The sequence below is a fragment of the Callospermophilus lateralis genome, unplaced genomic scaffold, assembly GCF_048772815.1.
Source record: "Callospermophilus lateralis isolate mCalLat2 unplaced genomic scaffold, mCalLat2.hap1 Scaffold_51, whole genome shotgun sequence".
Lineage (NCBI taxonomy): Eukaryota > Metazoa > Chordata > Mammalia > Rodentia > Sciuridae > Callospermophilus > Callospermophilus lateralis.
This window is the reverse complement of record NW_027514446.1, coordinates 1,881,671-1,953,759: the sequence shown is the minus strand read 5'-3', so window position 1 is coordinate 1,953,759 and position 72,089 is coordinate 1,881,671.

The following is a 72,089-nucleotide window of genomic DNA, read 5'->3' as shown; positions in this document are numbered from 1 at the left end:
TTGCTGTTTGTGGCTTTGATTGTCTGCCGGGCAAACGTAGTAATCTAGGCTAGCCAACCTGCACCTGGCTTACCTGTCCCGACATCCATAATGTTTGTTTCCATTATTTATGGTACAAAAGGTATTTAATGGAATTTTAGTGGGATCCTCTTCATCAGGGATATCCTAATAGGAAAGACCTATAGCCAGCTAACAAATGTCTGGGTGGAGAAATGGCCACCAGGTCCCAAAGTGGGCTATATGTGAGATAGATTATACTTCTTCTCCAGTAGGATTTGTGATCAGCCATCGCTGCTGAAAGGGCTGATGAGGGTTAGAACTACTGGTGGTCAAGGAGAGACTCTATAGCTTCATCCACCTGGCGAATACACAATTTGAAAGGGTTACCAGTCTCTTCCAGTTTCCAGGCAGAGTCTGGACAGGGTGCAGGCTTGAGATGAGAGGCCAGGATCCAGGAAGTGATTCTGTCTACCTTTACCACTGTAGGTGTTATAAGTAGAACCTGGTATGGTCCTTTCCAGTGGGGTTCCAGGGATGACACCTGATGTTGTCTTACATAGACAAAGTCTCCTACATGATATTGATGTGGAGTCCCCTCATCTCCAGGTTGGTAGGCAGTGGCCAGCTGTTTTCACAGGTATCGCTGAGTTCTTTCAACAGCTGTAAGTCTGTCAAGCATGGTGATGTGGAAGGGATCGTTAGGTCTTAGAGTTGGGGTTAGGTCCCTTACTGGAATAGGGGCCCCATAGGGAATTTCATAGTGGGTGAGGTTACACAAAGAAACAGAGAGAGAATTTCTTGCATGAAACATTGCATAAGGCAGAAGCATTGTCCAATCTTTTATGTCGGTCTCTAAGATTAATTTCATTAAGGTCTCTTTAATGGTTCTATTCATTCATGCTACCTGTCCTGCACTCTGTGGTCTATAAGCACAATGTAATCCCCAGGGTACTGGCTAACCCCTAACGTACCTGGGTCATGAATGCAGGTCCATTATCAGACTCTGTTACCTTAGGCAGGTCGTATCTTGGAAAAAAATCTTCCAGGATCTTCTTGACCACCATTTGTGCTGTTTCTTTCTTTCTTTCTTTCTTTCTTTCTTTCTTTCTTTCTTTCTTTCTTTTTTTTTGGTGGGGAAGGCTTTAATCCATCCTGAAAATGTATCTACAAAGACTAGGAGATATTTAAGTCCATACCTTGCATGCTTAATTTCAGTAAAGTTCACTTCCCAGAATTGTCCTGGTCTTTTTCCTCCTAGGTGCTTTCCTCCAGGAAGCTTGGAAGGGTAAGCATAAACCAATTGATGCACCCGACAGGCTTTTGTTACCCATTCAGTCCTTTTGCTGTGATTTGGTTAGTGGAAAACTCTGTTCTTGATCCTTTGGGAATGCCTGCAGTTTCTTTGAACAAAGTTGAGTGAGTTGATGTACATTTTCTACTGACATAGTTAGAGCCATGACTATAGGAGTTTTTACTGAAGGATTTAGAAATCCCACTTGGTTGCCTTCAGGGTTAAAAGTTATTTTGGCCCAGAGCTTGGTGAGCAGATCTCTGCCCATCAATGGGGCCAGGCATTCTGTGATTACTAGGAAGGATTGATGGATTTTCCTTTTCCCAGGTCCATGGTCCTCTTAGATGTCCAAGCCCGATACTTACTGCCATTTGCCCCTTGAACTAGAGACCTTTTATTTGATAGATAGCCCAATGGGGCCTTAAGGGCTGAGTATATTGCCCCTGTATCCACTTCAAAGTTTACTGGGGTCCCCTACACTTCAAAAGTTACCCTGAGCTCCGGGAGGGGATGTTAGCCCCGACTTTTGGAGTCATCCTCAAGAGTCAGAATGGCTGGCAGGAGTGGCTGTCTCTTTCTAGGGAAATCTTTGGCCCAGTGTCCTTTTTTTTACAGTAGGCACAGTGATCTGAGGCAAGGAGTGGCCTCTGGCGTGGGCCCAGGTATCCCTTCCTGTCTCCCTGTTTCTTAATTTCTGGCCTATTTGTTGTTGTGACCAGGACCTTAGTCAGCGCCTTAGTCTGTCTTTTGTTTCTTTTATCCTCCCTTTGTTCCCTTCTCTTCCTCAGTTTCTCTCTTAAAGTATACCTTTTTGGCTTCTCTGACTAAATCTCTCAAAGTCATATCTTGTAATCCATCTAAGCATTTTAACTTTCTTTTAATATCTGGGGCAGCTTGCCCAATAAAGGCCGTTGTGACAGATGACTTTTGATCCTCTGCCTGAGGATTGAAAGGAGTATATCTTCTATATGCCTCCATAATTCTCTCTAGAAACATAGAGAGAGGTTCTTCAGGCCCTTGAATAATCTCTCTTACCTTGGCCTAATTAGTTGGTCGCCTAGCGGCCGCACGGAAACCCACTATGAGAGCCCGGTGATAAGTGAACAGATGCTCCCTACCTTCAAAGATTTGGGGGCCACAGTTGGGTTGGTTCAAAGGAAAGCTGGCTTTGATTATCTTGGGAAGTTGTGTCAGTCACGCATCTGGTCAGAGGATATTTTTTTCCAGCTTCCAGGAGTATTCTATTTTGATCCCCTGTCATGAAGACAGTCCCTATGAGTTGTTGGCAGTCATCTCAAGTAGGCTAGTGTGAAAACATCAATGACTCAACCAGACCTGTGTGCCAGGTGGGGTGCTCAGAAAAAGGGGGATTGTTATATTTCCAATTATGTACGTCTGAAGAGGAGAATGGCCAAAACCGGTAGGCTTGCATTTTTTCCCCCATGGCCGTCGTCAATCTTTGGCCCATAGGGATGGAGGGGGAGCATCATGGGAGTTCCAGTGTTTTCAACTATTCACTGCTGGCGAGTTCCTATAGCCGGGCCAGCTTCCTCAAGGGAAGGAAGGGCTGTGTGTGCCACTGGGGAGCTATCTGGAGGGTGCTGTGCTCCTCCAATTGCAGAGAGGCTGAGTCAGCAGCAGGGGAATCACTTAGAGGGTGTTGGGGATTGGGGAAAGAGGGCAGGGGATAAGGAGGGGGAGGATAATCCAGTAGAGTCAAATCTTGTGACTCAGGGAGAACAGAGGGTGGAGAAGGAAGAAGAGCAGAGGGTTTGAGAGATCATGGGGGAAGGAGTAGGAGCAGGGGCAGCGGTAAGGAAAGGCTTCACCCATGGAGGAGGAGATTTGCAGAGGTCCTGCAAAGTTAAGATATATGGCGGAATGATCCAGATGGCTATGTGGCCCTGGCTAAAAGACAATATCTCTAACTTTTTAAATTAGTGGGAAGTAGAAAGATCCTTCTAGAGGCCATCCGACTCGAAAGGTGGGTCATTCTGAGGCACAGAGCGTCTTCCAGGTCCAGTGTTTTACTAAATAAAAAAGATTCTGAGCCCTTATGTGGACTTTGGGCCAGTGATCAATGGTCAGGGACAGAGGCATTGAAGTGCTCTGTCCCATAATGAAAGATACACAAATAGTGAAAGCCACGACACATGGGGTCTCACATTCGCCTCTGCTGGATTTCAGTGGAACCTCCATATGAAAAGGTCGGGCAAGCCTTGGAGGAAGAGACCACAAAGAGATTGTCACATGCAACAGCAAAGGGTTTATTGGGGGTCCAGCATGCTGGGGCTCAGAGCTCAATTGAAAAGAGATGAGAGCCCTGAGAACACCTTAAGCAGAGTTTATATAATTTTCTTGGAGAGGGCAGGGAGGAAAGTTTATTGATGGGTCCGGGTGAGTGGGCAGTGTGCGTGCACACGGGTGAGGGAGTACATTCTGCAGTTTGGCAGTTGGGGAGAGCACATTCTGGGAACAAGATTAGCAAAGAGTTCTCAAGATTTCAAAAGTGTTTTGTTAAGCATACAGAGAAACAGGAAGTGACAAGTACCTATTTTATTAACCTTTCACTACCGACTATCCCTTTTTGACTGGATGTTCTCTTCTTCTACATTCAATCATCCAAGGTACAAGGTCCTAGGCCATTGAATATTGATTAATCTGACACATCTGTGCAGAACCTAATTCAAAGCTAAGTATCCCAATCAAGGGCCCAATTCTCTTCTGGGCTTCAAAACTTACCTAGATTTCTGTTTTCATACATGTATTTCACCTATATATTCTCATACATATCACAGGTTCCCAATACCATTATTTATCCAGCAGAATGATTCCTAACCCAAATCGAAAATGTTATTAACACTAACCGTACACTTTCCCCTCAATCTAACATTACAGAGAGGAGAGACAGAGTTAGTCTTACAATACAGGAATGTAGTGGATCTTCCACCTGCTGAGAACCTCAAAGGTCCATGCAGAAATGTCCTCTGGAGAAGACGTAGGCAGCTATGAAGGACCTGGGAGAGTAAAAGTCATCTTACATGACAAACAACCTGGCCAGGATGAAGGGTTGTGTCCAAATCAGCCTCTCTCGTCCTAATGTAGAGAAGATGGACCAAACCAGGCCTCTGTGGAGAGCTGTTCCCAGGTTCCTATGGTTGATATACCAATCTAACTTGTGAAAGTGTCACAGGAAGTTGGGGCAGCCACCATCTCATGTGACCCTTGGAAGCAACTGTTAGGACAAAGTGGTTGCCAAGCCAGTGAACTCATTCAGTTCCTGAAGGAAGTGACCTCACCTCACTTCAGTGGTGATGGAACTCTCTGAACATGGGATCCAGGAAGCCAGGCATCCAAGCCAGTCTCAGTCCCAGTCCCTGTGGGCTCACTTGTTTGGATTTACCAAGGACAGAGTCAATCTTTCTTGGTACCTACTGATGTGAGAATGGCCAAATACCAGAAAAGCTCTGAAGAGTGGCCATTCCTGAGAAAGCAGGTAGTGGCTCACCACTAGCTCCTGACAACTTCACAGAGTTGACCAAGGAGACCAGATCTGATAAAGGACAGGCCATTTTGGGAGAACATAGTATGGTCCAGAAGTCAGAGGACACTCTGGATAGTCACAGACCTACTTGAGGGAAGCAGGTGCCTTTTTGGGTGTTGGTGTGGGTTTGTGGTTTTGTCTCATGTTCTGAGAATAGGTAGGAAAGACGGTTTTGTGGTTTGGAGTGAAATGTTTCTACTAAGTCGTTTCACAGGGCGTGTGTTTCTATGTCTGTGTATCTCACTGTGTCCGTGGTTGTAGACATTAGAAAAAAAGAATGCATTAGTGGATGTGTCCTGTCTATTAGAAAGCTTCCGAGCATTCATCCTGCCCAATTAATGAATGGACCAGGGCTTGCATAATCAATGGGTAACACCTGCTATCTTCCTAAGTTCCAGTTTTCTTCCTGAATTCTGGCCACTCTCCAGAATAGGCTCATGGTTTTGTGTCCAAGATATGTACCACCACCAAGCTCTGTCACATGGCCATATACTGGATAGCTGAAGGGAATGGCGAGCATCTCAGAAAACTCAGATATCAGTGTGACTACTAACATCTCAGTGGAGAAACCGTGGTTGGCCCTTTTGCTTAACAATTGTTCTTTTCCCCTGAGTCAGGAAGGACTTTGCCTCAGGCCAACCCGTTTGTGAAGCCTGAAGAAAACCGTTTTCAAATGGAAATGAATGGGCATCACCTGTGTCTCTTTGCTTAATTGCTTTGGAAAGGGATGTGTCTGAATCAGGCTCTTGGCCCAGTGTGAGGCTGTGGCTTAGATTGTCAGCACCTGATGGATGTAAAGAAAGATCCCATGTATGCATCCAACACCAAAATGGCCAAAAGATCAGTCATTGTGGGTGAATTCTCTTGTCTTTCTCTGTAAGTTTCCTGACCTCCATCAAGTGAGAATAAGGATCCTTTGGGTCTAATGAGTTCTTTAAAGCCCTGCAGAGGCTAGCCCATTGGTGCTTGGGTTTTATCATGACTCCAATTCACATAAATAATCTAAATCCCACAGTCAGTAGGCCTGAAATTGGAGAAGTGGAGCAGTATTAAATGCAGGCCTATTGGATCACTCCTGTTTCACAGGAAGGGTGTCCAGGCCACTCAAACTTTAGGCAAACGAGGGGCATGGGAGCTTATTTTGGATACTGCCTTGTACTGTGCTCCTCATGGAAACCTCTAGCAAGAGGTTATGTTCAGTGTCTATATGAAATAAAATGAGGGCCATGTGGGATTTTTTTTGGTTTCAATTGTTTTCATTTGTGTGGCGGTTGGAAGAGGTGACTGGGTCCACCTGGGCTTGAACAGTGGCGTGATTCCCCTTAGAGAGTGAGTTCTGAAACTGACCTCAGAGAAGTATTGCCATGACTTGTGTTGGGATTTTAGGAGGACACGCATGAGAGTCGCCCATGGAAACTGAGATATAGGCCCAGGGTACCTTTCCACAGAGCACTGGGAATCTCAGCCAGGATATCACATGATTTCATTCTTAAAGGCATGTCAGCCATAGTTGAGAATCAAAACAAACATGGACCTCACATTGTAGACCTCAATGAGCCTGGCTTCATGTGACCTTTTGGCCACTCTTTGGAAAGTCTTGCCTGTGAGAGTTCTCGATAGCGTTCATTGAAATGAGCATCCTCACCATTTAATGGTTCCCGAATGAATTAAAACCCACATTGCCTCCAACTTCATCCTTGAAAAATGCCTAGATAAATACCATGAAATTTTTGAATTTCCCATGACCTGGTCGCTCTGGAAACATTTGGATGTCCTACATCATTCATGAATCTATCAGGCAGTGCCTTGATTGACTGGGATTCATAAAAATGGTGTAGAACAGAGATACCAGTAAGTTGGAGCCTACTGAGTGGTGGGCCTAGAGCAGAGGTGGGAAGGTGTATGATAAAACATCTTTGTGAGGCCATGTCAATCTGCCATTAGCTTCCAAATTGCTTGTGACTGACATGGTGCAGCCAGCAGAATGTTCAATGAAATGGCATATTGTTATATGGAGAGGTTTCAGGGCAATGTTCAGAACCAGGTTTCTATGGACAAGGGGGCAAGCTATGAGGGATAGAAGCCTGCTTGGTGCATTCTCCTGAGAACCCTGACCCACCGCACAAGACAGAACTCCCTCCACCACTGTGTCCCATTTGAACTCCTTGTATATCGTGAAGCAAATACCAAAGTCCCAGTGCAGCAGCAAGAAACACCATGAAAATTGGAGGATGACCAAATGGCTTCACAGTCCCCACAGGGAGACACTTAGCCCACAATGGCCACAGTTTACCTACAAAGAGAGAATTCAGCACTGCTACCTCATGTACATTGGAAAATAAGAATCCATGTTCTCCAGGTCACATAGATGCAGACCCAGCTTTGATGGTCTCACTAGAAAGAAATCAAAAGCTCCTGAAAACAATATATATTTCAAGTGCCCAACCACATAGGCAGTTTCCCAAGAAGTCTTTAGGGCACCAGAGCTCCACATTTGAGAAATGTTTACCGTGTCCCTTACTTTGGGAAACTCCTCTAACAGCTCCAAGGTTGTGAACTCCTGAGCATATTCCATTCCAGATATGTATTCACAGATTTTCTAACTCTTCTTCTCTAATTCTGTATTACTTGGGGCGGAGTTAATTACAATAAATTTTTCTGGAAGAGAATGGGAAGATTTTTGTGTAGCACATATTTGCATACACATTGTGTTCATTTTCCAATTTTCCATTCGAAATACTGATTCCCTGACACTAACCCATAGATTGCTAGACTCTGACTACTAATCCTAATGTTATGGAGAAAAATAACTCAAACAGAATAGAAATACAAGCAGTTCAGAGGAGGGGTGGTGTATAGTTGGGCTTGCCTTTTGCAATATATAGGTTTGGAGTTATAAATCTAGTCAATTTTTAATTGAAGTAGTTCTCCGTGTGTTTTTAAAGTTAACAAATATGTGAATTCCTGTCTCCCTTTCTCTGTAGCCTATTAAGCACATGTATTTGTATATGCACATATTGAATCCTACCTGGTATCACACGTACGTACTTGTGAGGTGGCCAACTTGACAGATACAAATTGTGGAACAGAAAATTCAACCTATGGGGGAGCTTCCTAGTTGAACAACATTATATATAAATCCATGTTCAGTAAAATAAATATTTTTGGATATGTGGATCATATAAATTTCACGATGAATTTTGATTGGCATATATATTGCTACTTTTTAATTGCTCTGTGTGGGTTTTGTGTGTGTGTATATATATATATATATATATATATATATATATATATATATATTCTCCAGATTTTTCAAAATGTAAAATATATGTGTCTTATTATACAATCCTAAATTCATTAATGTTCATATATTTGGATTTCTAATCAACTTTTCACAAGATTATTCTCAGAAATATTCATCCACCTGAACTACATATCTGTTTCCTAGTACTGAAAACTAAATTCAGTGAATGGTATATACAAATGCTAATATTTCTACAGTAACTTACCCAGTTTAACATCGGTGCAAGTAGATTCCTATGTTCCATGATGTCTATTTTGACGTTCATTTTTATTCAACACTGGTATATTAATTTTCTTCATTTTATGCACATCATACGATATATATTTCTTCCACAATTTATCAAATTTATAGGCATTTGTTTCACTTTCAATCACTTCCTGCTTCAGAACACATGTATTCCTTCAGCTTTCTTGACTGGTTTTTTCATGAGACTTCTTTCTGAACACATTGTTTTCGATTTCCATAATCACTTTTGGGGCAAACTCACACACCCATCATGATAAACCATAACTCTATTATTACCATTAGATGTATAACTGTTTGGAATGAATGATTGTATATCAACATAAAATTTCTTATGTATTTTCAGATATCAATTCAATCCAATATTAAAAGTGGAACCTGTTATATTATTTATTGACAGTATGGTCTATTAAGGCATCATCTCTATATTCATAGACCCAGGGTCTATGTATTTGTATCCCCAATACTAATTTATAAGTCTTTAAAATATTGCTTTCAGAAATGGTGGAAAAAATACTCTAGTCACCTGATATACATATACATTTCATCACAGTAATATTCCTGACACAAAATGCAAGGGTCACACTTATGACTGTACCAAAGCCTAAATTGAATGTGAGCATGTATTACTAACAACATCCATGTCCTGGTTCCCTAATGCTCTCAAATATTATTCCTATTGGTGACTACATATCTGTTTCTTCCTAAGATTATATATTCAAACTCAACCCTGTTAATAATGTCTTATTAATAATGTCTTATCCTACCACTCACTTTGTACTTTGCCTGATTTCCTAATGTCTCCATTGATATCTGCTTTCAAATACCTTTTCTCCAGTTCATCATTGGGAATGACCCTTCAAATGTGCTGACATTTACATTTACTCTCTCACCAAAACCTTATTGCTAAAGAACTTTTGGTCCAACTCCTAGACTCACTCAAATGGGTTCTTCAAAGCCCTGCAGAGGGAAGCCCAGAGATTCTTGGGTTTTCTCATGACTCCAATTCACATAAAGTATCTAAACCCCACAGTCAGTAGACCTCAAATTCGAGAAGCAGAGCAGCATTAATGGCAGGCCTATTTGATCACTCCTGGTTCACAGGAAGGGTGCCCAGGCCACCCTGACTTTAGGCAAATGAGGGGGAAGGGAGCTGATTTTGGACACTGTCTTGGACTGTGTCCCTCATGGAAACCTCTAGCAAGGGATTATGATGAGTGTCTACATGGAAGAAAATGAGGGCCATGTGGGAGTGTTTTGTTTTTAATTGTGGTCACTTGTGTGGCGGTTGGAAGAGATGAATGGGTCCACCTGGGCTTGAACTCTGGTGTGATTCCCCTTAGAAACGGAGTTTTGGAAATGACATTAGAGATGTATTGCTATGAATTGTGTTGGGATTTTTGGAGGCCAGGCATGAGAGTCGCCCATGCATGACAATACGCCTCAAATTGGAGAAGCAGAACTTAATGTCCAAATCTTTTACTCACCCTTCTTTTTAATCCTACCGTCTATCTTCCTAATCCCAGATAAATACCATGATATATTTGAAATTCCTATGACCAGGTGGCACTGGAGAATCTTTGGATGTCCTGTTTCTGATCATGAGTGTACCAGACAGTGGCTTAATTGACTTGGTTTTATGAAAATGGTGTAGAACAGAGATGCCAGTAAGTTGGAGCCTGCTGAGTAGTGGGCCTAGAGCAGTGGTGTGCAGATGTGTGATAAAATATCTGTGGTGGGGTCATGTGGATCTTCCATTGGCTTCCAAATGGCTTGTGACTGAAATAGTGTAGCCAGCAGACCCTTATATGTAAAGGCATCTCGTTATATGGAGAGGTTTAACGTCAATTTTAAGAAACAGGTTGCTATGGTCAAGGGGACAAGCTATGTTGGATAGAAGACTTGTTGGTGCATTCTCCTGGAGAACCTGACCCACCACACATGACAGAACTCACTCTAGCATTTTGTCCCAGTTGAACTCATTGTATTTCGTGAAGTAAATACCATACTCCCAGTGCAGCAGCAAGAAACACCACAAAAAGTGGAGGATGACCAAATGGCTTCACAGTCCACACGGGGAGACACTTAGACCCGAGTGGCCACAGTTTACCTACAAAGAGAGAATTCAGCACTGCTCCCTTATGTTCATTAAAAAAAAAGAAACCATGTTCTCCAGGTCACATAGATGCAGACCCATCTTTGATGGTCTCACTACAAATGAAGCTAAAGCTCCTGACAACAACATATATTTCAAGTGCCCGAACTCAGAGACAGTTTCTCAAGAAGTTTTTAGGCCAGCAGAGCTCCATGTTGTGGAGTGTTTACCCTGACCCTAACTTTTGGAAACTCCTCTACCACCTCCAAGGTTGTGAACTCCTGATTATGTTCCATTCCATATATGTATTCACAGATTTTCTAACTCTTCTCCTCTAATTGTGTCTTATTTGGGATGAAGGTAATGGCAATTCATTGTTCTGGATGAGAGTGGGAATATTTTTGTGTGGCACATATTTGCATACACATTGGATTCATTTTCTTATTTTCCAATCAAAATACTGAAACCATGACACTAACCCATACCCTACTAGACTCTGACTACTAATCCTAATATGATGGAGGAAAAATAACCAAAACAAAATAGAAATACATGCAGTTCAGTGGAGGCATGGTGTATATTTGGACTTGCCTTTTACATGATAAAGGGTAGGTGTTATAAATCTAGTCAATTTTTGGTTAAAATAATTCTCCATGTGTTTTTAAAATTAACTAATATGTGAATTCCTGTCTCCCTTTCTCTATAGACTATTCAGCACATGTATATTTATATGCACATATAGAATCCTACCTGGTATCACAGGTTAATTTTTTTGTGTTGTGTGACTTGGAAGATACAAATTGTGAGAAGAGATCCCTCCTCCTAAACGCTGTTGAAACTGAAAATTCAACCTATGGGTGAGCTTCCTAATAGAAAAACATTATACAAAAATCCATGTTCAGTAAAATAATTATTTTTGCATATGTGAATTATATATATTTAATCATGAATTTCGATTAGCATATATATTGCTACTTTTTATAGTCTGTGTGTATGTTTTGTGTATATATATATATATATATATATATATATATATATATATATATGTATATATATACATACTCTCCAGATTTTTCAAAATATGAAATATATGTGTCTTATATATACTCCCTAAATTTATTCATGTTGATGTATTTAGATTTATAATCGATTTTTCACAAGATTATTCTCAGAATTATTCATCAACTTGAAATATATATTTGTTTCCTAGTACTGAAAACTGACTTCAGTGAAAGCTGCACACAAATCCTAATATTTCTAGAGTAACTGACCCAGTTTAATATCAACGCAAGTAGACTCCTATGGGACATGACATATAATTTGACGTTCATTTTTATTCAACAATGGTACATTACTATTTCTGCAGTTTATGCACATCGTAGGATATATATTTTATCCACAAGTTCACAAATTTTTAGACATTTGTTTCAATGTCAATCACTTCCTGCTTCAGAACACAAGTATTCCTCCATGTTTCTTGACTGGTCTTTTCATGAGACTTCTTTCCAAAAATATTATATTTGATTTCCATAATCAGTTTGAAGCAAAACTCACACACACTTCAGGATAAACCACAACCCTAATATTACCATTAGATGTATTACTGGTTGAAATGAATGTATGTATATCAATATAAGATTTCCTGAATATTTTTAGATATCAATTTAATCCATTATTTAAAGTTGGAACAAGTAATATTTTTTATTCACACTACGCTCTATTCATGCATTATCTCTATATTTATAGACACAGGGTACATCTATTTTTACCCACAATACTAATTTATACATCTTCAAAATATGGCTCCAAGAAATGGTGGAAGAAATACTCATGTTACCTGATCCACATATACATTTTATCACAGCAATATTCTGGTCAGAAAATGCAAACATCACACTTATGATTGTACCAAAGTCTAAATGGAAAATGAACATGGATTACTAAAAACATCCATGTCCAGGCTGCCTAATGCTCCCACTTGTCAATCTTTTTGGGGACTACATATTTGTTTTTTCCTAAGATTATATATTGAAACTCAATCATATTGAAAATGTCTCATCCAATCACTCACTTTACACTTTGCATGATTTCCTAATGTCTCTATGGATATCTGCTTTCCTACATATTTTCCCCAGTTCATCATTGTGACTGATTCTTCACACGTTCTGACATTCATATTCACTCTCTACCCGAAACCCTATTGCTAAAGAATTTTTGGTCCAAAACTTATACTCACTCTTCTTTTTAAACTTACAAACTGTCTTCCTAATACTACCAACTATCCCTTTTATCCTGGATGTTCTCTTCGACATTCAATCATCCAAGGTACAAGGTCCTATAACATTGTATAGCGATTTATCTGAGACATCTGTGCAGAACATAATTCAAAGCTACGTATCCCAATGAAGGTCCCAATGTCCTTCTGGGCTTCAAATCATACCTAGATTTCTGTTTCCATACTTATATTTTACCTATATATTCTTGTAAATATCGCAGGTTCCCAATACCATTATTCATCCAACAGAATGACTCCTCACCAAAATCGAACCTGTTATTAACCCTAACCATACACTGTTCCCTCAATCTACCTTTACAGAAGAGCAGGGACAGAGTTTGTCTTACAATACAGGAATGTAGGGGATCTTCCACCTGCTTAGAAACTCAATGGTCCAAACAGAAATGATCCCTGGAGAAGTATTAGGCAGCTATGTAGGACCTGAGAGAGCAAAAGTCATCTTCCATGGCAAACAACCTTGTCAGGATGAAGGGTTGTGTCTGAATCAGCCTCTCTATTCTTAATGGAGAGAATATGGACCAAACCAGGACAATGTGGAGAGCTGTTTCTGGTTCCATATGGTTGATATACCATTCTAACTAGTGAAAGTGTCAGAGGAAGTAGGGTATCCTCCATCTCATGGGACCCTTGGAAGCAACTGTTATAACAAAGTGGTTGCCAAGGCAGTGAACTCATTAAATTCTTGAAATAAGTGACCTACCTCACTTCCTTGGTGATGGAACTCTCTGAATTTGGGATCCAGGAAGCCAGGCACACAGAGCCAGTCCCAGTCTCAGTCCCAGTGGGCTCACATGTTTGGATTTACCAAGGACAGAGTCTGTCTTTTTTGGTACCTACTGATGTGAGGATGGCCAAATGCGAGGAGAGTTCTGAAGACGGGCCTTCCCTGAGAAAGCATGTAGTGGTCAGAACAGGCTCCTGACAACTTCACAGTGTTTGACAAGGAGACCAGATCTAAGACAAGACAGGCCTTTTCGGGGGAACATAAAATGGCCCACCAGTCAAAGGACACTCTGGATAGTCACAGACTTACTTGGGGGAAGGAGGTGCCTTTTTGAGTGTGTGTGTGAGTTTGTGGTTTTGTCTCATGTTCTGAGAATAGGTAGGAAAGGCGGTGTGTTTGGTTTGGAGTGGACTATTTCTAGAAAGAACTTTGACAAGGCAAGTGTTTCTGTGTCTGTGTCTCCCACTGTGTCCATGGTTGTAGACATTAGAAAAGAGAATGCATCAATGGATGTGTCCTGTCTAGTAGAAAGCTTCCCAGCATTCATCCTGTCCATTTTAGTAATGGACTGCAGGTTGCCTTATCGATGGGCAACACCTACTATCTTACTAAGTTTCTGTTTTCTTCCTGAATTTTGGCCACTCTCCAGAATAGGCTCATGGTTTTGTGTCCAAAATATGTACCACCTCCAAACTCTGTGACATGGCTATGTTCTAGATAGCTGAAGGGAATTGGAGCATCTCAGAAAACTCAGATATCAGTGTGACCAGAAAAGCCTCAGTGGAGAAACCCTGTTTTGGGCCTTTTGCTAACCTATTGATCTTTTGCCCTGAATGTCAGGAAGGTCTTTGCCTCAGGCCACCCCTTTGTGAAGCCTGAAGGAAACAGTTTTCAAATGGAAATGAATGGGCATCACCTGTGGCTCTTTGCTTAATTGCTTTGGAAAGCCATGTGTCTGAATCAGCCTCTTGGCCCTGTGAGAGGCTATGGCTTAGATTTTCAGCGCCTGATGGATCTAAAGAAACATCCAATGTTTGCATCCAAAACCAAAATGGCAAAAACATAAGTCATTGTGGATGATGTCTCTTGTCTTCCTCTGTTAGGTTCCTCACCTTCTTCAAGGGAGTATAGGGATTTTTTGGGTCAAATGAGTTCTTCCAAGCTCTTCAGAGGTGCTTGGGTTTAATCATGAATCCAAATCACATAAGGGATTTATACCTGACAGTCAGTAGGCCTCTAATTGGAGAAGTAGAGCAGTATTAGCGGCAGACCTATGTGATCAATCCTAGTTCACAGGAAGGGTGTCCAGGCCACCATGAGTTTAGGCAAATGAGGGGCAAGAAAGCTTATTTTGGACACTCTATTGAGCTGCGCCATTCAAGGAATCCTCTAGCCAGAGGTTATGATGAGTGACTCTATGGAAGAAGATGAGGGCCATGTGGGATTGTTTTGGTTTTAATTGTGGTCATTTATGTGGTGGTTGGAAAAGATGACTGGGTGCACCTAGCCTTGAACACTGGTGTGATTCTCCTCAGAGACTGAGTTCTGTAACTGACCTCAGAGTAGTAATTGCTTTGAAAATGGTTGTGTCTTAATTAGCCTCTTGGCCCTGTGTGAGGCTGTGACTTAGATTATCAGCACCAGATGGATCGAAAGAAAGATCCCATGTGTGCATCCAAAACCAAAATGGCCAAAAGAGCAGTCATTATGGATTAAGTCTCTTGCTTTTCTCTGTAAGGTTCTGAAAGAATAAAAGAAATTGAAATTGAAATTGAAATGTAAAGAACCAGGTTTGTAAATTTTCCAAGCTGCACTTTCCTGTGGCAGTTTAGACAATTCCCGGATCTCCCCTAGATGTGTGTTGAAATCTTCCCTGACTACCTAGTTACTTAACAACCCTTTCCCAGAATCCCTGCAGCTCAGCAAGTATACATCTCAGGTATTCAACCAATCAGTTTAAATGTATACCCCTTCTTAGGGCTGACCAATCACCCCCCTGCCCGAATTGTTCCCGCAAATGAAAGTGCTAATCATGCTTTAGAGTTGTTATTTGATTTTCCCATGGTATATGATGAATTGCTAAAGGAGGCTATGATGTATGTAAAGTCCCTGCCCTCTCTAAAGAATGTATATAAACTCTGCTCAAGTTGTTCTCAGGGCTCTTTGTTCTTTGCTCCTCTAAAGTGAGCTCTGAGCCCCAGCATGCTTGACCCCCAATAAAACCTTTGCTGTTGCATGAGAAAGCCTCTTGGTGGTCTTTTTCTCTGACGTTCGCCCCACCTATTCATCTGGAGGCCCCAGGTGAGATATCCGGCAGCGGCGGAAGAAAGACCCCAATGGACTCCTCTCGGGGTAAGTAAGGCACCTCTTTCTGGTTTTGGGTTTCAGGTTATGTATTGGCAAAGTGGCTGTCAGTGAAGAGCATTAGCTCTCTCTGATGGTGGCTGACAGATGTGTCACAGAGCTACAGGCCACGTTCCTGGGGGACACTCCAGAGGACTAGAGAAATCAAGGAATACTAATTTCCTCAACTCGTTTATATTTTGCTTCAGGATTCGGTTCGCCAGCCCATCAGGTTTTGCCGGCTACTCAGTTTTGGTCATTGTTCTGAACTCATGTTGAGTTTACGGGCTATCTTTATTGTCTAACCCATCAGGTTTTGGCAGTTACTCAGTTCTAATCTTTGTCTTGGACTCATGTTAAACGTTTACTGTTTGTCTTTGTCTGTGTTGCGTTTGTGTCTTCACTGTCCCTGTTTGAGTAACTCTCATTATGGGACAAAGCACTTCCACTTCTCTGTCCCTGACACTTGATCATTGCACTGATGTCCGCTCAAGGGCCCAGAATCTTTCTTTTTCAGTAAAATGCCGTACCTGGCAGATTCTCTGTGCTTCAGAATGGCCCATTCTCGGAGTCAGGTGGCCCCCCAGAAGGATCCTTCTACTTCCCTCTAATCCGAAAAGTCAGAGATATTGTCTTTCAGCCGGGGCCACGTGGCCACCCAGATCAACAGCCATATACCCCTTCCCCCAGCATCCTATCATTCAAACCTTCCACTCCTCCCCCTCTTCCTTCCATTCTCCCTGAGTCACAAGACTGGACACTCCTCCCCCTCCTTATCCTCTACCCTCGCTCTCCAACCCCCAACACGTTCCAGATGATATTCTCGCCGCTGACTCAGCCTCTCCGCCGCTTGAGGCAATTGGGCCAGACCCAAGCACTCCAGGGGACTTCTCTGCAGCAGCAGCAACCCCTCCTCCCCTGGATGAAGCTGGGCCACCTAAAGGAACCCGCCGGTGACGGATAATAGAAAACTCGGAAGCCCCTATGATGCTTCCTCTCCGTCCCTACGGGCCAATGAACCGATCCAACTGGCACCCAAACACCTTTAAATGTAGGTAGCATCTGTCCACTTATCGCCAGACTCTAATAGCGGGTCTCCGAGTGGCCGCCAGAGGGCCGACTAATTTGGCCAAGGTAAGAAAGATTATCCAAGGGCCTAATGAGTCTCCCTCTATGTTTCTGGAGAGAATTATGGAAGCATATAGGAAATATACTCCTTTTGATCCTCAGGCAGAGGATGAACAAGCATCTGTTGCAATGGCCTTTATCGAGCAGGCTGCCCTAGATATTAAGAGAAAGTTACAACGTCTAGATGTATTACAAGATAAGACCTTGAGAGATTTAGTAAGAGATGCTGAGAAAGTATATTATAAGAGAGAAACTGAGGAGGAAAGGGAACAGAGGAGAGAGACGGAAAGGGAACAAAAGGAGGATGAAAGGAGCAAAAGGCAGACTAAAGCATTGACTAAGGTTCTGGTCAGAGCACCAAATATGCCAGAAGTTAAAAAGCAGGGAGACAGAAAGGGATAACTGGGCCCCCGCCAATGGATGTCCCTGGCCTCAGATCAGTGTGCCTACTGTAAAGAAAACAGGACACTAGGCCAAAGAGTGCCCCCAAAAGAAGCAGAGATGCCAGTCCGCCGTGCTGACTCTAGAAGAGGTCTAGGAAAGTCGGGGCTCGGATCCCCTCTCCGAGCTCAGGGTAACATTTAAAGTGGAGGGGACCCCAGTGAACTTTGAAGTGGATACAGGAGCAGTATAATCAACCTTTAAGACCCCACTGGGCCCCCTATCAAATAAATGGTCCCCTGTTAAAGGTACTAATGGCAGTAGATATTGGGCTTGGACAACTAAGAGGACTATGGACCTAGGAAATGAAAAAGTCCACCACGCTTTCCAAGTAATCCAAGAATGCCCAGCCCCATTGATGGGCTGGGATCTGCTTACCAAACTCTGGGCTAGAATAACCTTTAACCCTGATGGTCCCCAAGTGGAGTTTCTAAAGGCTTCAGTAAAAACTCCCATAGTCATGGCTTTGACAACATCCGTAGAAGATGAACATCAACACTTCGCGCCTCCTAGGACTGATCAAACAGGCAAACTACCCCAGAAATGGATAAAAGATTATCCTAATGCCTTGGCAGAAACTGCTGGGTTAGGTCTAGCCATATAACAACCTCCAATAGTAGTAGAATTAAAAGCCTCTATCTCTCCAATCAGTGTTAAACAATATCCTCTAATCAAAGAAGCTAAGGATGGGATAAGGGCCCATATTCAGAAATACCTGGCTCTTGGGGTCTTAAGGCCCTGTCATTTGTCCTAGAATATCCCCCTGCTACCAGTAAGAAAGCCAGGAACTGGGGACTACCGGACGCTTCAATACCTAAGAGAGATCAACAACAGAGTGCAGGACATTCACCCCACTGTACCGAATCTATATAATTTGCTTAGCGCTCTGAATCTGGAGCAGGAATGGTACACTGTGCTAGACTTAAAAGATGCTCACTTTTGCTTGCCAGTACATAAGGACAGTCAGTTGCTGTTTGCTTTTGAGTGGATAGACCCCGAAAAAGGAACATCTGTCCAACTAACCTGGACTAGACTCCCACAGGGGTTCAAAAACTCTCCCACTCTCTTTGATGAACCCCTCCACAAGGACTTCAATGACTTCAAAACTGCACACCCCGATGTCACCATACTCCAATATGTGGATGGTCTGCTACTGGCAGCCGACACCAAAGAGAACTATGAGTCTGGGACCCAAGCATTATTTTCCAAGCTTGCTCGGCTTGGATATAGGGCTTCTGCCAAAAAGGCCCAAATTTGTCAGCAAGAAGTAATCTTCCTGGGTTATTCTCTTAGGGGTGGCAAAGGATGGCTCACTGAGCCCACAAAACGAACCTTTGTGCAGATACTACCCCCATCTAATAAGAGACAACTCAGGGAGTTTCTTGGGACTGCCGGCTTTTGCAGGTTATGGATTCCTGGGTTCGCGTCTCTGGCTGCCCCTTTATACCCACTGATAAAGGGGGATGCCCACTTCCAATGGACCCCTGAGCACCAACAAGCTTTTGATAATGTCAGAAAAAAGGTGCTGCTATCTGCTCCGGCCTTAGCACTCCCAGATATAGAAAAACCCTTCAGTCTCTACATCGAGGAAAAGAAAGGAATAGCACGGGTTGTGCTCACTGAGACTTTGGGACCTTGGAAAAGGCCGGTAGAATACTTATCAAATAAACTGGACCCAGTGGCTAGTGGGTCGCCCCATTGCTTAAGAGCTATAGCAGCGGCAGCCCTTCTAATAAAAGATGCTGATAAATTAACGTTGGGACAGAAGCTAACGATTATAATCCCCCATGCCCTGGAGTGCATCATCTGTCAGCCTCCAGAGATGTGGCTATCAAACTCTAGAATAACCCACTACCAGAACCTCTTGCTTGACAAAGACAGAATCACGCTGGGACCCGCTGCTCCACTCAACCCGGCTACACTGCTGCCAGAAGAATCATCAAGACCCGTCGCTCATGAGTGTCAACACATACTGGCAGAGGAAACCAGTATACAACGAGACTTGAAGGATCAGCCACTGCCTTGCCCTGAAGTTGTATGGTTTATGGATGGCAGCAGCTTCCTCCAAGATGGTAAGCGGTGGGCTGGAGAAGCAGTAGTTAGCAAAATTAATGTCATGTGTTCCTCTGGTCTCCCAGAACTGACATCAGCCCAAAAAGCAGAACTGATTGCCCTTACGAAAGTATTGGAACTAGCAACAGGCAAAAGGGCCACCATATACACTGATAGCCGCTATGCATTTGCCACTGCAAATGTGCACGGGGCTATTTACCAGCAAAGGGGGTTATTAACCTCCACCTGGAAAGAAATAAAGAACAAAGATGAGATCCTCCAACTTCTCTCAGCAGTGCAGGGCCCTAAGGAACTAGCTATAGTGCACTGCCCAGGGCACCAGAAGGGAAACGACCCCGTGGCGGTTGGAAAAAGAAGGGCAGATGAGGAAGCTTAATTGGCAGCCCTAAATGGAGTGACTGTGTTAATTTTTTCCACACCAGGGGGAACAACAATCAGGAGACTTGGCCGCACCGGAACATTCAGGCAACTTATCATCTGAGGAGACAGATACAGAACTCTGGGATCCTACAGAGCCAAGTTTACAATTTCAAAAAGCCCACCTTTATGTCAAAGACGTACACCAGCTCACCCACTTAGACTCAGAGAAGATATAGGCACTCTTAAAGGACCGGAGAAAGGACTTATTATTGACTGACTCACAGAGGAAAGAAATAGCTGAGCAGGTGACTAGAGCTTGTCAAGTCTGCCAAGTAGTTAATGCTTACCCATCCAAGCTTCCTGCAGGGAAGCGCTTACGAGGAACCAGACAAGGACAATTCTGGGAATTGAACTTTACTGAAATTAAGCCAGCAAAGGTATGAACTTAAATATCTCCTAGTCTTTGTAGATACTTTTTCAGGATGGGTCGAAGCCTTCCCCATGAAGAAAGAAACAGCTCAGATGGTAGTCAAAAAGATCGTAGAAGACATTTTTCCAAGGTTCGGCCTGCCTAAGGTAATAGGGTCCGCTAACGGACCGGCATTCATGCCCCAGGAAAGTAAGGGATTTGCCAGGACCCTGGGGATTAATTGGAAGTTACATTGTGCTTACAGACCCTAGAGCTCAGGACAGGTAGAAAGGATGAATAGAACCATCAAAGAGTACTTAACAAAATTAAGCTTGGAGATTGGCATAAAAAATTGGACTATGCTCCAACCTTATGCACTGTTTTGTGAAAGAAATACCCCCTCCACCTCTTTGTGTAACCTCACCTCTTATGAAATTCTCAATGGTGCCCTTCCTCCAGTAGGGGACCTAACCCCAACTATGAGACTTAATGATTCCTTTCACACCCCCTTGCTTGACAGATTTAAAGCCCTTTAACAAACCCAGCACACAGCGATACCTGTGGAAACATTTGGCCTCTGCTTATCAGACTGGAGACGAGGGAACCCCACATTGATATCAAGTGGGAGGCTTCGTCTACGTGAGATGGCGTCAGGTGTCATCCCTGGAACTCCACTGGAAAGGACCATACCAGGTGCTGCTTATAACACCCACAGTGGTGAAAGTGGATGGGATCACTTCCTGGATCAATGCCTCCCATCTCATGCCTGAGCCCTGTACAGACTCTGGCTGGAAACTTCTACAGACTGGTATCCATCTCAAGTTGCGTGTCCGTCATGTGGGTAGGGCTATGGATTCTTCCCATGACCACCAGCAGCCCTAATCCCCATCAGCGTGCTCAGCAACAAGGGCAAGTAATGAATCCTAATGGGCAAGTAGTGTGATCTATTTCACAAACAGCCACCTTATGGACTTGGTGGCCATCTCTCCACCCGGACATTTGTCAGCTTGCCATAGGCTTCCCTGACTGGGATCTCCCTGACATAGAGGACCCCACACAGATCCCACTCAAACCCTAACCAGGGCAACATAGACCACCTTAACCCATGAATTATGGATGTCATCTCCCCCAGCTCAGGTGTAAACTAGCCAGTCTTGACTATTATGTGTGCCCACCTGATTTCCAAAGTCATAAAACAGGCCCAAACCTGTGGAGGACCCAGTGACTTTTATTGTAGATCTTGGGGTTGTGAACAAACGAAAGCTGCATGGTGGAACCCAAACTCCCCAGAAAGTATGATTCCGGTAGGATGAAATGACACCTGGATTGATCCCAAGAAATGTGCTGCTAGCCCAGTGGTGTCAAAAACTCGCTGTGGAAAGAATACTCTATGTTACCCCCTCAATATAACTTTCACTTCCAAAGGAAGGGGCTACCTCAGAAAAACCTGGCCTATGGGAAATACGTGGGGAATGCGATTCTATATTTATGGCCCAGGTGATGAATTTGGTCTCTGGTTCACCGTCTGGCTTAAAAAGAAAGAAAATCCCACAGCAATAGGACCCAATCCCCTCAAGCCAGGAATTAAGCCTCCTAAACCTTCCATGCCTAGATCTACCAGAACCCCTCTACCATCTAATACTTCCTGGATTCCGTCTTTGCCTACTTCCCCAGTCCAGAGTACATCTGACTCCTCCCCCTGGGAACTAATTAAAGGAACCTTTATGGTACTGAACTCCACACAGTCAGAACTCCTTGTATTTCAGCCCAGGTCTTTGACAGCCCTGTAAATTATTGTGTAATGGTGCAGATACACTCCAGGGTACTCTATCATAATGCCTAATCATTTGAAGGTCTACTAGGGGGACAAACAACCCGATATCAAGGGGAACCATTGTCCCTTACTCTAGCCATCCTATTGGGGATAGGAGCTGCTGCAGGAGTGGGTATGGGAACAGCTTCTATGATGCGTGGTTCACAACAAATGGCCCAATTAGAAACAGCAATAAATCAAGACTTGAAGACGTTAGAGACCTCCATCACAGCTTTGCAGGAATCCTTAACCTCTCTCTCTGAAGTTGTTTTACAGAACAGGTGAGGATTAGACCTCCTCTTGATGAGGGAGAGGGCCTCTGTGTTGCACTGAGAGAAGAATGTTGTTTTTATGCTGACCATATTGGAGTTGCAAAATAATTCATGAGTAAATTAAGAAAATACCTTGAAGAGCGCCAGAGAGAATGGGAGATTCAACAAGGGTGCTTTGAGTCATGGTTAACCCAGTACCCCTGGTAACTACACTAATATCAGACTTAGCTGGACCCCTGATCATCCTTATGGTGTTGCTAACTGTGGGACCTTGTTTGCTTAACCACATAGTTTCCTTTCTCCAGGCTCAGATTAGGCAGGTGAAACTCATGATAATCAGACAGAAATATGCTGCACTGGTAGGAATAGAATGTGAAACCCCACAATAATTTTGATTCATTACTTTTAAGATTAAAAGTAGTCAGAAAAAGGGGTGGGAAATGAAAGAATAAAAGAAATTGAAATTGAAACCTAAAGAACCAGGTTTTGTACATTTTCCAAGCTGCACTCAGAACCTGAAATTCCTGTGGCACTTAAGACAATTCCCGGATCTTCCCATTAGATGTGTGTTGAAATCTTCCCTGACCACCTCGTTACTTAACCACCCCTTCCCAGAAACCATGCAGATCTGCACGTATACATCTCAGTGCTTCAACCAATCAGTTTAAATGTATACTCCTTCTCACGGCTGACCAATCACCCGCTGCCCAACCTGTTCCCGCCAATGAATGTGCTAATCATGTTTTAGAGTTATTATTTGATTTTCCCGCGGTATATGATGATTTTCTAAAGGAGGCTATGATGTATGTAAAGTCCCTGCCCTCTCTAAAGAATGTATATAAACTCTGCTCAAGTTGTTCTCGGGGCTCTTTGTTCTTTGCTCCTCTGAAGTGAGCTCTGAGCCTCAGCATGCTGGACCCCCAATAAACCCTTTGCTGTGGCATGAGACAGTCTCTTGGTGGTCTTTTCCTCCGAAGTTCGCCCGACCTTTTCAGTTCCTGACTTCCGTCAAGTGAGAATAGGGATCATTTGGGTCAAATGAGTTCTTCAAAGCCCTACAGTGGATAGCCCATAGGTGCTTGGGTTTTCTCATGACTCCAAATCACATAGAAAATCTACACCTGACAGTCATTAGGCCTCAAATTGGAGAAACAGAGCAGTATTAAAGGCAGGCTTATTTGATCACTCCTGGTTCAAAGGAAGGGTGTTTAGGCCACCCTGACTTTTGGCAAATGAGGGGCAATGGAGCTTATTTTGGACACTGTCTTGGGCTGCACCCCTCATGGAAACTTCCAGCCAGAGGTTATGATGCGTGTCTGTGTAGAAGAAGATGAGGCCCATGTGGGAGTGTTTTGATTTAAATTGTGGTCATATGTGTGGTAGCTGGAAGAGATTACTGGGTCCTCCTGGGCCTGAACTCTGGTGTGACTCCTTTTAGACACTCTGTCCTGGAACTGAGCTTAGTGAAGTATTGCCATGAGTTGTGTTGGGATTTGAGGAGGCCATGCATGAGAGTCGCCCTTGGAACCTGAGATGTAGGCCCAGGGTAGCTTTCCACAGAGCACTGGGAATCTCAGTCAGGATACCACAAGATTTTATTCTGAAAGACTTGGCAGCCATAGTTGAGATCAAAACACTCATGGATCTCAATTGTAGACCTCAATGAGCCTGGCTTGAGGTGACCTTTTGGACACTCTTTGGGAAGCCTTGCCTGTGAGAGTTCTCCAGAGTTTTCATTGAAATGATCATACTCACCATTTAATGGTTCCTGCATGAATTGAAATCCACTGTGCCTCCAACTTCATCCTTGATAAATGGCTAGATAAATAGTTTAAATTTTTGAAATTCCCAAGAACAGGTGGCATACAGAACCTTTGGATGTCCTATTTCTGATCATGAGTGTACCAGACAGTGCCTTGATTGATTGGGTTTAATGAAAATGGTGTAGAACCGAGATGCCAGTAATTTGGAGCCTGATGAGTAGAGGGCCTAGAGCAGCGGTAGGCAGGTGTGTGATAAAACATCTGTGATGGGGCCATGTGGATCTGCCTTTGGATTCCAAATGTCATGAGACGGACATGGTGCAGCCAGGAGACCATTATAAGTAAACACATCTTGTTATATGGAGAGGTTTTAGGGTAATTTACAGAATCAGGTTGCTATGGTCAAGGGAGCAAGCTATGTGGTATAGAGGCCGGTTTCATGAATGCTCATGTGTGAGCCACCACATGTGATAGAACTCCCTCCAGCACTGTGTCCCAGTTGAACTCCTTGTATTTCATGAAGCAAATACAAAACTCGCAGTGCAGCAGCAAGAAACACCAGGAAAAGTGGAGGATTACTAAATGGCTTCACAGTCCACACGGGCAGACACTTAGACCACTGTGTCCCAGTTGAACTCCATGTATTTCGTGAAGCAAATACCAAAGTCGCAGTGCAGCAGCAAGAAACACAATGAAGAGTGGAAGAGGAACAAATGAATATACAGTCCACGCGGGGACACACTTAGCCCCAAGTGGCCATAGTATACCTACAAAGAGAGAATTCAGCACTGCTCCCTCATGTTCATTGGAATATTACAATTTATGTCCTCCAGGTCACATAGATGCTGACCCAGCTTTGATCGTCTCACTAGAAGGAAGCAAAAGCTCCTGAAAACAACATATATTTCAAGTGCCCAAACTCAGAGGCAGTTTCTCAAGAAGTCTTTAGGCCAGCAGAGCTCTGTGATTGTGGAGTGCTTACCCTGTCCCTTACTTTTGAAAACTCCTCTACCACCTCCATGGTTGTGAACTCCTGATCAAATTCCATTTCAGATATGTATTCACATATTTTCTATCACTTTTCCTCTAATTGTGTCTTACTTGGGGCGAAGGTAATGTCAAGGGATTGTTCTGGATGAGAGTGGGAAGATTTTTCTGAAGCACATATTTGCATACACATTGGATTCATTTTCCTATTTTCCATTCAAAATACTGAATCACTGACATTAACACATACCCTACTAGACTCTGACTACTAATCCTAATATGTTGGAGAAAAATACCCTCAAAAGAATAGAACTACAAGCAGTTCAGAGGAGGCATGGTGGATAGTTGGGCTTGCCTTTTGAATTATATAGTGTAGGAGTTTTAAATCTTGTCAATTTTTTTTGAAATAGTTCTCCATGTATTTTAAAAGTTAAGAAATATGTGAATTCCTGTCTCCCTTACTCTGAAGCCTATTCAGCACCTGTATTTTTATATGCACATTTAGAATCCTACCTGTTACCACACGTACATTCTTGTGTGGTGGCTGAATTGGCAGATACAAATTGTGAAAAGGGATCACTCCTCCTAAACGCTGTTGGAACTGAAAATTCAACCTGTGGGTGAGCTTCCTAGTTGAACAACATTATACATAAATCGATGTTCAGTAAAATGAATTTATTTGGATCTGTGGATGATATATATTTCATGGTGATTTTAAATTGGCATATAGTGCTACTTTTTAATGTCTGTGAATGTTTGTGTGTGTGTGTATATATATATATATATATATATATATATATATATATATATATATATATATACACACTCTCCAGATTTTTCAAAATATGAAATATATGTGTATTATTTTACACATCCTAAATTTTTCATATTCATGAATGTGGATTTATAATCATCTTTTCACAAGATTATTCTCAGAAATATTCACATACCCTACTAGACTCTGACTACTAATCCTAATATGATGGAGAAAAGTAATGCAAACAGAATAGAAATACAAGCATTTCAGAGGAGGCATGTTGTATATTTGGACTTGCCTTTTGCATGATAAATGGTATGTGTTATAAATTTGGTCAATTTTCAATTGAAATAGTTCTCCATGTGTTTTTAAAATTAACAAATATATGAATTCCTGTCCCTTTCTCTGTAGCCTATTCATCACATGTATTTTTATATGCATTTATAGTATCCTACCTGGTATCACATGTACATTTTTGTGAGTTGGCTGACTTGGTAGATACAAATTGTGAGAAGAGATCACTCCTCCAAATCGTTGTTGGAACTGAGAATTCCACCTATAGGGGAGCTTCCTAGTAGAAAAACATTATACATAAATTCATGTTCAGTAAAATAAATATTTTTGCATCTTTGGATGATATATATTTATAGATGAATTTTGAGTGGCATATATATTGCTACTTTTTAATGTCTGTGTGTGTGTTTTGTGTAAATATATATATATATATATATATATATATATATATATATATACTCTCCAGATTTTTGAAAATATGAAATATATGTGTCTTATTTACACTCGCTAAATTTATTCATGTTCATGGACTTGGATTTATAATCAAATTTTCACAAGATTATTCTCAGAAATATTCATCCACCTGAAAAACAGATTTAACTAATATTTCTACAGTAACTGACCAAGTTTAACATCAATGCACCTCGATTCCGATATGACAAGCTGTGCATTTTGACGTTCATTTTTATTAAACCCTGGTACATTAATATTTATTCGTATTATGGACATCATAGGATATATATTTCATCCACAAATTCACAAATTTATGGGCATTTGTTTCACTTTCAATCAATTCCTGCTTCACAACACATGTATTCCTCCAGGTGTCTTGACTGGTCTTTTCATGTGACTTCTACACAAACACATTATTTTCGATTTCCATAATCAATTTTGAAGCAAAACTCACACCCTTTATGATAAACCATAACCCTAATATTACAAATAGATGTATAATTGGTTTGAATGAATGTATGTTTATCAATATAAAATTTTCTTTATATTTTCAGATATCACTTCAATCCATTTTTTAAAGTTGAAACCAATTATATTCTTTATTCACACTATTGTCTATTCATACATTTTCTCTATATTCAGAGACACAGGGTGCATGTATTTGTACCCCCAATACTAATTTATATTTCTTCAACATATTGCTTCCAGAAATGGTGGAAGAAATACTCATGTCACCTGATATAAATATACATTTTTTCAGTGTAATATTCTGGACACAAAACGCAAATGTCACACTTATGATTGTACCAAATCCTAAATAGGAAGTGAGCATGGATTACTAAAACCATCCATGTCCAGGTTGCCTAATGCTCTCAAATGTCTATCCTGTCGGTGACTACATATTTGTTTCTTCCTAAGATTATATATTAAATCTCAACCTGTTGAAAATGTCTAATCCTATCACTCACTTTATACTTTGCCTGATTTCCTAATGTTTCTATTGATAAATGCTTTCCTACATATTTTTTCCAGTTCATCACTGTGACCAACTCTTCACATGTGCTGACATTTACATTCACTCTCTAACCAAAACTCTATTGCTAAAGTACTTTTGGTCCAAATCCTATTCTCACTCTTCTATCTAAACCTACACTATCTTCCTAATCCTACCGACTATCCCTTTTTGACTGGATGTTTTCTTACACATTCAATCAACCAAGGTACATGGTCCTTTGCCATTATATATCGATTTATCTGAGATATCTGTGCAGAACATTGTTCAAAGCTAAGTTTCCCACTCCAGTGCCCAGTGCACTTCTGGGCTTCAAATCTTATCTAGAATTCCATTGTCATACTTATATTTCACCTCTATATTCTTATAAATACCACAGGATCCCAATATTCTTATTCATCCAGCAGAATGATTCCTAACACAAATCGAACCCGTTATTAACCCTAACCATATACTGTTCCCTCAATCTATCTTTACAAAAGAGCAGGACTGAGTTGGTCTTACAATACAAAAATGTAGGGAGACTTTCACCTGCTGAGAAGCTCAAAGGTCTATGCAGATATAATCCCTGGAGAAGATATAGGGAACTATGAAGTACCTGAGAGAGAAAAAGTCATCTTCAATTGCAAACAACCTGGTCATGACGAAGGGATGTGTCTGAATCAGCCTCTATCTTCTTAATGTAGAGAAGATGGACCAAACCAGGCCTATGTAGAGAGCTGTTCCCAGTTGCCTATGGTTGATATAACTTTCTATCTTGTGAAATTGTAACAGGAAATAGGGGCAGCCTCCATCTCATGAGACCCTTGGAAGCAACTGTTAGGACAAAGTGGTTGCAAAGGCAGCAAATTCAATCAGTTCCAGAAAGAAGTGACCTCATCTAATTTTCTTGGTGAAGGAACACTCTAAACTTGGAATCCAGGCACCCAGAGGCAGTCCCAGTTCCAGTCCCAGTGGGCTCACTTGTTTAGATTTACAGAGGACAGAGTCCGTCTTTCTTGGTAAATACTGATGTGAGTATGGCCAAATGCCAGGTGAGCTCTGAAGAGGGGCCTTTCCTGAGAAAGCAGGTAGTGTCTCACTGCTGCTCCCGGACAATTTCACAGAGTTAGCCAAAGAGACCTGATCTGAGACAGGACAGGCCGTTTCGGGGGAACATAAAATGGTCCACCAGTCAGAGGGCTCTCCAGATAGTCACATACCTACTTGGAGGAAGGAGGTGCCTTTGTGGTTGTGGGTGTGAGTTTGTGGTTTTGTCTCATGTTCTGAGAATAGGTAGGAAAGGCAGTTTGTTTGGTTTGGAATGGACTGTGTCTACTGAGTCCTTTGACAAGGCAAGTGTTTCTATGTCTGTGTATCCCACCGTGTCTGTGGTTGTAGACATTAGAAAAGAGAATGCATCAATGGATTTGTCATGTCTAGTAGAAAGCTTCTCAGCATTCATCCTGCCTAATTTATGAATGGACTGTGGATTGCCTTATGGATGTGCAACACCTACTATCTTCCAAAGTTCCTGTTTTCTTCGTAGAATTATGGCCACTCTTCAGAATAGGCTTATGATTTTATGTCCACCATATGAACCACCTCCAAGATCTGTGACATGGCTATGTACTGGATAGCTGAAGGGAATGAGAGCTTGTCAGAAAACACAGATATCATTGGGACCAGGAGAGTCTCAATGGAGAAACCTTGCTTTGGGTCTTTTGCTTACCTATTTGTCTGTTGCCCTGAATGTCAGGAAGTTCTTTGACTCAGGCCACCCCTTTTTGAAGCCTGAAGAAAACAGTTTTCAAATGAAAATGAATGGGCATCACCTTGGGCTCTTTGCTTAATTGCTTTAGAATGGGATGTGTCTGAATCAGCCTCTTGTCCCTGTGTGAGGCTGTGGCTTTGATTCTCAGCACCTGATGGGTCTAAAGAAGGATCCCATGTGTGCATCCAAAACCAAAATGGCCAAAAGAGCGGTCATTGTGGATGGAGTCTCTCGTCTTCCTCTGTAATGTTCCTGCCTCCATCAAGTGAGAATAGGGATCCTTTGGGTCAAATGAGTTCTTCAAAGCCCTGCAGAGTCTAGCCCATAGGTGCTTGGGTTTTCTCATGACTCCCATTTACAAAAAGAATCTAAACCCCACAGTCACTAGGCCACAAATTGCAGAAGTGGAGCAGTATTAACGGCAGGCCTATTTGATCACTCCTGGTTCACAGGAAGGGAGTCCGGGCCTTTAGGCATATGAGGGGTAAGGAAGCTTCTTTTGGACATTGTCTTGGGCTGTGCCCCTCATAGAATCTTCCAGCCAGAGGTAATGATGAGTGTCTATATGGAAGAAGATGAGGTCCATGTGGGAGTGTTTTGGTTTTAATTGTGGTCACTTGTGTGGCGGTTGGAAGAGATGAATTGGTCCACGTGGGCTGGAACTCTGGCGTAATTACCCTTAGAGACTGCATTCTGGAACTGATCTTAGAGAAGTATTGCAATGAGTTGTGTTGGGATTTTAGGAGGCCACGCATGAGGGTAGTCCTTGGAAAATGAGTCTTGACCCAGGGTTGCTTTCCACAGAGCACTGGGAATCTCAGCCAGGATATCACATGATTTTATTCTGAAAGACTTGGCAGCAATAGTTGAGAGTCAAGACAAACATGGACCTCATATTGTAGACCTCAATGGGCCTGGCTTCATGTGAACTTTTGGCCACTCTTTTGGAAGCCTTGCCTGTGAGAGTTCTCGAGAGCTTTCATTAAAATGAGTTTCCTCAACATTTAATGGTTCCTGAATGAATTGAAACCCACAGTGCCTCCAACTTCATCCTTTAAAAATGGTTAGATAAATACCATAAAATGTTTAAAATTCCCATGAGCAGGTGGCACTGGAAAACCTTTGGATGTCCTGTTTCTGATTATGAATATACCAGAAGGTGCCTTGATTGACTGGTTTTCATGAAAATGGTATAGAAAAGAGATGCAAGTAAGTTCGAGCCTGCTGAGTAGTGGACCTAGAGAAGTTGTGGGCAGGTGTGTGATAAAAAATCTGTGGTTTGGCCATGTGGATCTGCCTTTGGCTTCCAAATGGATTGTGACTGATATGGTGCAGCCAGCAGACCCTTCTCTGAAAAGGCATCTTGTTATATGTAGGAGTTTCAGGGCAATGTTCAGAATCAGGTTGCTATGCTCAAGGAGGCAAGCTGGTGGAATAGAAGCATGGTTGGTGCATTTTCCTGCAGACCCTGACCCACCACACGTGACAGAACTCGCTCCAGCACTGTGTCCCAGTTGAACTCCTTGTTTCATGAAGCAAATGCCAAATTGCGAGTGCAGCAGCAAGAAACAGCAGGAAAAGTGGAGAATGACCAAATGGGTTCACAGTGCACACGGGGAGACACTTAGCCCCCATTGGTCACAGTTTACCTACAAAGAGAGAATTTAGCAATGCTGCCTCATGTTCATTGGAAAACAAGAAACCATGTGCTCACAAAGGTCACAAAAATGCAGACCCAGCTTGGATGGTCTCACTACAATGGAAGCTAAAGCTCCTGACAACAACATATATTTCATGTGCCCAACCTCAGAGGCAGTTTCTTAAGAACTCTTTAGGCCAGCAGAGCTCCATGTTTGTGGAGAGTTTACATTGTCCCTTAATTTTGGAAACTCCTCTACCTTCTCCAAATTTGTGAAAATTGAGCAGTTTCCATTGCAGATATGTATTCACAGATTTTCTAACTCTTCTCCTCTAATTGTGTCATACATGGGGCGAAGGTAATGTCAAGGCATTGCTCTGGATGAGAGTGGGAAGATATTTGTGTAGCACATATTTGCATACACATTGCATTCATTTTCAATTTTCTATTCGAAATACTGAATCCCTGACACTATCCCATACCCTACTATCCTCTGACTACTAATCCTAATATGATGGAGAAAAATACCCAAACAGAATAGAAATACAAGCAGTTCAGAGGAGGAATGCTGCATACTTGGACTTACCTTTTGCATGATAAATGGTAGGTGTTATAAATCTAGTCAATTTTTAATTGAAATAGTTCACCATGTGTTTTTAAATTAAACAAATATATGAATTCCTGTCTCCCTTTCTCTGTAGCCTATTCATCACATGTATTTTCATATGCACTTATAGAATCCTACCTGGTATCACATGTACATTTTTGTGAGGTGGCTGACTTGGCAGATACAAATTGTGAGAAGAGATCACTCCTCCAAATTGCTGTTGGAACTGAAAATTCCACCTATAGGGAAACTTCCTAGTAGAACATCATTATACATAAACTCATGTTCAGTAAAATAAATATTTTTGCATCTGTGGATGATATATATTTAAAGATGAATTTCGATTGGCATATATATTGCTACTTTTAAATGTCTGTGTGTGTTTTTTTTTTGTGTGTGGGTATGTGTGTGTGTGTGTGTGTGTGTGTGTGTGTATATATATATATATATATATATATATATATATATATATATATATATACACTCTCCAGATTTTTCAAAATATGAAATATATGTGTCTTATATACACTCTCTAAATTCATTCATGTTCATGCATGTGGATTTATAATAAACTTTCCAAAATATTAGTCTCAGAAATATTCATCCACCTTAAATACATATTTGTTTCCTAGTACTGAAAACTATCTTCAGTGAATGGTGCATACAAATGTTAATAATTCTACAGGAACTGATCCAGTCTATCACCAATGCAAGTAGATTCCAATGGGACATGATATATAATATGATGTTCATTTATATTCAACACTGGTACATTATTATTTCTTCAGTTTTTGCTCATCATAAGATATGTATTTCATCCACAAGTTCACAAATTTGTAGGCATTTCTTTAAACTTTAATCACTTCCTACTTCACAACACATGTATTGTCAGGGTTTCTTGACTGGTCTTTTCATGAGACTCTTTCCAAACACATTATTTTCGATTTCCATAATCACTTTTGAAGTAAAACTCACACACTCTTCATGATAAACCAAAACACTAATATTGACATTAGATGAATAACTGGTTGGAATGAATGATTGTATATGCATATAAGATTTCCAGTAATTTTTCAGATATCAGTTCATCCCATTATATTAAGTTGGAACAAGTTATATTACTTATTCACAGTATGATCTATTCATGCTTTATCTCTATATTCATAGACATAGGGTACACCTCTTTGTACGCCCAATAGTAATTTTATGTCTTCAGTATATTGCTACCAAAAATGGTGGAAGAAATACTTATGTCACCTGATCTACATATACATATTATCACAATAATATTCTGGACAAAAATGTAAATGTTACACTTATGATTAAACCAAGAAAAGCCTAAATGAAAAGTGAACATAGATTACTAAAAACATCCATGTCCAGGGTGCCTAATGCTCTCAAATGTCAATATTATTGGTGACTTCATATTTGTTTCTTTCTAAGATTCAACCTCAAGCCTGTTGAAAATGTCTAATCCTCTCACTCACTTTATACTTTCCCTGATTTCGTAATATCTTTATTGATATCTTCTTTTCTACATGTTTTCCCCACTTCATCATCGTGACTGGCTCTTCATATGTGCTGACATATGCATTCACTCTCTAACTGAAATCCTATTGCTAAAGAACTTTTGTTCCAAATCATATACTCACTCTTCTTCCTAAAACGACCGACTATCTTCCTAATCCTACCGACTATCCCTTTTTGAAGGGATGTTCTCTTCTACATTCAATCTTCCAAGGTACAAGGTCCTATGCCATTGTATATCAAATTATCTGAGACATCTGTGCAGAACATAATTCAAAGCTAAGTATCCCAATCAAGGGCCCAATGCCCTTATGGGTTTAAAATCATACCTGGATTTCTGTTTTCATACTTATGTTTCACCTCTACATTCTTGTAAATATACCAGGTTCCCAATACCATTATTCATCCAGAAGAATGATTCCTAACACAAATCGAAATCAAACCTGTTATTAACCCTAAACATACACTTTTCCCTCAATCTCATTTTACAGAAGAGCAGGGACAAAGTTGTTCTTACAATACAGAAAAGTAGGGGACCTTCCACCTGCTGAGATGTTCAAAGGTCTATGCAGAAATGATACCTGGAGAAGTTGTAGACAGGTATGGAGGACCTGAAAGAGCAAAAGTCATCTTCGATGACAAACCACCTGGTCAGGATGAAGGGATGTGTCTGAATCAGCCTCTCTCTTCTTATTGTGGAGAAGATATACCAAATCAGGCCTGTGTGTGTGCCTATGGTTGATATACCATTCTAAATTGTGAAAGTGTCAGAGGAAGAAGGGGCAGCCTCCATCTCATGGGGCCCTTGGAAGCAACTGTTAGGACCAAGTGGTTGCCAAGGCAGTGACCTCATTCAGTTCCAAAGAAAGTGTCATACCTCATTTCCTTGGTGATGGAACTCTCTGAACTTGGTATCCAAGAAGCCAGGCACCCAGATGCAGTTCCAGTCCCAGTCCCAGTGGGCTCACTTGTTTGGATTTACCAAGGACAGAGTCAGTCTTTCTTGGTACCTACTTATGTGAGGATGGCCAAATGCCAGGAGAGCTCTGAAGAGGGACCTTTCCTGAGAAAGCAGGTAGTGGCTCACCACTTTTTCCTGAAAACTTCACATAGTTGTCCAAGGAAACCAGATCTGAGAGAATACAGGCCATTTCGGGGGAACATAGTATTGCCCACCAGTCAGAGGACACTCCGGATAGTCACAGACCTACTTAGGGGAAGGAGGTGCCATTGTGAGTGTGGGTGTGTGGTTTTGTCTCTTGTTCTGAGAATAGGTAGGAAAGGCGGTTTGTTTGGTTTTCAGTGAACTATTTCTAGTAAGTCATTTGACAAGGTGAGTGTTTCTATGTCTGTGTATCCCACTGTGTCCGTGGTTGTAGACATGAGAAAAGACAATGCAACAATGGATGTGTCCTGTGTAGTAGAAAGATTCCCAGCATTCATCCTGCCCAATTTATGAATGGACTGCAGCTTGCCTTATGAATTGGCAAAACCTACTACCTTCCTAAGTCCCTGTTTTCTTCCTGAATTCTGGCAACTCTCCAGAATAGTCTCATTGTTTTGTGTCCAAGATATGTACCAACTCCAAGGTCTTTGACATGTCCATGTACTGGATACCTGAAGGGAATGGCCAGTATCTCAGAAAACTCAGATATGAGTGTGACCAGAAAAGTCTCAGTGGAGATACCATGCTATGGGCCTTTTGCTTACCTATTGTTCTGTTGCCCTGAATGTCAGGAAGATGTTGGGCTCAGGCTACCCCTTTGTGAAGCCTGAAGAAAACAGTTTTCAAATGGAAATGAATGGGCATCACCTGTGGCTCTTGCTAAATTGCTTCGGAAAGGGATGTGTCTGAATCAGGCTCTTGGCCCTGTGTGAGGCTGTGGCTTAGATTCTCAGCACCTGATGGATCTAAAGAAAGATCCCATGTGTGAAACCAAAACCAAATTCGCAAAAAATTTCAGTCATTGTGAATGAATTCTATTGCCTTTCTCTGTTAGGTTCCTGAAATCAATCAAGTGAGAATAGCGATCCTTTTGGTCAAATGAGTTCTTCAAATCTCTGCAGAGGTGCTTGTCTTTTCTCATGACTCCAGTTCACATAAAGAATCTAAACCCTACAGTCAGAAGGCCTCAAATTGGAAAAGCGGAGCAGTATTAATGACAGGCCTATTTGATCACTCCTGGTTCACAGGAAGGGTGTCCTTCCCACCCTGACTTGAGCCACATGAGGGGCAAGGGAGCTTATTTTGGACACTCTTTTGTAATGTGCCCCTCATGGAAAGCTCCAACCAGAGGTTATGATGAGTGTCTATAAGGAAGAAGATGGGGCCATGTGATAGTGTTTTGTTTTTAATTGTGTTCATTTGATTGGCAGTGTGAAGAGATGACTGGGTCAACCTGGGCTTGAACTCTGGTTTGATTCCCCTTAGAGACTGCGTTCTGGAATTGACCTCAGAGAAGTATTGCCATGAAAAGTGTTGGGATTTTAGGAGGCCACGCATGAAAGTCACCCTTGGAAACTGAGATCTAGGCCCAGGGTGGTTTTCCAAAGAGTACTGGGAATCTCAGCCAGTATATCACATGATTTTATTCTGAAAGACTTGGCAGGGATAGTTTTGAGTCAAAACACACATGGACCTCACATTGGAGACCTCAATGCGCCTGGCTTCATGTGACCTTTTGGCCACTCTTTTGGAAGCCTTGCCTGTGAGAGTTCTCCAGAGCTTTCTTTGAAATGAACTTCCTCAACATTTAATGGTTCCTGAATGAATTGAAACCCACAGTGCCTCCAACTTCATCCTTGAAAAATGGCCAGATAAATACATGAAATTTTTAAAATTCCCATGACCAGGTGGCACTGGAGAACCTTTGGATGTCCTGTTGCTGATCTTGAGTGTACCAGACCCTGCCTTAATTCACTGGGTTTCATTAAAATGGTGTAGAACAGAGATGCCATTGAGTTATAGCCTGCAGAGTTGTGGGCCTAGAGAAATGGTGTGCAGTTTTGTGATAATACATCTGTGTTGTGACCATGTGGTTCTGCCATTGGCTTCCAAATTCATTGTGACTGCCATGGTGCAGCCAGGAGACCCGTATATGTAAAAGCATGTTTTTATATTGAAAGATTTCAGGGCCATGTTCAGAATCAAGTTGCTATGGACATGGGGGCAAGCAAGTTAGAGCCTGCAGAGTATTGGGCCTAGAGAAGTGGTCTGCAGTTGTGTGATAATACATCTGTGTTATGGCCATGTGGATTTGTCATTGGCTTCCAAATTTTTTGTGACTAACATGGTGCAGCCAGGAGACCCGAATATGTAAAAGCATGTTTTTATATGGAGAGGATTCAGGGCCATGTTCAGAATCAAGTTGCTATGGACAAGGGGGCAAGGTATGTGGGAAAGAAGCCTGGTTGTTGCATTCTCCTGCAGACCCTGACCCACAACACGTGACAGAACTCCCTCCAGCACTGTGTCCCTGTTGAACTTCTTGTATTTTGTGAAGCAAATACCAAACTCCCAGTGCAACAGCAGGAAACACCACGAAAATTGGAGGATGACCAAATGGCTCCACAGTCCACATGGGGAGACAATTAGACCCCAGTGGCCACTGTTTACCTACAAAGAGTGAATTCAGCACTGCTGCCTCATGTTCACTGGAAAATAAGAAACCATATCCTCCAGGTCACATAGATGCAGACCCAGATTTTATTGTCTCACTACAAAGAAAGCTAAAGCTCCTGAAAATAACGTATGTTTCAAGTGCCCAACCTCAGAGGCAGTTTCTCAAGATGTCTTTACGCCAGCAGACCTCCATGTTAGAGGAGTGTTTACCATGTCCCTTACTTTTGGAAACTCCTCTACCACCTCCAAGGTTCTGAACTCTGAGCATTTTCCACTCAAGATATGTATTCACAGATTTTCTAACTCTTCTATTCTAATTGTGACTTACTTCAGGCGAAGGTAATGTCAAGGATTTGTTCTGGATGAGAGTGGGAAGATTTTTGTGTAGCATATATTTGCATACACATTTGATTCATTATTCTATTTTCCATTTGAAATACTGATCCCTGACACTAACTCATAACCTACTGGACTCTGACTACTACTCCTAATATGATGGAGAAAAATAACCCAAACAGAATAGAAATCCAAGCAGTTCAGAGGAGGCATGGTGTATAGTTGGACTTGCCTTTTGCATAAAAAAGGGTAGGTGTTATAAATCTAGTCAATTTTCTGTTGAAATAGTTATCCATGTGTTTTTAAAGTTAACAAATATGTGAATTCCTGTCTCCCTCTCTCTGTAGCCTATTCAGCACATGTATTTTTATATGCACATATAGAATCCTACCTGGTATCACACGTACATTCTTGTGAGGTGGCTGACTTGGCAGATACAAAATGTGAGAAGAGATTACTCCTCCTAAATGCTGTTGGAACTGAAAATTCAATGTATGGGTAAACTTCCTAGTTAAACAACATTATACATAAATCTATCTTCAGTAACATGAATATTTTTGAATATGTGGATGATGTATATTTCATGGTGAATTTCAATTGGCATATATATTGCCATTTTTATAGTCTCAGTTTGTGTGTGTGTGTGTGTGTGTGTGTGTGTGTATATATATATATATATATATATATATATTTATTCTCCAGATTTTTCAAAATATGAAATGTATGAGTCTTATTATACACTCCCTGAATTCATTCATGTTCATGTATGTGGATTTATAATCAACTTTTCACAAGATTATTCTCAGAAATATTCATCTACCTGAAATACATATTTGTTTCCTAGTACTGAAAACTAACTTCAGTAAATGGTGCATACAAATTCTAATATTTCTACATTAACGGACGCAGTTTAACATCAATTCAAGTAGATTCCTATGGGACATGATGTGTATTTTAACGTTCATTTTTATTCAACACTGGTACATTACTATTTCTTCAATTTCTGCACATCATCGTATATATTTATCATCCACAAGTTAGCAAATATATAGGCGTTTGTTTCACTTTAAATCACTTTCTGCTTCAGAACACATGCATACCTCCAGGTTTCTGGACTGGTCTTTTCATGAGACTTCTTTCCAAACACATTATTTTCAATTTCCATAATCACTTTTGAAGCAAAACTCAAACACTCTTCATGAAAATCCATAACCCTAATATTTCATTCAGATGTATAACGGGTAGGATTAAATGTAGTATATCAATATAAGGTTTCCTGTATATTTTCAGATATCAATTCAATCCATTATTTAAAGTTGGAACCAGTAATATTATTAATTCACAGTATTGTCTATTCATGCATTATCTCTATATTCATAGACAAATGGTACACCTATTTCTACCCAAAATACTAATTCATATATCTTCAAAATATTGCTCCCAGAAATGGTGGAAGAAAAACTCCTATTACCTGATCTACATATATTATTTATTATAGTAATATTCTGGACACACATAGGAATGTTCACACTTATGATTGTACCAATGTAAAGGTCGGGCGAGCGTCGGAAAAGAGACCACGAAGAGACTGTCTCATGCAACAGCAAAGGGTTTATTGGGGGTCCAGCATGCTGGGGCTCAGAGCTCACATAAATAGAGAAGAGAGCCCCAAGAACAGCTTAAGCAGAGCTTATGCAATTTACGTGGTGAGAGCAGGGAGGGAAATTTATTGATGGGTCAGGTCGAGTGAGTGGTTTGCATGCCAATGGGAGAGGGAGTACATTCAACAGTTTGGCAATTGGGGACAGCACATTCTGGGAACAAGATTAGCAAACAGTTTTCAAGATTTCATCAGTATTTTGTTAAGCATACAGAAAAACAAGAAGTTAAAAGTACATATTTTATTAACCTTTCATTCCCCACTTCTTATTCTGGTTAATTTTAATCATAAAAATGAGCATTGCGGGGTCTCACATTTTATGTCTTCTAGTGAGGTATATTGTTGTCTGATTACCATAAGTTTAACTTATCCTATTTAAGCTTGTAGAAAGGAAACTAGATGGTTGAGCAAACAGGGTCCTACAATTAGCAATGAAATGAGGATTATTAATGGACTGGCCAGGGCTGATAAAAGCGTAGTTAACCAGGGGGACTGTGTGAAAAAAGACTCAAACCACCCTTTTTGTGCATCTCTCTCTTGTTGATGCTCTTCTAGGCGTCTTCTTAATTTACTCATAGATTTTTTTACAACTCCAGTATGGTCGGCATAAAATCAACTTTCTTCCCTCAATGCAGCACGAAAGCCCCCTTCTCTCACGAAGAGGAGGTCCAACCCTCGCATGTTCTGTAAAACAATTTCAGAGAGAGAGGTTAAAGATTCCTCTAAAACTGTGATGGAGGTTTTTAATATCTTTAAATTTTGTTCTATTGCTGCTTCTCATTGTGTCATTTGTTGTGTCACATGGACTAGGACAGTGATTCCTGTGCCCACACCTGCAGCAGTTCCTTTTCCTAATAGGATGGCTAAAGTGAGGGATACAGGTTCCCAGAGGAACCGGGTTGTATGCCCCCCTATTTGATATTTAAATTAACCTGCCTCATGATAGAGCACTCTGGGAAACATCTGAACATTACATAATTAATCACATCTGTTGACCATTTTATGAAAACATAAACAATGTTTAAGTATATAGAATTATACTGTTGTAAGGACGGACAAGTCAAGGCACCTAAGATAGCACCGAAGACAGCGAAACATACCTATTTGGTTGCAACGGATTTAGAGGGCATTGCTTCTGTTGTAATCAATTAGTCACCTGATCTCCAAATTTAGGTAGTTTCCGAATTTTGTACCCAACATGTAAGGGAAGGGGCTCAGAAGTTCACAGTCTGCATAAGTTCACAAAAAGAAGTTTTCGTTTCTATTGTTTTTTTCATCTGTTCTGGGCAAGTTAACATTTTAAGGACACCTGGAGGGGGAGAGCTTTTTTCTTCTCTTTTTTTTTTTCTCACTGCCAGCTGTAACAATGGAGCTCATTTGGTAACTTATTTATCTTAGAAATGTAACCATGTCTGTGAAGCCCCAGCTCAAGGCCAGAGGCCTTGTTCACATGTTTTGTGAAAAACTAGTAAGGGGGAGTCTAGCTTAGGAGTGCTGATTTTTCCAGCCAGTGGCCAAATAGAACAGGGAAACACGAAAAGGGGAAGTTTATCTACATTGAACTCTTTTATAGGGAATCTTTGGCTGAAAGTCCTAAAGTCAGCCATGGTGAAGACTGCTGGAGAAGGTCAGTTAAGACTTTTCTGTGGGCCTGGTATAGACGGGGAAGACAGGGAAGGCGGGTCTGAGAGCAGCACCTTGGGTCTGAGCATGAGGAAAGAGAGATGTAAAAGAATAATGGGAAAGGGGTTTGGAATTTTCCAGGCAACAAAACTTGAGCAGTAGAACAGATAGAGCAGAGGGGAAGATGGGAGTTTGTATCCCAAAAAGCCTGTGAGGGACTTTAAATTCTTAGTAACCTGTTTTCAGTGATGACAGAGCAACTTTAAAGGCCATTTTCATTACATCTTGGATAGGGGTCTGAGGGCTCTCCTTAGCTGGTTTGAGCTTTGGGTTAGCTGGTAAGAGAACCTGGTGGGACCTGGTGCGGGCACTGACAGGAGAAGAGAGTAGTGAGTGGGTGGATGGGTACCTCAGTACCTGCTACCTCAGCAAGGGGGCAATAATCTGAGAACCGGCGGTTTGGGTTTTTGATCTAGTAATTGGAGGGAAGAAATCAGGTTGCTGAGGTGGGAGTGACAGCAGAGAGTCTGGAGCAGAAAGCTGAGGGTGAGGATCTATTGGATAAGCATAGTTCAGGATGTGAGCGAAGGAGGGAAAATGCCTCCACTTAGGGGAATTTCCTTCCAACCTTTGAGCACTTGCCGAAGTTAAAAAGGTCACGGAGAATTTTAGGATCTAGAGACCCCTCTGGGGGCCATCGGTATTGGTTGTGTAATTGGTAATATGGCCAATGCTGTGTATTGAATTTGATGAGGAGTTTGGGTTCCACCAGGCACCCCTGTATGCTCACATTCCCATGACTTACAGAAGAAGTCGGCATTTCCCCCACACAGCCATGTCTGTTTGTGGCTTTGATAGTCCGCTGGGCAAACATAGTAATCTAGGCTAGCCAACCTGCATCTGGCTCTCGTGTCCCTACATCCATAATGTTTGTTTCTATTACCTATGATACGGAAAGGATTTATTGGAATTTTAGTTGGATCCCCTTCATCAGGGATATCCCAATAGGAAAGACCTATAGCCAGCTGACAAATGTCTGGGTGGAGAGATGGCCACCATGTCCCTAAGGGGGCTGTATGCAAAATAGACCATACTTCTTGTACAGTAGGATTTGTGATCAGCCATTACTGCTGAACAGGCTGATGAGGGTTAGGACTACTCTTGGCCAAGGGGAGAGTCTGTAGCCTTATCCACATGGCGAATACGCAATTTGAAAGTGTTACCAGTCTTTTCCATTTTCCAGTCAGATTTTGGACAGGGCGCAGGCCAGAGATGAGAGACATGGATCCATGAAGTGATTCCGTCTTCATTTACCACTGTAGGTGTTATATGTAGCACCTTAAATGGTCCTTTCCAGTGGGGTTCCAGGGATGACACCTGATGTCGTCTAATGTAGACGAAGTCTCCTACTTGGTATCGATATGGAGTCCCCTCGTCCCCAGGTTGGTCGGCAGTGGCCAGATGTTTCCACAGATATTGCTGATTTCTTTCAAGAGCTTTAAGTCTGTCAAGCAAGGGGGTGTGGAAGGGATCGTTAGGTCTTAGAGTTTGGGTTAGGTCCCTTACTGGAGGAGGGACCATAGAGAATTTCATAGGGGGTGAGGTTACACAAGGAAACAGAGGAGTATGAGTATTTCTTGCATGAAACAGTGCATAAAGCAGGAGAATAGATCGATCTTTTATGCCGATCTCTAAGCTTGATTTTGTTAAGTCTCTTTAATGGTTCTATTATTTTTTTTTTACCTGTACTGAGCTCTGGGGTCTATAAGCACAATGTAATTTCCAATTAATCCCCAGGGTCCTGGCTAATCCCTGACTTACCAGGGCAATTAACGCCAGTCCATTATCAGACCCTATTGCCTTAGCCAGTCCGTATCTTAGAAAAATATCTTTCAGCATCTTCTTGACCACCATTTGTGCCATTTATTTTGTTGTTGTTGTTTTTTTTGTGTGTGTGTGTGTGGGGGGGGAAGGCTTCAATTAATTAATCCTGAAAATGTATCTACAAAGACTAGGAGATATTTAAGTCCATAACTTCCTGGCTTAATTTCAGTAATGTCCACTTCCAAGAATTGTCCTGGTCTGGTTTCTTGTAGGTGCTTTCCTGCAGGAAAGTTGGAAGGGTAAGCATTAACCAATTGACAGACCCGGCAGGCTTTTGTTACCCGTTCAGTTATTTCTTTCGCTCTGAGTCGGTTAGTGGAAAACTCTGTTCTTGATCCTTCAGGAATGCCTGCAGTTTCTTTGAACCAAGGTGAGTGAGTTGATGTACATTTTTAACTTAGTTTAGGGCTTTCTGAAAATGCAAGCTGGGCTCAGTGAAGTTGAGGGTTTCAGTGTCAGTGTCCTTAGCTGTTATCAAAAGCTTGCTGGTGCTCAGGGGTCCATTAGAATTGGGCATCTCTCTTTTACAGCGGGTATAAAGGAGCAGATATGGACGCAAACCCAGGTATCCATAAGCTGCATAAGCCAGCAGTCCCAAGAAACTCTCTGAGTTGTCTGCTGTTAGATTGGGGTGGTATCTGCTCAATGGATTGTTTTCTGGTCTCAGTGAGCCATTGCTTACTGCCCCTAAGGGAATAGTCCAGGAAGATTACTTCTTGCTGGCAAATTTGGGCTTTTTTGGCAGAAGCACTATACCAGAGTTGAGCAAGCTCGTATAATAATAATTGGGTTCCAGACTCACAGTTTTTCTTGGTGTTGGCTGCCAGTTGCAGGTCATCGACATATTGAAGCAGGGTGACGTCAGGGTCCATAGTTCTGAAGTTGTTGGGGTCTCTGTGGAGGGCTTCATCAAAGAGAGTGGGGGAGTTTTTGAACCCCTGTGGGAGTCTAGTCCATGTTAGTTGACCAGACGTCCCGGTTTCTGGGTCTACCCACTCGAAATCAAATAGCAACTGACTATCTTTATGCAGAGGCAAGCAAAAGAAAGCATCTTTTAAGTCCAGAACAGTATACCATTTCCGCTCATGGTTCAGAGTGCTAAGCAGATTGTACATATTATGTACTGTGGGGTGAATGTCCTGCACTCTGTTGTAGATCTCTCTTTGGTCTTGAACGGTGCGATAGTCCCCGGTTCCTTGATTTTTATACTGGTAACAGGGCAGTGTTCCAGTTCAAATGACAGGGCCTTAGGACCCTTAAGGCCAGATATTTCTGAATATGGGGCCTTATCCCATCTTTAGCTTTTTTGCTCAGAGGATATTTTTTGACATTGATGGGGGGGCTGAAGTTTTTAACTCCACTGTTATTGGAGGATGTTTCACGGCTACGTGTAACCCAGCAGTTTTTTTCCTAGGCATCTGCGTAATCTGTTATCCATTTCCGGGGTAGCTTGCCTGTTTGATCAGTCTTGGGGGGTTTGACAAGTTGATGTTCATCTTCTACTGACATAGTAAAAGCTGTGACTATAGGAGTTTTTACTGAAAAATTTAGAAATTTCACTTGGGGGCCTTCAGGGTTAAAAGTTATTCTGGCCTGGAGCTTTTTGAGCAGATGTGTGCCCATCAATGGGGTCGGGCATTCTGGGATTACTAGGAAAGAGTGATGGATTTTTTCTTTCCCCAGGTCCATGGTCCTCTTAGTTGTCTAAGCCCCATATTTACTGCCATTAGCCCCTTGAACTAGAGTCCTTTTTGTTTGATAGATGCCCCAATGGGGCCTTAAGGGCTGAGTATACTTACCCTGTATCCACTTCAAAGTTTAACCCCCCCGGCGAGTACTTTGTGTTCTTTTGGCCGGGCCAGCTACCTCCAAGGAAGGAGGGGCTGTGTGTGCCGTGGGGTAGTCACCTGGAGGGCGCTGGGCTGGCCTATATTCCTCCAATGGTGGAGAGTCTGAGTCAGCAGCAGGGGAATCACTTAGAGGGTGTTTGGGGTTGGAGGACAAGGGCAGGGCATAAGGAGGGGGAAGAGAGTCCAGTAGAGTCTTGAGACTCAGGGACAACAGAGGGTGGAGGAGGGGGAGCAGAGGGTTTGAGAGATAGAAAAGTGGGAGAACCAGTAGGAGCGGGGACAGGGACAAGGAAAGGCTTCAACCATGGAAGAGGAGATTTGCAGAGGTCCTGCAAACTAAAGATATATTGCTGTTGATCTGGTTGGCTATGTGGCCCCGGCTGAAAGACAATATCTCTGAGTTTTTGAATTAGTGTGAAGTAGAAAGATCCTTCTGGGGGCCATCCGACTCCAAAGGTGGGTCATTCTGGGACACATAGAGTCTTCCAGATCTGACGTTTTACTGAAAAAAAGAAGATTCTGAGCCTTTAAGCAGACTTTGGTCCAGTGATCAAGGTTCAGGGACAGAGGCATTGAAGTGCTCTGTCCCATATGAAAGATACACAAATAGTGAAAGCAATGACACACGACACAGACAAGACAAGACAATAAAGACAGGCAATGGACGTCCAATACTGAGAACAGGACTGAGTAGCCAGGAAAACCTGATGGGCTGACAATACCGAATCCAAAACAAAATATCACTGAGTTTAGGAGACTATTGTTACTCGGTTTCCCGAGTTCTCTGGGGCGTCCCCCAGAGACGTGGCCTGTGGCTCTGTGACACTTCTGTCAGCCACCGTCAGAGAGAGCTCATGCTCATCACCAATAGCCATTTTGCCCATCCCTAACCTGAAACCTGAAACAAGAAAGTGGCGCCTTACTTAACCTGAGATGAGCCTATTGGGGGTCTTTCGTCCAACGCTGCTGGAACTCGCTGGGGCCCTCAGATGTAATGGTCAGGCGACCATTGGAGGAAGAGACCACCAAGACACTGTCTCATGCAACAGCAAAGCGTCCAAAATTCTGGGGCTCAGACCTCACTTGAATAGAGCAGAGAGCACTGAGAACAGCTTAAGCAGAGCTTATATACTTTTCTTGAAGAGGGCAGGGAGGGAAGTTTATTGATGGGTCAGGGCAAGTGGGCGGTTTGCATGTAAACGGGTGAGGGTGTACATTCTGCAGTTTGGCAGTTGGGGACAGCACATTCTGGGAACAAGATTAGCAAAAAGTTTTCAAGATTTCAAGAGTGTTTTCTTAAGCATACAGAAAAACAGGAAGAGACAAGTACCTATTTTATTTATTTTCAACAAAGCCTAAATGGAAAGTGAGCATGAATTACTAAAAACATTCATGTCCAGGTTGCCTAATGCTCTCAAATGTCAATTCTATTGGTGACTACATATTTCTTTCTTCCTAAGGTTATATATTCAACCTCAACCCTGTTGAAAATGCCTAATCCTATGACTCACTTAATAATTTGCCTGATTTCCTAAGGTCTCTATTGATACCTCCTTTCCTACATATTTTCCCAAATTCATTATTGTGACTAACACTTAACATGGGCTGACATTAATATTCACTCTCTAACCGAAACCCTATTGGTAAAGAACTTTTTTCCAAATCTTATTCTCACCCTTCTTTCTAAACCTACTGACTATCTTCCTAATTCCACCGACTATCCCTTTTTGACTGGAGGTTCTCTTCGACATTCAATCATCCAAGGTACAACGTCCTATGCCATTGTGTATGGATTTATCTGAGACATTTGTGCAGAAAGTATAACATTGCTAAGTATCCCATTCAAGGTCTCAATGCCCTTCTGGGATGCAAATCTTACCTAGATTTCTGTTTCCATACTTTTAACTCACGTCTATATTCTTATAAATATCACAGATTCCCAATACCATTATTCATCCTGCAGAATGATTCCTAACCCAAATCGAAACTGTTATTAACCGTAACCACACAGTGATCTCTCAATCTAACTTTAGAGAAGAGCAGGGACAGAGTTGGCCTTAAAATATAGGGATGTAGGGGATCTTCCACTTGCTGAGAACCTCAAAGGTCCATGCAGAAATGATCCCTGAAGAAGATGTAGGCAGCTATGAAGGACCTGAGAGAGCAAAAGTCATCTTCCATTGCCAAAAAACCTGGTCAGGATGAAGGGATGTGGCTGAATCAGCCTCTCTCTTAATGTACAGGAGACGGACCAAACCAGGCCTTTGTGGAGCGCTGTTTCTTGGTGCCTTTGATTTATATATCATTCTAACTTGTGAAAATGTCACAGGAAGTAGGGGCAGCCTCCATCTCATGGAACCCATGGAAGCAACTGTTAGGACAAAGTGTTTGCCAAGGCAGTGACCTCATTAAATTCCTGAAGGAAGTAACCTACCTCACTTCCTTGGTGATGGAACACTTTAAACTTGGGATCCAGGAAGCCAGGCACTGAGAGCCAATCCAAGTCCCAGTCCCAGTGGGCTCACTTGTTTGGTGTTACTAAGGACAGAGTCAGTCTTTCTTGGTACCTACTGATGTGAGGATGGCCACATGCCAGGGACCTTTCCTGAGAAAGTAGGTAGTGGCTCTCCACATGCTCCTGACAACGTCACAGAGTTGGCCAAGGAGACCAGATCTGAGAATGGATAGGCCATATCAGGGGAACATAGTATGACCCACCAGTCAAAGGACACTCTGGATAGTTACAAACCTACTTGGGGGAAGGAGGTGCCTTTGTGGGTGTGGGTGTGAGTTTGTGGTTTTGTCTCATGTTCTGAGAATAGGTAGGAAAGGTGGTTTGTTTGGATTGGAATGGACTTTTTCTAGTAAATTGTTTGACAAGGCGAGTGTTTCTATGTCTGTTTCTCCCACTGTGTCCGTGGTTGTAGACATTAGAAAAGAAAATGCATCAATGGATGTTTCCTGTCTTGTAGAAAGCTTCCCAGCATTCATCCTGCCCAATTAACGCATGGACTGTGGCTTGCCTTATGGATGGGCAACACCTACTATCTTACTACGTTTCTGTTTTCTTCCTGAATTCTGGCCACTCTCAAGAATTGGCTCATGGTTTTGTGTCCAAGATATGTACCACCTCCAAGCACTGTGACATGGCCATGTACATGATAACTGAAGGGAATGGGAGGATCTCAGAAAACTCAGATATCAATGTGACCAGTAAAGTCTCAGTGGAGAATCCTTGCTTTGGGCCATTTGCTTACCTATTGCTTCATTGCCCTGAATGTCAGGAAGGTCTTTGCCTCAGGCCACCCCTTTGTGAAGCCTTAAGAAAACAGTTTTCAAATGGAAATGAATGGGCATCACCTGTGGCTCTTTGCTTAATTGCTTCCAAAAGGGATGTGTCTGAATCAGCCTCATGAACCTGTGTGAGGCTGCTGCTTAGATTCTTAACACCTGATGGATCTAAGGTAAGATTCCATGTGTGCTACAAATACAAAATGGTCAAAATAGCAGTCATTGTGTATGAAGTCTCTCGCCATTTTCTGTAAGGTTCCTGACCTCCATCCTGGCCTGCAAAGGCTAGACCATAGATGCTTGGGTTTTTTCATGACTCCCATTCATATAAAGAATTTATACCTGGCAGTCAGTAGGCCTCAAATTGGAGAAGTGGAGCAGTAATAAGGTCAGGCCTATTTGATCACTCCTGGTTCACAGGAAAGGTGTTTAGGCCACACTGACCTTAGGCAAAATAGGGGCGAGGGAGCATATTTTGGACAGGGTCTTGGACTTCACCCCTTTTGGAAATGTCCAGCCAGAGGATTTGATGAGTGTCTACATGGAAGAAGACGAGGGCTATGTGAAAGTGTTTTGGTTTTAATTGTGGTAATTTGTGTGGCAGTTGGAAGACATAACTGTGTCCACCATGGCTTGAACTTTGGTGTGATTCCCCTTAGAGACTGCGTTCTGGACCTGACCTCAGAGAAGAATTGCCATGAATTGTGTTGGGATTTCAGGAGGCCACGCATGAGAGTCCCCATTGGAAACTGAGATATAGGCCCAGGTGGCTCTCCACAGAACACTGGGAATCTCAGCTACGATATCACATGATTTTATTCTGAAAGACTTGGCAACCATAGTTGAGATTCAAAACACACATGGACCTAGCATTGTAGACCTCAATGGGCCTGGCTTCATGTGACCTTTTGGCCACTCCATGGGAAGCCTTGCCTGTGAGAGTCCTCCAGAGCTTTCATTGAAATAAAATTCCTCACCATTTAATGGTTCCTGAAAGAATTGAAACTCACAGTGCCTCCAACTTCATCCTTGAAAAATGGCTAGATAAATACCATGAAATTTTTGAAATTCTTATGACCAAGTGGCACTGAAGAACATTTGGATGTGCAGTTGCTGATCATGAGTTTACCAGAGAGTGCCTTGATTGACTGGGTTTCATGAAAATGGTGTAGAAGAAAGAATCCTGTATGTTGGCGCCTGCTGAGTAGTGACCCAGAGCTGTGGTGTGCAGTTGTGTCATAAAATATCTTGGTGGGGCCATTTGGATCTGCCATTGACTTCCAAATGTCTTGTGGCAGACATGGTGCAGCCAGTAATCCGTATATGTCTGATCTCTTCATATAAAGGCATCTTGATATATGGAGAGGTTTCAGGGCCGTGTTCAGAATCAGGTTGCAATGGTTGAGGGGGCAAGCTATGTGGGATATAAGCCTCATTGGTGGATTCTCCTGGAGACCCTGACCCACCACACGTGTGAGAAATCCCTCCAGCACTGAGTCCCTGTTGATCTCCTTGTATTTCATGAAGCAAATACTAAACCCCCAGTGCAGCAGCAAGAAACACCATGAAATGTGGAAGATGCGCAAATGGCTTCACATACCACATGGGGAGACACTTAGCCTTCAGTGACAACAGTTTCCCTACAAAGAGAGAATTCTGCACTCCTGCCTCATGTTCATTGGAAAATAAGAAACCATGTCCTCCAGGTCACATAGATGCAGACCCAGCTCTGATGGTCTCACTACAAAGAAGCTAAAGCTCCTGACAACAACATATATTTCAAGTGCCCAAGGTCAGGGAGAGTTTCTCAATAAGTTTTAGGCCGGCAGAGCTCCATGTTTGTGGAGTGTTTACCTGTTTGACCAGGACAGGAGAAAAGACCACTGACTCCAATTAAAATCAAATTAAAGCAAGCTTATTATTTTTCCACTGGCTGAGCTGCCTATCCCTCTCAAAATGGCAGAAACAAGACAGCAACCCCACCTTTCCTACAGCCCAGCTTTATAGTCCAGTAAGTTACACAAAAGGGGGGTTACAGATAACAGAACTCGGAGAAGCATCACGCTATTGCTAGTTTACAATTTTTTTTTTTTGCTGGCCCCATCATCAGAATTTATGAGGACCATTAGAGACTCATGAGAGTCGTTGTCTGGCCAGAGAAGGCCAATATTTATGAGGTGTCACTAAATTTTCAGAGAGGGCTGCTATCTGGTAAGAGAGCCAGGCATGGGTAAGTTCAAGGCACGGACAGGCATTCCAAGCAGTTTCAGAATCTGCAGTAATTTATAGGAAAGCAAAATTATCTTTCCATTACTTTGTGGCAAGATGGCTCCCAATTTTAATAAATGATCAGGTTGGGTTTATCATTCCCCCCCATTTTTTTTGCTTTTTAATATTTTTAAATTAATTTTTATTGTAGGTTGTTCAAAACATTACATAGTTCTTGATATATCATATTTCACACTTTGATTCAAGTGGGATATGAGCTCCCATTTTTACCCCATATACAGATTGCAAAATCACATCAGTTGCAGAACCATTGATTTACATATTGCCATTATGGTGTCTGTTGTATTCTGCTGCCTTTCCTATCCTCTACTATCCCCCCTCCCCCCTCCCCTCCCCTCTTCTCTCTCTACCCCCTCTACTGTAGTTCATTTCTCCCCCTTATATTTTTCTCCTTTCCCCTCACTTCCTCTTTTATGTAATTTTGTATACCCCTGAGGGTCTCCTTCCATTTACATGCAATTTCCCTTCTCTCTCCCTTTTCCTTTCACCTCTCATCCCTGTTTAATGTTAATCTTCTTCTCATGCTCTTCGTCCCTACTCTGTTCTTAGTTACTCTCCTTATATCAAAGAAGACATTTGGCATTTGTTTTTAAGGGATTGGCTAGCTTCACTTAGCATAATCTGCTCTAATGCCATCCATTTCCCTCCAAATTCTATGATTTTGTCATTTCTTAATGCAGAGTAATACTCCATTGTGTATAAATGCCACATTTTTTTTTATCCATTCGTCTATTGAAGGGCATCTAGGTTGGTTCCACAGTCTTGCTATTGTGAATTGTGCTGCTATGAACATGGATGTAGCAGTGTCCCTATTGTGTGCTCTTTTTAGGTCTTTAGGGAATAGACCGAGTAGGGGAATAGCTGGATCAAATGGTGGTTCCATTCCGAGCTTTCCAAGAAATCTCCATACTGCTTTCCAAATTGGCCGCACCAATTTTCAGTCCCACCAGCAATGTACAAGAGTACCCTTTTCCCCACATCCTCGCCAGGACTTGTTGCTGTTTGACTTCCTAATGGCTGCCAATCTTACTGGAGTGAGATTTGCAACAAAATGAAACTGAATCCCTTACTCTCGCCATGCACAAAAGTTAACTCAAAGTGGATCAAGGAACTTGATATCAAATCAGAGACATGGCGTTTGATAGAAGAAAAAGTTGGCTATGATCTACATACTGTGGGGTCGGGCTCCAAATTCCTCAATAGGACACCCATAGCACAACAGTTAATAACTAGAATCAACAAATGGGACTTACTCAAACTAAAAAGTTTTTTTCTCAGCAAAAGAAACAATAAGAGAGGTAAATAGGGAGCCTACGTCCTGGGAACAAATCTTTACTCCTCACACTTCAGACAGAGCGCTAATATTCAGAATATACAAAGAACTAAAAAAATTAGACAATGAGATAACGAATAACCCAATCAACAAATGGGCCAAGGACCTGAACAGAAATTTCTCAGAGGAGGACATACAATCAATCAACAAGTATATGAAAAAATGCTCACCATCTCTAGCAGTCAGAGAAATGCAAATCATTCCCCCTTTTTTAATGTGTCCCTTCCAAATTTTTGATAGGGTAGGGAAAGAGCAATGAGGGAATTTTAATCCCTCAGGTAACAGTCTCCAAATTTTTAGAACTCACCCAATATTGGATTCCTGGTTTTACCTGACTTAATTAATTACTTATATTGATATTCTATTTATTTTTGGCTCCATAGTTGTAAGACGAGAGGCGTCACTCATTTTGGCTTCTTCTGAGCTGAGAGAGAGTGACGTGAGTGGGCACAGTATAAGGGACATGAGTTGCCTTTTAGAAGTCAGTTGAGGGACATGAGTTGCCTTTTAGAAATCAGTTCGTTTTGAAGTCTGGTTGGGGAAGAACAGGTTGTAAATTCATCTGGGGATGGGTTCTTCTGTGTGAGAAACAAGAACCATGAGTACTGAAAAAATGTTGCAGCAGCTGGAACATGTCACTGTATAGAAGTTCCCTCAGCAGGCTTTAATATTCCCAGTTATCATGACTGTCAACTTAATATTTAACATTTAGTGTTACAGTTATCCCTCTCCATAAGATACAGTTTAATGATTTAATATCATCTGATCTTGCAAAATCATTTTACTAGTATGACCTCTGTGTGTAATAGAGAAACCTTTAATTCTGTTACTCAGGGCTGGATAATCGTACTAGCAAACACCAACCCTACCTGTAGGTTAGGAATATCTGTAGGCCTTAAACTAAAAATTTCTGCCTCTGGCAGCTCCTCTTGATAGTCTCTTTTTATAGTTATCAGGCATTCCTTTCTGGGAATCCTTCTTTGTAGCCTCCAGTCTTACTTATTTTGGGAGGCTAACATAATGTGTATAAAAAATTATTATTATTATTATTATTATTATTATTATTATTTAAAATGCCCAGGAATGGCTGTATTTTGGTTTTAACTGTCTTTCCTAAGTGTTTATCATGAAACAGTCAAACTGACTTTTGTTTCTATCTATTGTTAACAGTCAGCTGAGCTTTTATGGGAGTCATTCCTGGGGAAACTTGAGAGCAGCTTCTCAGTTCTGCTAGTGCCATTTGCGCTAGGTGGGTCCAGGTCTTGCTTGACCATGTGGCTACCCTTGGAAGCATCAGGGATGTCTCCCTTCTCTGATGACTCTCCTCTTCTTAGCAAATGCACTGATTGGCTTTCTGTTCTCCAGGGGTCTCATTAATCTCCCTAATTGGGAAGTTATGAGGCCCAGAGTTGCAAAGCTCTTTGAGAAGTCCCTTGTTCCCTGGATTCAGACTGACTCAGAGGGCACGAGCCAAATATTGGTTCTCTTGTCCCTTTTCATGTAACTTTAATATAAATCCTAATCTTAATCATCCAGCAAATAAATTTTAACAGCCTTATATTAAGAGTACTGGGCTTTAATGTCTATGACTTTATAATTATTTATCTTTTTTATTAACTGGGATCTGTATTATTCTGTCTGTCTTGTAGGTGATGACTTATTATCTTAAATTAACCCATGTTGTGTTCTTAAAGCAACACTTCTGTAAAACACTAACAAGGAATCTTTAGATCACTTATAAGGAAATTACAAAATAAAATTTTTTAACAAGAGTAAAAATACTTATTTCGTGTAATAGCTACCCTGAAGTTTTAAGCTGAGTTATACATTATATCCCCTGTTTGAGATCCTAGAAATCTTGACAGAAAAAAAAACAACTTTTGAACATAACTTTAAATGAAATAATATCTGACCTACTGCTTTCGTAGTCATTCTCATATATAGTAAGATGGGACACAGAGCCTTATCTCAGGTAAGGCAGGGCTCTTTATAAAACTTAAGTGTTTTACTTCTAAAGATGATCTTTGTTTTTTTAAATATCATTTTACAAAGATTACATATATTATTTGAGGTCACATGAACATTAGTTAACACCATATGATATCACATTTAAAACATGAATTTAAGAAAGGCTGAAAGTTTTTAACCTTTATATAGATTAGACTCTCATTAACATAAAAATACATTTAAATTGTTCCCCAATGTAAAAAGTAACATACAACTTTACATATCTTATTGATAAGAGGTAAATGAATGCCCAATATATTTTTTTACCATACAACTTCAGAACACCAGCTTGAAATACTGCTCTTTTAAGGTTTCTACCTTACAGATTTGTATACCTGAAAGATATGAGCACATTAATAGCATCACAATTACATTGAAGTTTCTACATTAACCAAGTTTAGCTTTTAAATAAATGGCAGTACAGTGCTCTAAAATAACAGTTCTTATTTAATCAGTTGTTTAATTTTTATGGTTGCTTGCTTTGGAAAAAATAAAACTTAATAAACACAATGTTATGGGTAAACTTATGTTTTAAGAAATTTTTGTCTCTTTAACACATGACTGATTATTACAATCTTATACAGACATTAGTACAAACTTATACAGACCTTAGTAAATCAATCAGATATCTAACAAAAGTACTCATGAATGAGTAATCCCATATCAAATTTACTTTACTTATTTATCAATATATTAGACAAATATATTGAACAGTGTAAACCATTTTTTTGTTGAAGGAAAAGTCTTAGAACCAAGGCATATTAGAACATTTGTAGACATTAATATTTTATTAGATTTTTGAACACCTAGAAAAACTTGTAAGCTTAAATTTAAAGACATTTATTTTTATCTCTTTATCCAATTTAAATTCAACTATTTAAATCACTTGAATTAAAGATCTTTGGATCCACTTTTTAAAATTTGTTTTTATGAGCGTTTTTGTTTTAATGAGTGCTCTTTATAAATGTTAATTTGTGTATCATATATATGATATACGGACATATGATTATATAGACATACAACACATAACAAAATTGTGCACACATAATAATAGTAAAGGCCTTGTAGCTTTTCCAGGTGAAATATCCATTGCAATGTTTCAAAAACTACACAGTTAGTCAAAGATAGTACTGGTCAGAAAAACATCATCCTAGGTCTTTAGGATCAAAATCATGAGCTCAAAAAAAAAATAAAGAATCTAAGGAAAAAATAAGAGTCCTAGAATAATTGACTGGCCATTAATTAGTAAATACCATACAATTTATTTTTTTTAGGCCTCAGATCACTCTCCTACTGAGCTTGCAGGCCTCTTTCATTTGCCATTCAACATAAGTCCTGGCTGAGGTCTGGAAAGAGCAGGAAAAAGCTGCTATTCTGAGCAGACACCTCAGGCCTAAGGCATTTCAACCATAATTTTCAGGTTCAGATGTTGAAAATTATAATACAATTTTAAGACAAAATTCACAAAATTTTATGATACAAGTTTAAGACACAGTTTACAAAATTTTACATCTTTATATCTTGTTTTGTCAACAGATACCATACTATGATTTACTATCCTTGTCCAAATTAATGCACTGGTACACACAGTGACATTTTCCCAGGCTACCCAATTAAAAATTGGTGAAAAAAAAGCCTGAATGATTGGGAAGTTACTTGCCAACTTGGAAGTAGAGTTCTCTAGTTTTCCATCCTAAGTGTTTAAGTTCTCTGGCATGAATTATCTGAAATCATAAACTAAACAATTTCCTAAACCCGACTTTTAACTGCAAGATTGTGCAATGCTTCAAAAACCCATTCAGATGCCAGATTGTTACAATAAAACATCATCATTTAGATACACATTCAGCTAAGATCATTCCCAAGAAATGATTTATAATATCAACACATTATTGCACATGTCTTAAAGGGCCAGAAACAAAGACACAAGACAGACTGAAAGGAGCTCCAGACTATGGCTTACAGACAGAAGCCTTTAAACCAGAGCAGATAAGAGAAAAATCTCCTACACCAGTGGCACCATAGATTTTCCCACAAGGGAACCAGATGTTTTCACAGAGGGACAACCTGAAATGTAAAATCAAGGGTCTCCATGGTGACTTTACTGTATTTAGTGTCCCCTTTTTCTTTTTCTCTTGTTTAAGAAAACAGAGATGGCAAAATCCTTACAGTGCAGGGAAGGAAGTAGGTAATTCTCTGAAGCAACAGGGCTTGGGCAGCTGCTGGAAGTCCCTCAGTCCCTCCTTTCACTTACAGGATTAGCTCCTCTTGTTCGGTTCCACCCCAAGCACGCTCCGTCTCCTAACATTTCAGTAGTCAGCTCTCAAAGAGTTCCGGGGTGTGGGGGGTACCAAAAATTGTAACTTAAAGTTTGGTTCCTGATTTTGAAGCCAATTAATACCAATTTAATAATGAGGACAGGGTTTGAGAAAAAGAAAAAGGGAGATTTACTGCTTTGCTAACAAAGGAGAAAAACAGGGGTCTCTGCCCAATGGTTGTGATTCTATCGATCTGAAGGGACAAGGGGTTTTAAGGAGTTTCACGTGTTAACCTGGGAGATACTCAGTTCTTAGGTCCCCAGCAGGCATTGCCCTCTGCAGTGGGTGTGCTCCAGGCAGCCAGCTAGGGGCTTCTCTCATTCTGCTTAACAAAGGGTATTAAAGTTCATCACAGTTCTTTAAAACACAGTCCAAATGGGTGTCAGTTTACTTGCTTTATTACCCATTTTCAGTTAAGTTTTACCACAGAAATCACACAACAAAACACACTAAAACAAACCAAAAAAAAAAAAATATGAAACACAGAACAAAACACACAAAAAAAACAGAAAACCAGCGCAGAAACAGAAAAACAGAGGAACTATGCAACGTCTTGCTAAAGCTCTGGGATAGGAGCTCCTGCGTGCCCATTGGCACCTCTCTATGCTTTCAGAGGAATTCCCTACAGAACATAACAGAGGACAGAATGATTCTCGTTACTGTACCAGACAGGAGTATATGTGTGTCTCCCCAGGACACCACTCTGTCATCAGAAGAGATCTCCCTTAACCGGATATCAGATGTTATATAGGCGCCACTTACCTATGGAGGCCTCCTCCACCATGTGCTTGCTAATAGTTTTAGGGCGGTGGTTCACTGCAGTGCTCCCTGGACCAAAATCTCACACCAAGGCCTTGGAAATTGCCTCTCCATGCCGGAGCCCTGGAGGAAAGGCCAGCTTCAGAATTTCCAGTAGTCTGGTCTTGTGATCTATTGGGGCAGTGTCATCTCGATGGGAAACTACAAAATATTACACCAGGATGCAAGAAAAGACCACTGACTCCAATTAAAATCAAATTAAGGCAAGCTTACTATTTCAAAGTGGATCCAAAGATCTTTAATTCACGTGATTTAAATGGTTCAATTTAAATTGGATAAACAGATAAATATAAATGTCTTTAAATTTAAACTTACAAATTTTTCTACGTGTTTAAAAATCTTATAAAATATTAATGTCTACAAAAGGTCTAATATACCTTTGTTCTAGGACTTTTTCTTCAACAACAACAAAAAAAATGGTTTAAACAGTCTCCTACTCTAAGCCATTTTCTACCATCAATGGACCCTTCAGGGGGAAACCATGGACACAATTCTCCTATGTATGAAAAGAATAATTTTAAGTCCTTTTTCTTAACATGTGCCCCCTATGTCTTGAGGGCCTCCTTGAGGCCTGACAAAAACAAATCATGTGACGAAACTGCTTGTCCCATGGTGGGTCACTCACCATGTGTCATCCCCACTCTCCTCCTGGATCTGTCTTTCGGTGGTGTCTGCTGAGGCAATCGCAAGCTCCGCTTTTTTAAGTCTTCCCTGAGGACAGGTTTCCCCCTCAGTCAAAGGCTCGAGCCCCAGTAGGTAGGTGCCAGATATCCCGGCCGGCAGGACACATCAACGGGGGTGGTGAACCTAGATGGGGAGTAATGAAGGGACAAGAGACACGAGAGATGACAGCAAGACAGGAGTTTTAATCAAGCTGCAAATTTTTATTGTTCACACAGGGGTATTTATATACTGGGTATGGGAAAGCTCTCTTATTGGCAGTTCCTGGATGTCTTCACAAGGTGAGATAACCTCAGGATGTTTCAGTAAGGCAGATGGCCCCATGATGTCTCAGGGAGACAGATGGTTACAGGATATCTCCTAGGCAGGATGTCTCCCAGGGGGCTGTTTCTTGTAAGTGTCAGGCTATTCTATGAAGGAGAAATTCCTTCTACCCCTGACAGTCAGGGATTTAGTATTTTAAATGGAAATTTGGAAAATGAATCCAAAGTGTATGCAAATATGTGCTACACAAAAATCTTCCCACTCTCATTCAGAACAATTCCTTGACATTACCTTCGCACCAAGTAAGACACAATTAGAGAAGAAAAGTTAGAAAATCTGTGAATACATATCTGCAATGGAAAATGTTCAGGAGTTCACATCTTTGGAGGTTGTAGAGGAGATTCCAAAAGTAAGAAACAGGGTAAAAATACCACAAACATGGAACTCTGCAATCCTAAAGACTGCTTGAGAAACTTCCTCTGAGGTTGGCACTTGAAATATATGTTGTTGTCAGGAGCTTTAGCTTCCTTTGTCGTGAGACCATCAGACCTGGGTCTGCATATATGTGACCTGGAGGACATGGTTTTTTTATTTTCCAGTGGACATGAGGCAGAAGTGCTGAAATCTCTCTTTGTAGGTAAACTGTTGCCACTGGGGGCTAAAAGTCTCCCAGTGTAGACTGTGAAGCCATTAGGTCATCCTCAAATTTTCGTAGTGTTTCTAGCTGCTGCACTAGGAGTTTGGTATTTGCTTCATGAAATACAAGGAGTTCAACTGGGACACAGTGCTGGAGGGAGTTCTGTCACGTGTTGTGAGTCAGGGTCTGCAGGAGAATGCACCAACCAGACTTCTATCCCACATAGCTTGCCCGCTTGACCAAAGCAACCTGATTCTGAACATTGCCCTGAATACTCTCCAGGTAACAAGATGCCTTTACATGCAAGGGTCTGCTGGCTGCACCATGTCATTCACAAGCCATTTGGAAGCCAATGGCAGATTTACATGGCCCCACCACACATGTTTCATCACACACCTGCACACCACAGCTCTGGCCCCACTACTCAGCAGGCTCCAACTAACTAGCATCTCTGTTATACACCATTTTTATGAAACCCAGTCAATCAAGGCACTGTCTGGTACACTTTTGATCAGCAACAGGACATCAAAAGTTTCTCCCATGCCACATGGTCATGGGAATTAAAAAAAATTCATGGTATTTATCTAGTCATTTTTCAACGATGAAGTTGGAGGCACTGTGGGTTTCAATTCTTTCAGGAACCATTAAATGGTGAGGAAGTTCATTTCAATGAAATCTCTGGAGAACTCTCACTGGCAAGGCATCCAAAAGAATGGCCAAAAGGTCCCATGAAGCAAGGCCCATTGAGATCTACAATGTGAGATCCATGTGTGTTTTGACTCTCAACTATGGCTGCCAAGTCTTTCAGAATAAAATCATGTGATATCCTGGCTGAGATTCCCAGTGCTCTCTAGAAAACCAACCAGTGCTTAGATCTCAGTTTCCAAGGGGGAGTCTCTTGTGTGGCCTCCTAAAATTCCAACACAATTCATGGCAATACTTCTCTGAGGTCACTTCCAGAAATCAGTCTCTAAGAGGAATCACACCAGAGTTCAAGCCCAGGTGGACACAGTCATTTCTTCCAACCGCCAAACAAATGACCACAATTAAAACCAAAACACTCCCACATGGTCTTCAACTTCTTCCATAAAGACACTCATCATAACTTCTGGATGGAGGTTTCAATGAGGGGCGCAGCCCAAGAGAGCGTCCAAATAAGCTCCCTTGCCCCTCATTTGCCTAAAGTCAGGGTGGCCTGCACACCCTTTCTGTGAACCAGGAGTGATCAAATAGACATACCGTTAATACTGCTCTGCTTCTCCAATTTGAGGCCTATGACAGTCAGGTATAGATTCTTTATGTGAATTGGAGTCATGAGAAACCCCAAGCACCTATTAGCTAGCCTCTACAGGGCTTTTAAGAACTAATTTGACACAAAGTATCCCTATTCTCACTTGATGGAAGTCAGGAACCTTACAGAGGAAGGTGAGAGACTTCATCCACAATGACTGCTTTTTGGCCATTTTGGTTTTGGATGCACACATGGCATCTTTCTTTAGATCCATCAGATGCTGAGAATCTAAGCTGCAGCCACTCACATGGCTAAGAGACTTATTAAGACATATTCCTTTCCCAAGCAATTAACCAAAGAGCCACAGGTGATGCCCATTCATTTCCATTTGAAAACTGTTTTCTTCAGGCTTCACTAAGGTGTCGCCTGAGGTAAATACCTTCCTGACATTCAGGGCAACAGAACCATAGGTAAGCAAATAGCCAAAAAAGGGTTTCTCCACTGAGACTTTCCTGGTCACACTGATATCTGAGTTTTCTGAGATGCTCGCCATTTCCTTCAGCTATCCAGTACAAGGCCATTTCACAGAGGTTGGAGGTGGTACATACCTTGGACACAAAACCATGAACTTATTCTGGTGAGTGGCCAGAATTCAGGAAGAAAACAGGAACCTTGGAATAAGAGGTGTTGCCCATCCATAAGTTAAGCGGATGTCCATTCATAAATTGGGCAGGTTGAATGCTGGGAAGCTTTGTACTAGACAGGACACATCTATTGATGCATTCTCTTTTCCAATGTCTAGAACCACGGACACAGTGGGATACACAGACATAGAAACACTTGCCTTGTGAAATGATGTACAAGAAACTGTTCACTCCAAACCAAACAAACTGCCTTTCTTACAAATACTCAGAACATGAGACAAAACCACAAACCCACACCCACACCCACAAAGGCACCTCCTTCCCCCAAGTAGGTCTGTGACTATTTGGAGTGTGCTCTGACTGGTGGGCCATACTATGTTCCCTCGTAGTAGCCTGTCCTGTCTCAGATCTGGTCTCCTTGTCCAACTCTGTGAATTTGTCAGGAGACTGCAGTGAGCAACTGACTTTTTCTCAGGAAAGGCCTGTCTTCAGAGCTCTCCTAGCATTAGGCCAACCTCACATCAGTAGGCACCAAGAAAGACTGACTCTGTCCTTGGTAAATCCAAACAAGTGAGCCTACAGGGACTGGTACTGGGACTGGCTCTGGGTGCCTGGCTTCCGGGATCCCAATTTCAGAGAGTTCCATCACCAAGGAAGAGAGGTGAGGTCTCTTCCTTCAGTAAGTGAATGAGGTCACTGCCGGGGCAACCACTTTGTCCTAACAGCTGCTTCCAAGAGTCCCATGAGATGGAGGCTGCCCCTACTACCTGGGACAGTTTCACAAGTTAGAATGGTATATCAACCATTGGCACCCTGGAACAGCTCTCCACACAGGCCTCCTTTGGTCCATCTTCTCTACATTAAGAAGAGAGAGGCTGATTCAGACACAACCCTTCATCCTGATCAGGTTGTTTGCAATGGAAGAAGACTTTTGCTCTCTCAGGTCATTCATAGATGCCTACATCTTCTCCAGGGATCATTTCTGCATGGACCTTTGAGGTTCTCAACAGGTGGAAGATACCCTACATTCCTGTATTTTAAGAACACTCTGTCCCTGTTCTTATGTAAAGTTAGATTGAGGGAACAGTGTATGGTTAGGATTAATAACATGTTCGATTTTGGTTAGGAATCATTCTGAAAGATGAATGTCGAAGAGAACATCCATTCAAAGTAGGATAGTCGGTAGGATTTTGAAGAAAGATGGTAGCTTCAGAAAGAAGAGTGAGTATAGGATTTGTAGGAAAAGTTCTTTAGCAATAGGGTTTCGGCTAGAGTGAATGTAAATGTCAGCACATGTGAAGAGTCAGTCACAATATTGAACTGGGGTAAATATGAATGAAAGCAGATATCAGTAGAGACATTAGGAAATCAGGCAAAGTATAAATTGAGTGATAGGATTAGACATTTTCAACAGGGTTGAGGTTGAATATATAATCTTAGGAAGAAACAAATATGTAGTCACTAATAGGATTGACATTTGAGAGCATTAGGCAACCTGGACATGGATGTTTTTAGTAATGCATGCTCATTTCCGTTTAGGCTTTGGTACAATCAGAAGAGTGACCTTTGCATTTTGTGTCCTGAATATTACTGTGACAAAATGTATATGTAGATCAAATGACATGAGTATTTCTTCCACCATTTCTGAGAGCAGTATTTTGAAGACGTATAAATTAGTATTGGGGGTACAAAGAGGTGTACCCTGTGTCTATGAATATAGAGATTATGTATGAATAGACCATTGTGTGAATAAATAATATAACTGGTTCCCCTTTAAATAATAGATGGAATTGATATCTGAAAATATATAAGGAATCTTATATTGATATACAATCATTCATTGTAATCAGTTATACATCTATTGGTTATATTAGGATTATTGTTTATCATGAATGATGTGTGAGTTTTGCTTCAAAAGTGATTATGGAATTTGAAAATAATATTTATGGAAAGAGTTCTTATGAAAATACCAGGCAAGAAACATGGAGGAATTCATGGGTTCTAAAGCAGGACGTGATTGAAAGTGAAACAAATGCCTATAAATTTGCTACATTGTGAATAAAATATACATCCTATGATGTGCATAAACTGCAGAAATAGTAATGTACCCGTGTTGAATAAAAATGAACATCAAAATACACATCATGTCCCATAGGAATCTACTTGCATTGATGTTAAACTGGGTCAGTTATGATAGAAATATTAGGATTTGTATGCACCATTCACTGAAGTTAGTTTTCAGTACTAAGAAACAAATATGTACTTCAGGTGGATGAATATTTCTGAGAATAACCATGTGAAAGTTGATTATAAATCCATATACATGAATATGAATGAATTTATGGATTGTATAGTAAGACACATATATTTCATATTTTGAAAAATCTGTAGAGTGTATATTTATACACACACACACACACAGAGACATTAAAAAGTAGCAATATATACACCAATCGAAATTCATCATGAAATATATATAATCCACAGATCCAAAAGTATTCATTTTTGTGAAAATGGATTTACGTATAATGTTGTTCAACTAGGAAGCTAACCCATAGGTTGAATATTCAATTCCAACAGCGTTTTGTATGAGTGGTCTCTTATCACAATTTGTATCTGCCAAGTCAGCCACCTCACCAGAATGTACGTGTGGCACCAGGTAGGATTCTATATGTTCATATTAAAATACATGTGCTGAATAGGCTACAGAGAAAGGGAGACAGGTATTCACATATTTGTTAAGTTTAAAAACACATGGAAATCTATTTCAAGAAATACTTGAGTAGATTTTTAACTCCTACGCTATATCATGAAAAAGGCAACTCCAACTATACAACATGCCTCCTCTGAACTGCTTGTATTTCTATTTTGTTTGGTTTATTTTTCTCCATCATATTATGATTTGTAGTTGGAACCCTGGGCTTGTTCTGCCGGTCGGTCGCAGGTCTGGCTACCTTGCAGGCACGTTCGGCCTCTCTGCTCTGCCCTTACTTTAATTGGGGTGACGTGTCTACCACGCCAGCGGGTCGCTGGGCCTGTTCCGGGAGTGGGCGACGACTCTGCTCTGCCACTACTCCAATTGGGGTGACGTGTCTACCATGCCGGCAGGCCGCCTGGCCTGTTCTTCCAGTCAGTCGCAGGTCTGCCTACCTTGCGGGCACGGGCAGCGGCTCTGCTCTGCCCCTACTCCAATTGGGGTGACGTGACAACCACGCCTGCGGGTCACTGGGCCTGTTCCGGGCACAGGCAGTGGCAATGCTCTGCCCCTACGAGAATTGTGGTGACGTGACTACCACGCTGGTGGGTCGCTGGGCCTCTTCCAGGTGCAGGCGGCAGCTCTGCTCTGCCCCTCTGGCTTGATGACAAAGTGAGAGAGACCTGGGTGTTTGTGAGTCACTTTCTTTACCAACAGACCAACTGTTTCTGTCGTCACTGGTATTGATGAAGTTATCTCCTCCACAGCTTTGTGATGACATCAGATCTCTGCCATGTTGGTATCCCATGCGAACGGCAGCATTTACTTCCATTTGCAGGGTGACCAAAGCAACGGGTGAGTCCTGACTGGCCCTCACAAGCCCCATCTCAATCCTGTTGCCACTGCCTATGAAGGATCGGTTGGTATTTACCTCCACAGTATTCAGCAGGACCCGGACCGAGAAGCAGTTTCTGCGGGTTCTTTAGCCCTGGGCCAGAGCAGTTCCAGGAGCCGGAATTTGGCCGCTCCGTGCTCGGTGTATGTTTTGATAGGAGCAGGCTCTAAGAAGAAATTTCTGTGGGTTCTTTAGCACTGAGCCTGAGTAATTTGTCTGCGAGATGCAGGTGAATGGCAGCCTGAAATTACCTGTTCTATAGCTGAATGAGATGCGATCAGTCGAAAACAGCAATGGTGATGTCAGCTCTCCAAGATGGTGGCCGCTGGCTTCCTCTGTGGTATGACCGGTGTGGATAACCGAATTGGACTGCTTTCTTCCCCCGTCTCAAACCCAGAATTCATCACTGACCACAGTGATTGCACAGCTGGCAGGAGCCCACAGAATTTTCAGTGCTGTATCTTTGCGTTGCTATCTGGTCGTTTCCCGGTGCACACAGCAGATTCTAGCCACAGGGTGATTTGCTGAATAAGCAGCGTGACCTTCCCTGTGGACAAATCACTCAAGTTTGAGTGCCCGTAGCTGATTGGCCAGTGATGGAAATCCTTCCTCTAGGTTTTGGAGCACCTCAATTTTGCTGAAAATTCCTAACAAGATAGCTTTTAGCCTTTCTAACTCGTCATTCTCCACACAGTGATGTGGTACACGGGGATGATGAACTCCCATTGGGGCCATCATATGATCCCCTGAAGTTAGTTGTCAGTACTAGGAAAAAACAAATGTGTATTTCAGGTGGATGAATATTTCTGAGAATAATCTTGTGAAAAGATGATTATAAATCCACGTACGTGAATATGAATGAATTTAGGGAGTGTATAATAAGACACATATACTTCATATTTCGAAAAATCTGGAGAGTGAATACATATATATATATATATATATATATATATATATATATATATATATATATAAATACACACACACAGAGACATTAAAAAGTAGCATTATGTATGCCAATCGAAATTCACCATGAAATATATATCATCCACAGATGCAAAAATATTCATTTTACTGAACATGGATTTATGTTGTTCAAATAGGAAGCTCACCCATAGTTTGAATTTTCAGTTCGAACAGCATTTAGGAGGAGTGATCTCGTCTAAAAGTTTGCATCTGCCAAGTCAGCCAACTCACAAATATGTACGTGTGATACCAGGAAGGATTCTATATGTGCATATAAAAATACATGTGCTGAATAGGCTACAGAGAAAGGAAGACAGGAATTCACATATTTGTTAAATTTAAAAACACATAGAGAACTATTTCAATAAAAAATTGACTAGATTTATAACACCAAGCCTTCATCACGCAAAAGGCAAGTCCAACTATACACCATGCCTGCTCTGAACTGCATGTATTTCTATTCTGTTTGGGTTATTTTTCTCCATCATATTAGGATTAGTAGTCAGAGTCTAGTAGGGTATGGTTTAGTGTCAGGGATTCAGTATTACGAATAGAAAATAGGAAAATGAATTCAATGTGTATGCATATATGTGCTACAAAAAAAACTTCCCACTCTCATCCAGAACAATACTTTCACATTACCTTGTCCCAAAGTAAGACATAATTAGAGGAGAAGAATTAGAAAATCTGTGAATACATATCTGGAATGGAAAATGCTCAGGAGTTCAAAACCTTGGGGGTGGTAGAGGAGTTTCCAAAAGTAAGGGACAGGGTAAACCTTCCACAAACATGGAGTTCTGCTGGCCTAAAGACTTCTTGAGTAACTGCCTCTGAGGTTGGGCACTTGAAATATATGTTGTTGTCAGGAGCTTTAGTTTCCTTTGTAGTGAGACCATCAAAGCTGGATCTACATCTATGTGACCTGGAGGACATGTTTTCTTATTTTCCAATGAACATGGCACAGCAGAGATTAATTCTCTTTTTGTAGGTAAACTAAGGCCATTGGGGCTAAATGTCTCCCCGTGTGGACTGTGAAGCCCTTTGGTCATCCTCCACTTTTCATGGTCTTTCTTGCTGATACACTGGGAGTTTGGTATTTGTTTCATGAAATAGAAGGAGTTGAAATCGTCCCTGTGTTGGAGGGAATTCTGTTACGTTTGGTGGATCAGTGTCTACAGGAGAATGCACCAGTCAGGCTTCTATCCCACATAGCTTGCCCCCTTGTCCACAGCAACCTGATTCTCAACATTTCCCAGAATTGTCTCCATATAACAAGATGCCTTTTCATATAAAGGTCTGCTGGCTGCACCATGTCAGTCACAAGCCATTTGAAAGCCAATGGCAGATCCAGATGGCCACAACACAGATGTATTATCACACACCCGCACACCACTGCTCTTGGCCCACTACTCAGAAGGCTCCAACTTACTGGCATCTCTGTTCTACACCATTTTCTTGAAACCCAGTCAATCAAGGCACTGTCTGGTACACTCATGATCAGCAATAGAACATCGAAATGTTTTCTAGTGCCCCCTGGTCATGGGAATGTCCAAAATTTCATGATATTTATCTAGCCATTTTCAAGGATGAAGTTGGAGCCACTGTGGGTTTCCCATTCATCCAGGAACCATAAAATTTTGAGAAAGCTCATTTGAAAGAAAGCTCTGGAGAACTCTCACAGGCAAGGATTCCCAAATAGGGGCCAAAAAGTCACATGAAGCCAGGCCCATTGAGGTCTACAATGTGAGATCCATGTGTGTTTTCTCTCTTAACTATGGCTGCCAACTATTTAGGAATAAAATCATATGATATCCTGGATGAGATTCCAAGTGTGATTTTGAAATCCATCATGGGCCTAGAACTCAGTTTACAAGGGTGACTCTCATGTGTGGCCTCCTAAAATCCCAACACAATTCATGGAAATACTACTCTGAAGTCAGTTTCAGAACTCAGACTTATGGGGAATCACACCAGAGTCCAAGACCAGTTGGAACAAGTCATCTTTTCCAACCACCACACAAATGACCACAATTAAAACCAAAACACTCCCACATGGCACTGAACTTCTTCCATATAGACATTCATCATAACCTTTGGCTGGAGTATTCCATGAGGGGCACAGCCCAAGACAGTGTCCAAAATGAGCTCCCATGCACCTCATTTGCCAAACTTCAGGGTGGCCTGGACATACTTCCTGTGAACCAGGAGTGGTCAAATAGGCCTGCCCTTAATACTGATCTGCTTCTCAAATTTGAGGCTTTCTGACTGTGGGGTTTAGATTCTTTATGTGAATTGGAGTCATGAGAAAACCCCAGCAGCTCTGCAGGGCTTTGAATAACACATTTGACCCATAGGATCCCTATTCTCACTTGATGGAGATCAGGAACCTAACAGAGGAAAGCAAGAGACTTCATCCACAATGACCGATATTTTTACCATTTTGGTTTTAGATACACACGTGGGAACTTTCTTTAGATCCATCAGGTGCTGAGAATCTAAGCCATAGCCTGACAGAGGGTCAAGAGGCTTATTCAGACACATCCCTTTCCAAAGCAATTAAGCAAAGAAACCACAGGTGATGCCCATTCATTTCCAATTGAAAATGGTTTTCTTCAGGTTTCACAAAGGGGTGGCCTGAGGCAAAGACCTTCCTAAGATTCAGGGCAATAGAACAATAGGTAAGCAAAAGGTCCAAAGTAGGGTTTCTCCACTGAGACTTTCCTGGTCACACTGATATCTGCGTTTTCTGTGATGCTCGCCATTCCATTCTGCTATCCATTACATGGCCATGTCAAAGAGCTTGCAGGTGGTACATATATTGGACACAAAACCATAAGCCTATTCTGAATAGTGGCCAGAATGTGGGAAGAAAACCAAAACTTAGGAAGATAGTAGGGGTTGCTCATCTATAGGGCAAGCTGCAATCCATTCACAAATTGGGTAGGATGAATGCTGGGAAGCTTTCTACTAGATAGGACATATCCATTGTTGCATTCTCTTTCACATGTCTACAACCACGGACAGTGTTGGATACATTTACATAGAAACACTCGCCTTGTCAAATGACTTTCTAGAAACAGTCCACTCCAAACCAAACAAACCGCCTTTCCTACCTATTCTCAAAACATGAGATAAAACCACAAACCCACACCCACACACAAAAAGGCACCTCCTTCCCCAAATAGGTCTCTGACGATCCAGAGTGTCTTCTGACTGGTGGGCCATTCTATGTTTCAATGAAATGGCCTGTCCCGTCTCAGATCTGGTCTCCTTGGCCATCTCTGTGAAGTTGTGAGGATCCAGTAGTGAACCACTTCCTGCTTTCTCAGGATAGGCCCCCTCTTCATAGCTCTCTTGGCATTTGGCCTTCCTCACATCTGTAGGTACCAAGAAAGATTGACTCTGTCCTTGGTAAATCAAAACAAGTGAGCCCACTGGGACTGGGACTTGGAATGGCTCTGGGTGCCTGGTTTCCTGGATTCCAAGTTCAGAGAGTTTCCTCACCAAAGAAGTGGGGTAGGTCACTTCTTTATGGAACTGAATGAGGTCACTGCCTTGACAACCACTTTGTCTTAACAGTTGCTTCCAAGGGTCCCATGAGATGGAGGCTGCCCCTACTTTCTCTGACACTTTCACAAGTTAGAATGGTATATCAAACATAGGCTCCTGGGAACAGCTCTCCACACAGGCCTGGTTTTGACCATCCTCTCTACATTAAGAAGAGAGAGGCTGATTCAGACACATCCTTTCATCCTGACATCTTTGTTTGCCATGGAAGATAACTTTTGCTCTCTCAGGTCCTTCATAGCTGCCTACGTCTTCTCCAGGGATCATTTCTGCTTGGACATTTGAGATTTTCAGCAGGTGGTAGATACCCTACATTGCTGTATTGTAAGATAAACTCTGTCCCTGCTCATCTGTAAAATTAGATTGAGTGAACAGTGTATTGTTAGGGTTAATAACATGTTCCATTTGTGTTAGGAATCATTCTGTGGGATAAATAATGGTATTTGGAACCTGGTATATTTATAAGAGTATGTAGTCGAAATATAAATATGAAAACAGAAGTCTAGGTCAGATTTGAATCCCAGAAGGGCATTGGGCCCTTGATTTAAATACTTAGCTTTGAATTAAGTCCTGCACAGTTGTTTCAGATCAATTGGTATACAATGGCATAGGACCATGTACCTTGAATGATTGAATGTTGAAGAGAACATCCATTCAAAAAGGGATAGTAGGTAGGATTAGGAAGATAGTCATTAGGTTTAGAATCAAGAGTGAGTATAGGATTTGGACTAAAATTTCTTTAGCAATAGGGTTTCAGGTAGAGAATGAATGTAAATGTCAGCACATGTGAAGAGTCAGTCACAGTGATGAACTGGGGAAAATATGTAGGAAAGCAGATATCAATAGAGACATTAGGAAATCAGGCAAAGTATAAAGTGAGTGATAGGATTAGATATTTTCAACAGGGTTGAGGTTGAATATTTAATCTTCAGGAGAAACAAATATTTAGTCACCAATAGGATTGACATTTGAGAGCATTAGTCAACCTGGACATGGATGTTTTTAGAAATACATGCTCACTTTCCATTTAGACTTTGGTACAATTATGTGTACACGGTGTCTATGAATATAGAGATAATGAATGAATAGATCATAATGTGAATATATAATATAACTGGTTTCAACTTTCAATAATGGACTGAATTGATATCTGAAAATATACAGGAAATCTTATATTGATATACAATAATTCATTCTATCCAGTTATACTTCTAATGGTAATATTAGGGTAATGAGTTTTCATGAAGAGTGTGTGAGTTTTGCTTCAAAAGTGATTATGTAAATCGAAAATAATGTGTTTGGAAAGAAATCTCATTAAAAGCCCAGTCACGAAACCTGGAGGTCTACATGTGTTTTGAAGCAGGAATTGATTGAAAATGAAACAAATTCCTATAAATTTGTGAACTTGTGGATGAAATATATATCCTATGATGTGCAAAAACTGAATAAAATAGTAATGTACCAGTGTTGAATAAAAATGAACGTCAGAATACACATCATGTCCCATAGAAATCTACTTGCATTGAAGCTAAACTGGGTCAGTTACTGTAGAATTATTAGGATTTCTATGCACCATTCACTGAAGTTAATTTTCAGTACTAGAAAACAAATATGTATTTCAGGTGGATGAATCTTTCTGAGAATAATCTTGTGAAAAGTTGATTATTAATCCACATACATGAACATGAATGAATTTAGGGAGTGTATAATAAGACAAATATATTTCATATTTTGAATAATCTGTAGAGTATATATATATATATATATATATATATATATATATATATATACACACACACACACAAAACACACACAGACATTAAAAAGTAGCAATATATATCCCAATTGAAATTCACTATGAAATATATATTATCCACAGATCCAAAAATATTCATTTTACTGAACATGGATTTATGTATAATGTTTTGCAACTAGGAAGGTAACCCATATGTTGACTTTTCAGTTCCAAAATCGTTTAGGAGGAGGGATCTCTTCTCACAATTTTTATCTGCCAATTCAGCCAAACTCACAAGAATGTACGTGTGATACCATGTAGGATTCTATATGTGCATATAAAAATACATGTTCTGAATAGGCTACAGAGAAATGGAGACAGGAATTCACATATTTGTTAACTTTAAAAACACATTGAGAGGGTGAGGGGCAGAGCCACCGCCCATGCCTCCAAGGCAGATGGACCTCTGACCCACTCATAGAACAGGCCCAGCACCCGCAGAGTGGCAGAGCCACCGCCCACACCTGTAAGGTCGGCGGACCTGCTACTGACCTTCAGAACAAGCCCAGTGGCCTGCCGGGTTGGTAGGCACATTGCCCCTATTGTAGGAGGGGCAGACCCTCAACTGCACCTGCAAGGGAGACTTTGCAAGGATACAAGAGCAATATAAATATATGGGGGAATTTTCAATAACACAACAGTTTCAACAAGCAGAAAGAAATGCGAACAGTATGAAAAGACAAGGAAAGACAGGACCACAAGCAATGCAGCTCAACTCAAGGTTAGAAGAGGTTATATCTGCAGCATATGGAATGTCTTGAGTGGTCAACAGGTCACATGAAGCCAGGCCCATTGGGGTATACAGTATGAGGTCCATGTGTGTTTTGACTGTCAACTATGGCTGCCAAGTCTTTCAGAATAAAATCATGTGATATCTTGGCTGGATTCCCAGCACTCTGGGGAAAGCCACCCTGGGGCTAGCTCTCAGTTTCCAAGGGCGACTCTCAGGCATGGCCTCCTAAAATCCTAACAAAATTCATGGCAATACTTCTCTGAGATCAGAATCAGAAATCAGTTTCAAAGGGGAATCACACCAGAGTTCAAGCCCAGGTGGACCCAGTCATCTCTTCCAACCACCACCCAAATGAACACAATTAAATCCAAAACACTCCCACATGTCACTCATCTTCTTCCATATACACACTCATCATTACCTCTGGCTGGAGGTGTCCATGAGGGGCCCAGCCCAAGACAGTGTGCAAAATAACCTCCCTTGCCCCTCATTGGCCTAAAGTCAGGGTGGCCTGGACACTCTTCCTGTGAACCAGGATGGATCAAATAGGCCTGCATTTAATACTGCTCCACTTCTCCAATTTGAGGCCTTCTGACTCTGGGGTTTAGAGTCTTTATGTGAATTGGCATCATGACAATATCCAAGCACCTATGGGCCAGGCTCTGCAGGGATTAGAAGAACTCATTTGATGCAAAGGATCCCTATTCTCACTTGATAGAAGTCAAGAACCTTACAGAGGAAGGTGAGAGACTTCATCAACAATAACTGCTCTTTTGGCCATTATGGTTTAGGATGCACACATGGGATCTTTCTTTAGATCAATCAGGTGGTGGGAATATAAGCCAAAGCCTCACACAGGGCCAAGAGGCTGACCCATCCCTTACCAAAGCAATTAAGCAAAGAGCCACAGGTGATGCCCATTCATTTCCATTTGAAAACTGTTTTCTTCAGGCTTCACAAAGTTTGGCCTGAGGCAAAGACCTACCTGACTTTCAGGACAACAGCAGGCCCAAAGCTGGGTTTCTCAATTGAGACTTTACTGGTCACACTGATATCTGAGTTTTCTGAGATACTCCCAATTAAATTCAGCTATCCAGTACATGGCCATGTCACAGAGCTTGAAGGTGGTACATATCTTGGACACAAAACCATGAGCCTATTCTGGAGAGTGGCCAGAATTCATGAAGAAAACAGGAACTTAAGAAGATAGCAGGTTTGGCCCAACCATAAGGCAAGCCACAGTCCATTATCAACTGGGCATGATGAATGCTGGGAAGCTTTCTACTAGACAGGAGACATCCATTGATGCATTCTCTTTTCTAATGTCTACAACCACGGACACAGTGAGATACACAGACATAGAAACACTAGTCTTGTCAAACGACTTACTAGACACAGTCCACTCCAAACCAAACAAACTGCCTTACCTACCTATTCTCAGAACATGAGGCAAAACCTCAAACTCACACCCACATCCACAAAGGCACCTCCTTACCCCAAGTAGAACTGTAACTATCCGGAGAGGTCTCTGACTGGTGGGCCATACTATGTTCCCACAAAATTGCCTGTCGTGTCTCAGATCTGGTCTCCTTAGACAATTTGATGAAGTTGTCATGAGCCAGCAGTGAGACACTACCTGATTTCTCAAGAAAGGCCCCTCTTGAGAGCTCTCCTGGCATGTAGTCATCCTGACATCAGTAGGTACCAAGAAAGACTGACTCTGTCTGTGGTAAATCCAAACAAGTGAGCCCACTTGGACTGGGACTGCGTCTGGCTCTGGGTGCCTGGTTTCTTGGATTCAAAGTTCAGAGAGTTCCATCA